Raw genomic sequence first — 72089 nt, 5'->3', positions numbered from 1 at the left:
TAAACTCGCTGGTGGGATGAGCAATCCATGTCTATGGGAGATGTTGGCTGAAATAAGTACCAGGTCATTGAATTTCTACTGCCCTATCCTTGTGGTCTTGAGTGGAAAAACCAGAGCAGCGGCTTCCTTTTCTAGTCCTGAGAGAGACAAAAAATCTACGTTACAGTATGTGTATGGGCCTCTTTAGGGAAATGGGCATAGCTCACGCACACACAGTCATAAGCTATTTGTAGTAGTTACAGGGGATATAAAGTCACCCCTCACTTCTAACTCTGGGGTGGTACACCTAGGTATACGCCACCCTTCCTCTTCACTACTGCAGCCTCTGACAATGGCTTTGGCCTATTCATCTACTGTATATCTGCCACATAGTGCTCTCAGCATTGTCTTCAGATACTTTATATCTCTCAGTGACATCTAGTGTCAGAAGTCAGTGTTACAACAAACAACAAATCACTTGTATTTAGGGCGTGGTGCTGAATGATACGGCGTCCTATACTGCCTTTACTGGACTTACATGAGGCAACCTTAGAGCCAGACTCAGCCATGCACTTAGGCCATACCTTAAAGCCACAGTGTACTGTATTAGATCATAGATTGGACAAAATATATGGCTTCTTTTCCCATCAATGTCCTGCAGTAAATGTACATTAGACATAGGGCACTACCGCTGTATCACATCATACACAATACTGGAGGATACAACCATCTTAGCTTAACACAAGTGTACAAAGTATGTTCTCTTGTAGGACACTCTCACATAGATCAGCATAGAGACCACCATCAATCCTGGTCAAGTATCTAACACCTTTTGTTGTGGAACAATCCCATATCATCAGACTCCATCCACCAAACTTGACAGTTCCTTCAATTTCTCAATCTGTCAGCCACCTTACCCCTATTGGCATTCATCTCTTTGCTACAAATCACCCATTTCCAATCTTCCACTTTTAGTTCTTCATTTTCAAGATTGATGCTTCTTATGATGATATTAAAGTTGAGGCTTCTCACCTTTTTTTTGGATACCATTACAGACTTGCATGGACCTCAGTGATCTCACTATTACAAAGTATATGAGCCACCTCCACTGCTGTGTTTGTTGCACCACAACTCATAGACCTTGTGATGAGCCGCCTTGTTGACGGTGATATTTTGCCTGGACATCTACCTCTTGGCTTTTCAATGGATGGACTGAATTCATTTTGTATTCTTCCAACTCTCATAGTACTCACATGATGTGGTTTGGCAGTTTTCTTTGCTGAGGGACCATTACACCACACAACAAAAAAACACTTTTCGCCTGCTACTGGGCAAAAAACACTTGTCCTAAACTAAATCGAGAGTGCGGATTCCGAATTCAAAGTCAGAATTGTTATAACACGTCAGGAAATTTTGCTATGCATAAGTATGCCTAAATGAATTAAGCACTTGGAAAGCATTGAATAATTTTGAAGAGGACGAGTTTTACTCCAACAATTTGCTGATCTACATCAAAGTTTTTGTGTTAAACAGTGTATGGAAATGTAATGGAATAACAAAATGTCAAAAATTCTCGTTTTTCAGTTTAAAAGTCTTACTTGAGCAAGGCTCAGGACTATTAAAGGTGCTTCAGGCGTTTGCATTTGCGTTTGTGAATGGTCATATTTTCCCACTGCAAAAACCAGCAGTAGTCTGCCATCATGTTGGGATTCCAATCTGTTCTCCATTCCTTATGGAACCGTTCTCCATGTTCGTCACTTACGTGTCCCAAATTAGGTGGGAAAAAGTCGGGATGGGAATGTAAGAAATGCATTTTCAATGACATTCGGCAGCCAAAGTTGTTCATATGCTGTAAGCATGTTGTCTACTAATTCAGCAGACTTTCCAGCTCCCAAGGAAGTTCCACACTACTAGCAGAAATACATCCCAAGCTGCAAGTTCCAGAGGGTTGAGTCTTGTTCCGAATGTGTCTTCATGCATTAGTTTGATTTTTTCAGGGCCAATTAAAAATTCTGGCCTTTATTTTAGCCTCAGTTTTCAGTGTGCTGAACTTCTCCTTCAATTACTGGAAACCATTTCCATCACGATCAAGTGCAATTACAACATTTTTCATTAAACCAAGTTTACTGTGAATGGTGGAAGATAAACTTGAAGTGGATCAACCAGTGATTTCTGTTGCACATTGTACTGACCAATTGTGTGCTGAACTCTGAGAGGCCACTGTCTCATTTTGTAATGAATGTTGTCATCATGACTGTTTCATATGCGCAAGAAATGCATATACTTTGTGTACCCTATCTGTAGGCCAAGCAGCAGTGCTACCACTTTTAGGTCAGAAGAAATTTTCCATTTATGTTCTGAGTATTTGATCATTTCCAATTAGCCTCCATTCATCAGGAACATGTGTACCATCTAACTCCATCATAAGACCATTTACATCAGTACAGAAGCAGACATCGCATTCCATTGCATAGTATGCAGCTAACTTGTTGTGTCAAACGAAATTGTGAAGTTTTGGTGCCGGACAGATCTGGTTATAGCCAATGGAATATTTCCAATACATAATGCATTACTAATATAACTGAATAAACTTTCATGTATAACTTAAAATGTAGATGTTTATATTTGGAATCGGCACACTCATTTTAGTATAAATCACATGTTTTTCTCTCAGTAGCAAAATCATTGTTGCATGGTGTTATCAATGATCTGGATGTTGCCATTTCTCTTCTCTTGGGAATTCTTCTTCATGGCTGATCCTTGATTCAACCAGTGACCTTTCACTTGAGAATCAACCTAATAACACACTGAGCTGTTAGAGAACGCGAGGACAAGTTGTAATTTGTAGTATACAAGAAGAAAAAGATTTTTCCATCACCAGGAGCAAAACAGTAACAATGCAGTTACATGACAAGACTCTGCATAACTAATCGTATGATAAATAATTATAAGTCAAATTTATGTATAAGATAGCCAAGATGGTGGTATATAAATGATGGTGGTCTCACATTCCAAGATGTATTGGATGGGGAGATACAGTCCTATGAAAAAGTTTGGGCACCCCTATTAATCTTAATCATTTTTAGTTCTAAATATTTTGGTGTTTGCAACAGCCATTTCAGTTTGATATATCTAATAACTGATGGACACAGTAATATTTCTGGATTGAAATGAGGTTTATTGTACTAACAGAAAATGTGCAATATGCATTAAACCAAAATTTGACCGGTGCAAAAGTATGGGCACCTCAACAGAAAAGTGACATTAATATTTAGTAGATCCTCCTCTTGAACAAATAATAGCCTCTAGTCGCTTCCAGCAGCTTTTAATCAGTTCCTGGTTCCTGTATGAAGGTATTTTGGACCATTCCTCTTTACAAAACAATTCAAGTTCAGTTAAGTTAGATGGTGGCCGAGCATGGACAGCCCGCTTCAAATCATCCCACAGATGTTCAATGATATTCAGGTCTGGGAACTGGGATGGCCATTCCAGAACATTGTAATTGTTCCTCTGCATGAATGCCTGAGTCGATTTGGAGCGGTGTTTTGGATCATTGTCTTGCTGAAATATCCCCGGCGTAACTTCAACTTCGTCACATTATTCTCAAGAATCTGCTGATACTGAGTGGAATCCATGCGACCCTCAACTTTAACAAGATTCCCGATGCCGGCATTGGCCACACAGCCCCAAAGCATGATGGAACCTCCACCAAATTTTACAGTGGGTAGCAAGTGTTTTCCTTGGAATGCTGTTTTTTTTGGACGCCATGCATAATGCCTTTTTGTATGACCAAACAACTCAATCTTTGTTTCATCAGTCCACAGGACCTTCTTCCAAAATGAAGCTGGCTTGTCCAAATGTGCTTTTGCATACCTCAGGCGACTCTGTTTGTGGCGTGCTTGCAGAAATGGCTTCTTTCTCATCACTCTCCCATACAGCTTCTCCTTGTGCAAAGTGCGCTTTACTGTTGACCGATGCACAGGGACACCATCTGCAGCAAGATGATGCTGCAGCTCTTTGGAGGTGGTCTGTGGATTGTCCTTGACTGTTCTCACCATTCTTCATCTCTGCCTTTCTGATATTTTTCTTGGCCTGCCACTTCTGGGCTTAACAAGAACTGTCCCTGTGGTCTTCCATTTCCTTACTATGTTCCTCACAGTGGAAACTGACAGGTTAAATCTCTGAGACAACTTTTTGTATCCTTCCCCTGAACAACTATGTTGAACAATTGTTGTTTTCAGATAATTTGAGAGTTGTTTTGAGCAGCCCATGATGCCACTCTTCAGTGTCAAATTTTGGTTGAATGCATATTGCACATTTTCTGTTAGTACAATAAACCTCATTTCAATCCTGAAATATTACTGTGTCCATCAGTTATTAGATATATCAAACTGAAATGGCTGCTGCAAACACCAAAATATTAGAACTAAAAATGATTAAGATTAAAAGGGGTGCCCAAACATTTTCATAGGACTGTAACTGCTGATAGACTCCCTTTAAATATTTTTAACATCTCTCTATCTTATAAAAATAAATTTCTGTCTGTCTGTCAATACTATGTGGAAGCAAAGTGGAGCATTATACTGTGGGGCTCTGGGTAGCATATTACACCATGTGGGGCTGTTTGAGAGTATATTATACAGTGTCTAGACACTGTAGTAAATTATAATGAGGTGACGGCAGATTCTGGAAAGCGTATTATACTGTGTGAGGGCTCTGGGGAGCATATTATTTTGTGTGGGGCTACTGTGGAGCATTGTACTGTAGCTTGTGTGGCCTGTGGAGCGCATATTATACTGTGTAGCACCACTGTAGGCCATGCACAGCACTATAGGGTATAACAATACAGGGAAAATACTTAGTAACACCACATAGACAGCACATATGAAAGATTTCAGTGAAGTAGCCGTGGTGTAGGCTTAGCAGGAAGTTGTTGGGTGGGCTCTAGGCCCTTTAATCCAACACTGTGAATTAGTATGGCTATTGCGGACACTGTTTCATGAGCAATATCATGGTTATTATCAGTGTTTAACTACAAGGTCACACCAGTGGGGAAATCTCTGACCTTAGCATTAAAACATAAGTGGACATGCGTATTTGGCACAGGTACAGGTCAGGGACATTGCTCTAAGTAGGAGGGGTGCAGTTTGCATTTACTAGACAAAAAGCAAGTGTCCCTGAATACAAAGGGTGCAGGTTACAGCAAGTTCATCTTACATGATACAGCATTTTTAATGAAGAGTTATAAAGCATATGTATGAGTAGCTATAAAACCCTGTCATGTTATATTTGCATTAATTTCCTTTTTTACAATTTTTGACCTTGTGTGGTTTCAAATAAAATCAATATCTGCATTGTTCATTTTTCCATGACTTTTATTTCAGGCCCTTCGGATCTATATATAGACCTTCTTCACCTCTTCTAATGGTATCTGGTTTTTCTTCAATGACTGGATATATTAAAATCTGTAATCTTAACACAAATGTGAAAATAGTAAAAAAAAAAAAAAAAAAGTCATTACTTTGTATAATAATACATAATCCAAGGAGCACACATCAGCTGTATGCCTTATGCTGAGATATGGGATTTCATTCATAGTCAAAAACTGTTCTTAGAAGATATCACTGATATCTAGTGTGAGTATTACACATTAATGTTACATTATCTCGTCAGATCCATTCAGTGTATAGTCTAACAAATGAAAGTTTTGCAAAGACTTTCTGTATTGGCATTGTGTAATTAAATAAACCCCTGTCCATATGGCCTCATGAAGGGGAGTCTAGCCCATGGAGAGAAGCTCTGGTGTCCATTTGGCTAATGTTGGTGCCTGGATGCCGGACATCCTCAGTGAATTGGTCTCAGCGGTTGCTGGCAAGGAATCGGTGATATTTGTAAGGGAAGTCACTGGTCCTTCTCCAGTGTCCACTGAGGCTGCTGATCTCAGCAGATGCGTGAGACTGAGGACTTTTGAAGTCCAGGCAATGATGTGAAACACAGCACAAAAGACAAGTGAATCTGATTTATTATTTTATTTTACACCTCCCTCAGCCTCCTGACTGTTTGCTCTAATTCCTAGAAGCCCCTTTAAGGGTAAGGCAACACGCAGCGAAAACTGGGTTTTTTGTTGCAAATTTTGCTACAGTTTTTTTGAGCCAAAGTCAGGAGTGGAATTAACAAAAGGCAGGAATGGTTTTAGATAAAATGGGCCCCAAATCCTGATATACCAACAACACCATCAAATTTAGTCATTTCAGAAGTCAGGGCTGTACTTCCAGTGGAATTGATATAGTGTTAAAAGATTAACAAAAAAACAAAAATTGTAAACGTATATAGTTGTGAAACCAAAATGTGTGTACCGCTATAATGGGGAGAATTATTACCACTATACAGACAATGACCAGACAAAACACATCATATAAAGACCACTAATACCTCTATACTAGGCCCAGGTACGAGCCAACCTCCACACTCTGGCTACCTCCATGAGATAGTTGTTCGCTGCACATACTTCTATCCTAACAGATAGGAGTAATAGGAGTGGTGCTGCAATTACCCAGAACCACCTATTACTTGAATAGTAGCGGTGCTCCATCCTGTCCACTATTACATAATGCTTTTCTACCCCCAGCCTCCTTTTTGCCCAATCACAATACAAATGAGTACCTTGGTATCACCTTATAAGTTATTATAGTACCCCCTTATAATAGTCCCTGCTTGTAAATAATAGCATCCCCTTAGAAATCAATCCCACTTACTAATAATAGTTCCTTCTTCTAGAACAGTGGTTCTCAACCTTTCTAATGCCGTGACCCCACAAAACAGTTCCTCATGTTGCGGTGACCCCAAACCAAAAAATAATTTTGGTGGCTACTTCATAACTGTAAGGGCTAGTTCACAAAGGGGGCGTTATAGCGGATTTAGGCACTGAGAGTGACGCGGGGAGCCGCATCACTCTCGAGTCAAAACACGCTTGCCACGACTGTCACGGCTTCTCCCCCGGAGTCGGCTCAAATTAATGGGCCTACTCCAGAGGTTGCTGCCGCCAGGTGGACGTCATAGCTCACCGAGCCGCGGAATCCGCCAGAAGGGCAGCCCGCTTTTTTTTTTTCCGTGAGCGGCAACATGCCGCTCACGCAAAAAACAAGCCTGGCGGTCTAAATAGAACTCCATTGTGAGGGGGCGGATTATGATGTGGATTTCGCGCCATAATCTGCCCCCTCTGTGCCCGTGTGAACGGGCCTTAATTTTTCTACAGTTATGATTCGGAATGTAAATACCTGATATGCATTATGTATTCTCATTGCTACAAATCAAACATAATTTAAACATAGTGATTAATCACAAAAGCTCTCTTCCACAAAATCTGCTGAACGAGGGGGGGCCCCTTGCTCACACACAGCCTGAACCCCCCTATCTTTCTCACACACAGCCTGAAACACCTATCACGCTCAAACACAGCTTGAACCCCCCTATCATGCTCACACACAGCCTGAAACACCCCCCCATCTTGCTCACACACAGCCTGAACCCCTCTATCATACTCACACACAGCTTGAACCCCCCTATCATGCTCACACACAGCCTGAAACACCCCCCATCATACTCACACACAGCCTGAACCCCACTATTATGCTCACACAGCCTGAACCCCTCTATCATACTCACAAACAGCCTGAACCCCACTATTATGCTCACACACAGGCTGATCCCCACTATTATGCTCACACAGCCTGAACCCCTCTACCATACTCACACACAGCCTGTACCCCTCTATCATACTCACACACAGCCTGTACCCCTCTATCATACTCACACACAGCCTGAACCCCACTATTATGCTCACACACAGCCTGAACCCCACTATTATGCTCACACAGCCTGAACCCCTCTATCATACTCACACACAGCCTGTACCCCTCTATCATACTCACACACAGCCTGAACCCCACTATTATGCTCACACACAGCCTGAACCCCACTATTATGCTCACACAGCCTGAACCCCTCTATCATACTCACACACAGCCTGTACCCCTCTATCATACTCACACACAGGCTGATCCCCACTATTATGCTCACACAGCCTGAACCCCTCTACCATACTCACACACAGCCTGTACCCCTCTATCATACTCACACACAGCCTGTACCCCTCTATCATACTCACACACAGCCTGAACCCCACTATTATGCTCACACACAGCCTGAACCCCACTATTATGCTCACACAGCCTGAACCCCTCTATCATACTCACACACAGCCTGTACCCCTCTATCATACTCACACACAGCCTGAACCCCACTATTATGCTCACACACAGCCTGAACCCCACTATTATGCTCACACAGCCTGAACCCCTCTATCATACTCACACACAGCCTGTACCCCTCTATCATACTCACACACAGCCTGAACCCCACTATTATGCTCACACAGCCTGAACCCCACTATTATGCTCACACAGCCTGAACCCCTCTATCATACTCACACACAGCCTGTACCCCTCTATCATACTCACACACAGCCTGAACCCCACTATTATGCTCACACACAGCCTGAACCCCACTATTATGCTCACACACAGCCTGAACCCCACTATTATGCTCACACACAGCCTGAACCCCCTCCCCCCTCTAGCTTACACATGCTGTCTCTTCTCTCCATCTTACCTTCCAGTCTCCATTCACTGCAGCCTTCTCTTCCTGTGTAACTCAGCACTGTACTGAATAGCTCCGCCCACACCAGAGTCCGATCACATGGTCATGACATCATCACAGGTCCTTCAGCCCACTAGGATCTACCCTGCTGCAGACAGTAGCGCGGCTTCTCAGCGGCTAAAGCCATCAGAAATATGTCTTTTCCGGTGGCTTTAGGCGACCCCTGTGTTTTGGTCGTTTGACCCCCGCCGGGGTCGTGACCCACAGGATGAGAACCGCTGTTCTAGAAGGAATCATTTCCCTAGAATCATTAATAATAATTAGAGATGAGCGAACACTAAAATGTTCGAGGTTCGAAATTCAATTCGAACAGCCGCTCACTGTTCGAGTGTTCGAATGGGTTTCGAACCCCATTATAGTCTATGGGGAACATAAACTCGTTAAGGGGGAAACCCAAATTCGTGTCTGGAGGGTCACCAAGTCCACTATGACACCCCAGGAAATGATACCAACACCCTGGAATGACACTGGGACAGCAGGGGAAGCATGTCTGGGGGCATAAAAGTCACTTTATTTCATGGAAATCCCTGTCAGTTTGCGATTTTCGCAAGCTAACTTTTCCCCATAGAAATGCATTGGCCAGTGCTGATTGGCCAGAGTACGGAACTCGACCAATCAGCGCTGGCTCTGCTGGAGGAGGCGGAGTCTAAGATCGCTCCACACCAGTCTCCATTCAGGTCCGACCTTAGACTCCGCCTCCTCCGGCAGAGCCAGCGCTGATTGGCCGAAGGCTGGCCAATGCATTCCTATGCGAATGCAGAGACTTAGCAGTGCTGAGTCAGTTTTGCTCAACTACACATCTGATGCACACTCGGCACTGCTACATCAGATGTAGCAATCTGATGTAGCAGAGCCGAGGGTGCACTAGAACCCCTGTGCAAACTCAGTTCACGCTAATAGAATGCATTGGCCAGCGCTGATTGGCCAATGCATTCTATTAGCCCGATGAAGTAGAGCTGAATGTGTGTGCTAAGCACACTCATTCAGCACTGCTTCATCACGCCAATACAATACATTAGCCAGTGCTGATTGGCCAGAGTACGGAATTCGGCCAATCAGCGCTGGCCAATGCATTCTATTAGCCCGATGAAGTAGAGCTGAATGTGTGTGCTAAGCACACACATTCAGCACTGCTTCATCACGCCAATACAATGCATTAGCCAGTGCTGATTGGCCAGAGTACGGAATTCGGCCAATCAGCGCTGGCCAATGCATTCTATTAGCCCGATGAAGTAGAGCTGAATGTGTGTGCTAAGCACACACATTCAGCACTGCTTCATCACGCCAATACAATGCATTAGCCAGTGCTGATCGGCCAGAGTACGGAATTCGGCCAATCAGCGCTGGCCAATGCATTCTATTAGCCCGATGAAGTAGAGCTGAATGTGTGTGCTAAGCACACACATTCAGCACTGCTTCATCACGCCAATACAATGCATTAGCCAGTGCTGATTGGCCAGAGTACGGAATTCGGCCAATCAGCGCTGGCCAATGCATTCTATTAGCCCGATGAAGTAGAGCTGAATGTGTGTGCTAAGCACACACATTCAGCACTGCTTCATCACGCCAATACAATGCATTAGCCAGTGCTGATTGGCCAGAGTACGGAATTCGTCCAATAAGCTCTGGCCAATGCATTCTATTAGCCCGATGAAGTAGAGCTGAATGTGTGTGCTAAGCACACACATTCAGCACTGCTTCATCACGCCAATACAATGCATTAGCCAGTGCTGATTGGCCAGAGTACGGAATTCGGCCAATCAGCGCTGGCTCTGCTGGAGGAGGCGGAGTCTAAGGTCGGACCTGAATGGAGACTGGTGTGGAGCGATCTTAGACTCCGCCTCCTCCAGCAGAGCCAGCGCTGATTGGCCGAATTCCGTACTCTGGCCAATCAGCGCTGGCCAATGCATTCTATTAGCCCGATGAAGTAGAGCTGAATGTGTGTGCTAAGCACACACATTCAGCACTGCTTCATCACGCCAATACAATGCATTAGCCAGTGCTGATTGGCCAGAGTACGGAATTCGGCCAATCAGCGCTGGCCAATGCATTCTATTAGCCCGATGAAGCAGAGCTGAATGTGTGTGCTAAGCACACACATTCAGCACTGCTTCATCACGCCAATACAATGCATTAGCCAGTGCTGATTGGCCAGAGTACGGAATTCGGCCAATCAGCACTGGCTAATGCATTGTATTGGCGTGATGAAGCAGTGCTGAATGTGTGTGCTTAGCACACACATTCAGCTCTACTTCATCGGGCTAATAGAATGCATTGGCCAGCGCTGATTGGCCGAATTCCGTACTCTGGCCAATCAGCACTGGCTAATGCATTGTATTGGCGTGATGAAGCAGTGCTGAATGTGTGTGCTTAGCACACACATTCAGCTCTACTTCATCGGGCTAATAGAATGCATTGGCCAATCAGCGCTGGCCAATGCATTCTATTAGCGTGAACTGAGTTTGCACAGGGGTTCTAGTGCACTCTCGGCTCTGCTACATCAGATTGCTACATCTGATGTAGCAGTGCCGAGTGTGCATCAGATGTGTAGTTGAGCAAAACTGACTCAGCACTGCTAAGTCTCTGCATTCGCATAGGAATGCATTGGCCAGCCTTCGGCCAATCAGCGCTGGCTCTGCCGGAGGAGGCGGAGTCTAAGGTCGGACCTGAATGGAGACTGGTGTGGAGCGATCTTAGACTCCGCCTCCTCCAGCAGAGCCAGCGCTGATTGGTCGAGTTCCGTACTCTGGCCAATCAGCGCTGGCCAATGCATTCTATTAGCCCGATGAAGTAGAGCTGAATGTGTGTGCTTAGCACACACATTCAGCTCTACTTCATCAGGCTAATAGAATACATTGGCCAATCAGCGCTGGCCAATGCATTCTATTAGCTTGATGAAGCAGAGTGTGCACAAGGGTTCAAGCGCACCCTCGGCTCTGATGTAGCAGAGCTGAGGGTGCACAAGGGTTCAAGTGCACCCTCGGCTCTCCTACATCAGAGCCGAGGGTGCGCTTGAACCCTTGTGCAGCCTCGGCTCTGCTACATCAGAGCCGAGGGTGCGCTTGAACCCTTGTGCACACTCTGCTTCATCAAGCTAATAGAATGCATTGGCCAGCACTGATTGGCCAGAGTACGGAATTCGGCCAATCAGCGCTGGCCAATGCATCCCTATGGGAAAAAGTTTATCTCACAAAAATCACAATTACACACCCGATAGAGCCCCAAAAAGTTATTTTTAATAACATTCCCCCCTAAATAAAGGTTATCCCTAGCTATCCCTGCCTGTTAAGCTATCCCTGTCTCATAGTCACAAAGTTCACATTCTCATATGACCCGGATTTGAAATCCACTATTCGTCTAAAATGGAGGTCACCTGATTTCGGCAGCCAATGACTTTTTCCAATTTTTTTCAATGCCCCCGGTGTCGTAGTTCCTGTCCCACCTCCCCTGCGCTGTTATTGGTGCAAAAAAGGCGCCAGGGAAGGTGGGAGGGGAATCGAATTTTGGCGCACTTTACCACGCGGTGTTCGATTCGATTCGAACATGGCGAACACCCTGATATCCGATCGAACATGTGTTCGATAGAACACTGTTCGCTCATCTCTAATAATAATCTCTCCTTATTAACAATAACTTACCCTTTGGACTTATTATTAATAATTCCCCCTTATAAATAGCCCCCATTATATATAATAATTCCTCAACCCTATTATTAATAGTTACCCCTTATAAATAATAGTTTCCAAAGCCTTTCTAATAATAGTCCTTCCTTTTATATACAGTATATACCCCCTTATTAATAATAGTTCTTCCTGGCCTTATTATTAAAAGTTCCCCTTATCAGTAATAGTTCCTCCAGCCTTACTAATACAGTCCTATGAAAAAGTTTGGGCACCCCTATTAATCTTAATCATTTTTAGTTCTAAATATTTTGGTGTTTGCAACAGCCATTTCAGTTTGATATATCTAATAACTGATGGACACAGTAATATTTCAGGATTGAAATGAGGTTTATTGTACTAACAGAAAATGCACAATATGCATTAAACCAAAATTTGACCGGTGCAAAAATATGGGCACCTCAACAGAAAAGTGACATTAATATTTAGTACATCCTCCTTTTGCAAAGATAACAGCCTCTAGTCGCTTCCTGTAGCTTTTAATCAGTTCCTGGATCCTGGATGAAGGTATTTTGGACCATTTCTTTCAACAAAACAATTCAAGTTCAGTTAAGTTTGATGGTCGCCGAACATGGACAGCCCGCTCTCAAATGATCTGAAAACAAAGATTGTTCAACATAGTTGTTCAGGGGAAGGATACAAAACGTTGTCTCAGAGATTTAACCTGTCAGTTTCCACTGTGAGGAACATAGTAAGGAAATGGAAGACCACAGGGACAGTTCTTGTTAAGCCCAGAAGTGGCAGGCCAAGAAAAATATCAGAAAGGAGAGAAGAAGAATGGTGAGAACAGTCAAGGACAATCCACAGACCACCTCCAAAGAGCTGCAGCATCATCTTGCTGCAGATGGTGTCACTGTGCATCGGTCAACTATACAGCGCACTTGCACAAATAGAAGCTGTATGGGAGAGTGATGAGAAAGAAGCCGTTTCTGCACGTACGCCACAAATAGAGTTGCCTGAGGTATGAAAAAGCACATTTGGACAAGGCAGCTTCATTTTGGAAACAAAAATTGAGTTGTTTGGTTATAAAAAAAAAGGCGTTATGCATGGCGTCCAAAAAGAAACAGCATTCCAAGAAAAACACTTGCTACCCACTGTAAAATTTGGTGGAGGTTCCATCATGCTTTGGGGCTGTGTGGCCAATGCCGGCATCGGGAATCTTGTTAAAGTTGAGAGTCGCATGGATTCCACTCAGTATCAGCAGATTCTTGAGAATAATGTTCAAGAATCAGTGACGAAGTTGAAGTTACGCCGGGGATGGATATTTCAGCAAGACAATGATCCAAAACACCGCTCCAAATCGACTCAGGCATTCATGCAGAGGAACAATTACAATGTTCTGGAATGGCCATCCCAGTCCCCAGACCTGAATATCATTGAACATCTGTGGGATGATTTGAAGCGGGCTGTCCATGCTCGGCGACCATCTAACTTAACTAAACTTGAATTGTTTGTCCAAAATACCTTTATCCAGGATCCAGGAACTGATTAAAAGCTACAGGAAGCGACTAGAGGCTGTTATCTTTGCAAAAGGAGGATGTACTAAATATTAATGTCACTTTTCTGTTGAGGTGCCCATACTTTTGCACCGGTCAAATTTTGGTTTAATGCATATTGCACATTTTCTGTTAGTACAATAAACCTCATTTCAATCCTGAAATATTACTGTGTCCATCAGTTATTAGATATATCAAACTGAAATGGCTGTTGCAAATACCAAAATATTTAGAACTAAAAATGATTAAGATTAATAGGGGTGCCCAAACTTTTTCATAGGATTGTATAAGGCTCTCTTATTAATAATCTCCCACTGGCCTTATCAATAAAAGTTCCTCCAAAAGAAAAAGTAAATTTTATATATATATATATATATATATATATATATATATATATATATATATATACAAAAGAAAAAAAAAAACCTGGTGGCGCACACCAAAAAACGTTGTATATACTTTTTTTGAATTTATTAGGATAACGCGTTTCGGGGCTATACCCCTTCGTCAGATCTAATCCAAAGACACAAACAACAAAAAAAAATCTTATGTTTGAGCATAAAATCAATTAACAGAAATACAATTAAAAAACAATTTTTATAAAAAAAGATTTTTCAAAAAAAAATTATAAAAAACATTACACCTAAAGAATTCATATAACCATATATGCATACACATACCTCTACACCCATAATTACTGGTATGCATTAATATAATATAACCATACTTCTACTTACTATTAATGCATACCAGTAATTATGGGTATATACAAAAAAGTATATACAACGTTTTTTGGTGTGCGCCACCAGGTTTTTTCTTTTCTTTTGTTCTTATAGTCTCCTACCGATTGTACGTTTCCAGCCAGACGGTCAACTAGGGTGTGCAGCCATCTCCTATACTCACCATTATAAAGCCATTCGGCTTATGACGATTTTACTACTGTTAGACTTTTTTTTTTTGGTTTTAGATCATGGGGAGCGCATTAATCTGAATTTAGTTTTTTTTTTCCTGCTAAATACTATATATATATATATATATATATATATATATATATATACCCTTATTAATAGTAGCTCCCCAACTGGCCTTATTATTAATAGATCTTTCTTATAAGTCCCCCCTATATAATAATTCCCCTAGCCTTATTGATAGAACCTACTTATAAAAAGCCCCCCTTATTACCGGTTATAGTTCTTCAATAATGGGGGGGCTAATAGTTCCCCTAGCTTTAATAATAAAGAATTCCACCTATAAATCTAAACATATATATATATATACTCGAGTATAAGCCAAATTTTTCAGCCTAGTTTTTGTGCTGAAAAAGCCCCCCTCGGCTCATACTCGAGTCAGCAAAAAAAAAATATTTTTATTTTTTTTTTAGGAGGGGGGGGGGTCTATGACCATCCACAATATCAATGTATAGAATCTCCCATAAAACAGTGCAAAAAAAAATTAAAAAAATTAAAAATAAAAATTCTAAATCCCTCCTTTCCCTAGAATACATACAAAAGTAGAAAATGACTGTGAAACACATACACATTAGGTATCCCTGTGTCTACTGAATATAGGGGATCTGCAGTGCTCCTGTTCCATCGGGAAGGGGTTAATAGGAGCACTGCAGATACCCAATATTCAGCCAGGCTGAGTTCCAAGAGGGGGGGAAAAAAACAGTCCTCAAGCTCAGGGAAGGGGCAGACAGACAACCAAAACACCCCCTCCCCTTCCCCAGCATCTACTGCACCAAAAAGCTCCGACCATTTTAATTTTTGAAATTTTCCAGTAGGTGCTCCATTTCCTCCCCTCGGCTTATACTCGAGTCAATAAGGTTTCCCAGTTTTTTGTGGTAAAACTAGGGGCCTCGGCTTATATTCGGGTCAGTTTATACTCGAGTATATACGGTATATAAATTGGGAGCTATTTATAAGGAGTAACTATTAATAATAATAAAGCTGGGGGAACTATTATTAATGAGGGGGGTAACAGTCCCCTTAGATTTATGAATAATAGATCCTCCTTATAAATATCCCCCTTATTAAAAGAGATTAGTTTTAATAAGTCCAGTGTAGACATTATTTACATTATTTATAAGAAGGATCTATTATTAATAAAGGTAGAGGAACTATTACCCCCCCCCCCATTAATAATAGATCCCCCTACTAGACTTACTATTAATAATTCCTCTAGCCTTATTAATAATAGTCTCTCCTTAATATATATATATATATATATATATATACACACTGGAAAAATAAAGTGAACAGGATGGCACTGCTAAATCTGTGAATATAAGTCCTGGTAGACTGGAGGTGAATATGAGGAATAAAACCTTATATATTGAGAGCCGTGGGGGTGCTCAACGACCAGAAATAAAGCACTATGGCAATAGAAAAATTGTAGAAAAATTGGAAGGGCACTCACCCACACCGAGGCTCATCTTCATAAAAAACTTCTTTTATTGAGGTAATGCATCTTTAAAAGCAATTGGTGCAGGGAGGGAAGAACAGCATAAAGAGGCAAAAAGGCAACAGCCGTTTCGCGCAGATATGTGCGCTTTCTCAAGCCTTAGAATGCAATTCTAGGAGGCATTCTAAGGCTTGAGAAAGCGCACATAGCTGCGCGAAACGGCTGTTGCCTTTTTGCCTCTTTATGCTGTTCTTCCCTCCCTGCACCAATTGCTTTTAAAGATGCATTACCTCAATAAAAGAAGTTTTTTTATGAAGATGAGCCTCGGTGTGGGTGAGTGCCCTTCCAATTTTTATATATATATATATATATATATATATATATATATATACAGTCCTATGAAAAAGTTTGGGCACCTCTATTAATCTTAATCATTTTTAGTTCTAAATATTTTGGTGTTTGCAACAGCCATTTCAGTCTGATATATCTAATAACTGATGGACACAGTAATATTTCAGGATCGAAATGAGGTTTATTGTACTAACAGAAAATGCGCAATATGCATTAAACCAAAATTTGACCGGTGCAAAAATATGGGCACCTCAACAGAAAAGTGACATTAATATTCAGTACATCCTCCTTTTGCAAAGATAACAGCCTCTAGTCGCTTCCTGTAGCTTTTAATCAGTTCCTGGATCCTGGATGAAGGTATTTTGGACCATTTCTTTCTACAAAACAATTCAAGTTCAGTTAAGTTTGATGGTCGCCGAACATGGACAGCCCGCTCTCAAATGATCTGAAAACAAAGATTGTTCAACATAGTTGTTCAGGGGAAGGATACAAAACGTTGTCTCAGAGATTTAACCTGTCAGTTTCCACTGTGAGGAACATAGTAAGGAAATGGAAGACCACAGGGACAGTTCTTGTTAAGCCCAGAAGTGGCAGGCCAAGAAAAATATCAGAAAGGCAGAGAAGAAGAATGGTGAGAACAGTCAAGGACAATCCACAGACCACCTCCAAAGAGCTGCAGCATCATCTTGCTGCAGATGGTGTCACTGTGCATCGGTCAACTATACAGCGCACTTTGCACAAATAGAAGCTGTATGGGAGAGTGATGAGAAAGAAGCCGTTTCTGCACGTACGCCACAAATAGAGTTGCCTGAGGTATGAAAAAGCACATTTGGACAAGGCAGCTTCATTTTGGAAACAAAAATTGAGTTGTTTGGTTATAAAAAAAAAAGGCGTTATGCATGGCGTCCAAAAAGAAACAGCATTCCAAGAAAAACACATGCTACCCACTGTAAAATTTGGTGGAGGTTCCATCATGCTTTGGGGCTGTGTGGCCAATGCCGGCATCGGGAATCTTGTTAAAGTTGAGGGTCGCATGTATTCCACTCAGTATCAGCAGATTCTTGAGAATAATGTTCAAGAATCAGTGACGAAGTTGAAGTTACGCCGGGGATGGATATTTCAGCAAGACAATGATCCAAAACACCGCTCCAAATCCTCAGGCATTCATGCAGAGGAACAATTACAATGTTCTGGAATGGCCATCCCAGTCCCCAGACCTGAATATCATTGAACATCTGTGGGATGATTTGAAGCGGGCTGTCCATGCTCGGCGACCATCAAACTTAACTGAACTTGAATTGTTTGCCCATATTTTTGCACCGGTCAAATTTTGGTTTAATGCATATTGCGCATTTTCTGTTAGTACAATAAACCTCATTTCAATCCTGAAATATTACTGTGTCCATCAGTTATTAGATATATCAAACTGAAATGGCTGTTGCAAATACCAAAATATTTAGAACTAAAAATGATTAAGATTAATAGGGGTGCCCAAACTTTTTCATAGGACTGTATGTATAATGGAGGGGGGTGGGGGGGTGTACATCTAGCCCAGACTACTCAGGTGGGCAAGATGAGAGAAAGTCCAGGAATGACTTGTCCTCAGCAGACAGCTTTTGTCTGCTGAGCATTTTGTTACATGCTCAGTATTGGGCTGGATTTTTTAGGAATGGCAGGTAGGATTGGCAGTGGGACCTGTCATTCTACACCCCCTCCAGTACACACATTGTGGATGTTTCTGCAATGTGCCAGCTGCTGTGGATTGTCCTCATCAGTGAGGTTTAAAAGGTCAGGTCCAGCAGCAAGACTTTGGACAGAGCTGGGCTGCAGGGCCAGCTGGAAGGTTACACTGTTGAAGCTGTGTCTTGTACCATTCAATTTTGCTATTGAATCTGCTATTCTAGGTGAGGTAACCTATTTATATGTTTAGTCAGAGCCTAGGCGGGCAGGTATTTATTTTGTATTGTTTTTTTTTTCTTTTTTGGTTGCTGCACTGTTTCTTGTGGAGTAAAAATAAAACTCTACTTTTTTGGACTAAAAATCTGGACTTGTGTGTCTACGCCACCCAACCTAGCAACCTCAGACCCAGACAAAATATATATATATATATATATATATATATATATATATATATATATATATATATATTCATGGGGGAGCTATTTTTAAGGAGAGACAATTATTAGTAAGACCAGGGAAACTATTATATAAGGGGGAATGTATAAAAATGAACTATGAATAGTAAATCTAGTGGGGGAAGTATTATAAATATGTGCCTCCCCTTTTTTTAGCAATAACGCCTTTTTATTTCTTCTAAGACATGGTTCACATCTGCGTTTGGTATTCCATTCAGACAGTCAGTGTGGGGACCCCCCCCCCCCCCCGAACAGAATACAGAACACAGAACGCATTGACAAGTGGTGAGCTTATGAAAGCACATGGACCTCATAGACTATAATGGGGTCTGTGTGTTTTCCGTGTAGTGTCCGCATCAGTCATATGGAGAGAAAAGTAGTTCATGAAGTACTTTTCTCTCCACGTGACTCATGTGGGCACCTCCGGAAAACACATGGACCTGGTTATAGTCTATGGGGTCCGTGTGCTTTCATAAACTCACCACTTGTCAATGCGTTCAGTATTCCATTCGCGGGGGCCTCATGTGGACTCCCAGAGCAGAATACCAAACGCAGATGTGAACCAGGCCTAATAAAGCTTTTACTCACTTAACCACGCTCTCCCGCTGAGTCCTAAGGCTGAAGCCTCTCTCTGCTTATGGACTCCAGCGCAGGTTCTTCAAAGGGGGCACGAGGTAGTGATGTAATCGCTCCCCGTCTTCAACATAGTCATCTATGTCAAACAGGGGTTTTATGACTCCTTGCTCTGGCATAGATGTCCATAGTATTGGCGTGCATAGCATAGCACGCCAATACACTTGTTATTAAGGCTAAACGTCTGGTGCTGTGGATCCCAGGGCCCCTTTGGAGATGTGGGCCCTGGGCATTTTCCCATTTTGCCCCCCGTTCCCCTAAGGCCAGCCCTGACGGGAGGGAAGCATCTAAGAGCTTCCTTTATATTTTCCATTCTTTTTATAGTCATTCCTGACTTTTGCTAAGAGAACCACTACAAAATCTGCAACAAAAAATGCTGCTTTTTTGCAACGAGGGACCTCTATGAGAATCCCTTGTAGAATCTTAATTCCTCTGACAGGAGACAGCTATGCAGTTACATTGTCGGCTGAAACAGCCAGTTCAGTGTATTTATCTAATAGGCATGGCAGGCTTAGCATACATATTGCATCCACCCAGTGATGTTTTGTCCTTAAGTTGCACAAGCTTTATTCAAGGTTAATGGTTTTCTCAAAGCTTACTGCGTGAAACTCACTATTTGCATAATTCACAAGAGCACAGACAAGTTTTTGCTCTCAAGAGGAAGAGCTTTTTTTTTCTTGCTTTGAAGTGTGATGAACACAAGATAATTTCACACGGCTGGCGGCACAACACAAAAACTTTTGTAAACTTGTACTAAATTGATGACTATAGTTAGCAGCGTATGAGGGAAATATACTGCGTGATAGCAATCTGCGTAGTAAATGAATAAAGTTATATTCTCACATGGCAGATTTTTGGCATAAATACGTGTGACGGTCTCATTTATTTGAAGAACTCTTACAGAAATCCATTTGTTTGCTGCCATTTAGATGAATGGTACTGGTTTTTTGTTGCTAAATTTTTTTGTAAGAAGTCTGCTAAGAGTCACAGTTAACACTTTCAGTTCATGGGCAGCACGTGGTACAAACACCGCAGCTACACTGCGCCGTTTTACAGTCACTGCAAAGTTCTAGTGAATCCCATCCACACATTGCAGAAAAATATGCACAGTGGAAACGTTGCGATTTCCAAAAACCGGCACAGTTTTGGAAACCGCAGCATGCCTATTATACACTTTGAAACACCGGTGGTTTCCCTATAGGTATAAAGGAAGCAGAAAGTGAGCAGAGGAAACCTCTGGAGACTTTCTGTGAAAAGCGCTGCGGAAAAACTGCGAAGCATTGCTGCCACAGTTTACCCAACAGCAGTTTTTTGCTGCGGCCTGCCTCAAAAACATATTCAATTGTAGTATAATATGGTCTACACTCATAGAAATATCAGAAATTCCTGATGTTGCAGTGTACACCTGGAACCCAAAGCACTAATGCCTTTGTTTTCAATGTAACCGGAAATACAGGTCATATCGCCAGTGGTGTAAATACTGTTTTTTGTTTTTTTTTACTTTTTTTTATAGACCCTTACTTGCCGGAGTAACTGCAGCAGGTAACAGGCCTATTTACTTACCTATCCTCGCTTCGGCTCACTGTGGTGACCGGTAGGTAACAGCATAATACACATGAGACTTTTAGCGTCATTTCAACATCTAAGTTACAAAAAAAGTTGAAAGAATTAAAAAAAAACGTTTTTTGAAACAGCAGACACGGTATAAAAAGATCACCTCTCCAACAAAATGTAACTAAAAGTAAATAGGATATTCCCATCCCATCAGATATTCCCCAAAATGGTATCAATAAAAACTATAGCTTGTGGTGCAAAAAACGAGTCCTTAGACAGCTACATACACTGTGTTCTAAATTACTATGAAAATCAAATTTAATTGTCATAAAGATTTAACGTATTGTTTTTCCGTTACACTCATGAATGGTTTTGTGTCTCAGGACTCTTCCCATATATTATTTCCATAGGTATAATTGACATGCTGAGATCTCCAAAAATGCAACGGTTTCAGAAATTGCAGCATTCCCATTCAGGGTCTTTCTCTGCAATGTTTGGATGGGATTCGCTAGAATCCTATCCACTTTGCAGAGACTGTATGTATGCCACGTGGGGCTTCAGACTCAGCCTGAGGAATGCAGCTAAAAAAACCTCAGCATTTTTTTACCATATTAAATCTATAGGAAATGCGCAGCTTTACAGCAGTATTTTATTTTCTGCAATATATGAATGGGATTAGCCAAAATCTCATTCACTTTGCTGGTACTTTCCTGCTGTGGGAGCTGCATTTCTGCAATGTGGGGCCGAAAATGGTCATTCCTCATTGTTAAGCAGGCAACAAGTTGTTAAGCAATATGGGAAAGGAAAAGGATCTCTATGTCTTGGACGAGGTATGAAAACATTAGATATTTCATGAAAATTTAAATATGATCATCGTACTATAAAGAAATTTGTGGCTGATTCAGAGCACAGACAGGTTCATACAGATAAAGGCATAATATAGAGATTTCTGCCAGACACATTCATCGGATTAAGAGAGCAGCTGCTACAATACCATTACAAAGCTGCAAACAGTATTTTGAACCTGCTGGTGCCTCTGGGGTCCCAAGAACCTCACTACGGGGCAGGTCAAATAGGAGGTGGCAGCTGGCACATGTCACAAAGAAGAGGTGCTGACTGGCACCTCCACAGAGTGGGCGGCGTAGAATCCTGCCGGCATGTAGCGGTATAATATGGACTGCGCATGCACAATCCATATTATTCTGTGCAGGGATCACTGTAGAGCATATTATACTGTGCAGGAGACTCTGTGGAGCATATTATACTGTTCGTGGGGCCACTGTGGAGCATATTATACTGTGCGGGGAACACTGTGGAGAGATATACTGTGCAGTGGCTACTGTGGAACATATTACACTGTGAGGGGGCCAATATAGATCATTATACTGTGCAGGGGCCACTGTGGAGCATATTATACTGTGCAGGGGCCACTGTGGAGCATATTATACTGTGCAGGGGCCACTTTGGAGCATATTATACTGTGAGGGGGCCAATATAGATCATTATACTGTGCAGGGGCCACTGTGGAGCATATTATACTGTGCAGGGGCCACTGTGGAGCATATTATACTGTGCGGGGACCACTGTGGAGCATATTACACTGTGAGGGTGCCAATATAAATCATTATACTGTGAAGGGGCCACTGTGGAGCATATTATACTGTGCAGTGGCCACTGTGGAGCATTATACGATGCAGGAGCCACTGTGAAGCATAAAAAATAGAAATAAAAAATTTATATAAACTGACTAATTTGGTTGCCCACTCCTTGTCTGAACCAGCAGATTCATGGATCTAGTAGTGAATGAAGTCATCTTAGGTTAAAAAAAAAACAAATGTGCACGTGCAATATACGTCTTGTATAATATTACTGCATATATAACTGACTGTGGATAGTGAGCATGCTCCATGCAGAAGCAACTGAGCCAGCAGTCTCAGAAACTTAGTTTCTGAATATAGACAGGTCACGTGGCAATAATTGCAACAGGTTAGTTGCCACAAACTCACCAGTGGTTAGCCTACTTTGATCTGCAGTAACAGCATAATGGAGGAGACCTGTAAAATGTCAATTATTGTTGAAGGTTTTGCTGAGCACCTTGCTAAAGTTGCAAGTTGCTGGAGACCTTGCAGCAGCAATTCTTGCAAGTGTGCTGAAGCAAAAAACACCCAATTTCAGTCTTTGGAGCTTGATAAATGTAACCTTATTTATGTCAGAACACACCAGCTGCTAGTTGGTATAAATTTTAGATTCTGGCAGATTGATCACTCGAAATGTTGCAAAGTAATTTTGGCTCTTAATAATTCTGGTACACCTCACTTAGGTATTACCGATAACCAAGATTGGAATACTACATGCCAGTCTTAATAACCTGGCCCCTCTCTGCCTCGTGTATATACAGTGGTAATACTCCAAGATGTATCCTCATAATAGTAACAGAAGTAACATGCTGTGGGCCCTGAAAAATAAGTGCACCCCCTGCCTATATTAAAGGCACTTGTCTGCTCTAGTTCCAATGCTGATGGGTACAGATGCCCTGCTTCTCTCTGTTTCACATAACATGTCTGCAGGTTTCCGTTTCCTGCACAAAACAGAGGCAGGAGACAGAAACCTGCAGGACTCATTCATACCCATTCATTTGAATGGGATTGAAACATGTCCGGCCGTGAGCGACGCTTAGCGTTTTATGCTCTCCGCCGCGAAACCGTTTTTTTAAAATCGGACACAGAGTCGGACATGCAGTACTCTGTGTCCGATTTAAAAAAAAAAAACGGTTTCGCGGCGGAGAGAATGAAACGCATACCACCGCTCATGTCTGGACCCGCTCTGACAGCTTGCATGCAGAAGACGGAAAGCTGAGAACGGAGACCCGAACGCTAGTGTGAACCTAGCGTTAGGAGTACCATCCATATTGAGAATTCTTTTTTTTTTTTCTTTTTTTGTAACACTTGTAAAGTTCTCCTTTAACCCCTTCCCGCCGATGGCATTTTTTGATTTTCGTTTTTCGTTTTTGACTCCCCTCCTTCTAAACCCCATAACTTTTTTATTTCTCCGCTCCCAGAGTCATATGAGGTCTTAATTTTTGCGGGACAATTTTTTCTTCATGATGCCACCATTAATTATTCTATATAATGTACTGGGAAGCAGGAAAAAAATTCAGAATGGGGTGGATTTGAAGAAAAAATGCATTTCTGCGACTTTCTTACGGGCTTTGGTTTTACGGCGTTCACTGTGCAGCCAAAATGACATGTCCCCTGTATTCTGTGTTTCGGTACGGTTCCAGGGATACCAAATTTATATGGTTTTATTTACATTTTGACCCCTAAAAAAAATTCCAAAACGGTGTTAAAAAATTTTTTTTCTAAAAGTCGCCATATTCCGACGGCCGTAACTTTTTTATATATAGGTGTACGGGGATGCATAGGGCGTCTTTTTTTGCGGGGCTGGGTGTACTTTTTAGTTCTACCATTTTCGGGAAATGTTATTGCTTTGATCACTTTTTATTCAAATTTTTATCAGAATTAAAACAGTGAAAAAACGGCGGTTTGGCACTTTTGACTATTTTTCCTGCTACGGCGTTTACCGAACAGGAAAAATATTTTTATAGATTTGTAGAGCGGGCGATTTCGGACGCGGGGATACCTAACATGTATATGTTTCACAGTTTTTAACTACTTTTATATTTGTTCTAGGGAAAGGGGGGTGATTTGAACTTTTAATACTTTTTATATTTTTTTATATTTTTTTTTTACTTTTTTTTTTTTTTTTTTTTTTGCATTTATTAGACCCCCTAGGGGTGTTGAACCCCAGGGGGTCTGATCACTAATGCAATGCATTACAATGCTAATGCATTGCAATGCATTGCAAAAAATCATCATCTCTTTTGCAGGCTGTATACACCAGCCTGCAAAAGAGAGAATTTGCAGACTGGCTGGGAGCCCTTAACAAGGCTCCCGGCTGTCATGGCAACGGGGGGTCGGCCCTGGAGCATGCTCCAGGAGCCGGCGATCCCTGCCAAAATGGCGGCGCCCATGCGCCGCCGGGAAGATGGCGCCTCCGGTGCCTTTGACAGCAGCGCCGGAGGGGTTAATGCCTCCGATCGGTCCGGGGACCGATCGGAGGCATGAGAGCCGGTTGTCTACTGCTTAAAGCAGTAGACACCCGGCGGCTATGACGGCCGCCCGGCTCCCGGGCGGTCGCCATAGTTACAGACCCGACACGCGCCGTACTATTACGGCGCATGTCGGGAAGGGGTTAAATTCATGCATTTCTGATAAGGATTCCTTCTTTTGTACCATCTGGGTAATTGTTGGAGGATATTTTTATTTTACTAATATAATATCAGTGAAGTTGTATTACTGCTGGTAACTGAATTCCTATTATGTTTATCACTTGGTTAAAGCAATTGTATATTGCATCAACTCCAGTGTTTAACAGAATACCATGAAAATGAAGAAAGAGTTAATAGAATTGCATGAACATGAAATTATCAATGTACACATAACTTTAAGTACAAATACCAGAAGTATTATGAGGCTATACAGATAAGAAGAAAGGGAAACTTCCCACACAATTGCCCTTTGGCCATAAAAATACGCCTAGTTGGATTGCGGTATAGAAAGCATTCAGCAAATCAGGCCCTCCAAAAAGACTCCGTGACACCTCCTGTAATCCATTATCAGTTGTTTTATTATGGAGAAACATAGAAAAGAAAGTGAGATCAGAAGTCAAGGATTCTAGTAACATAAACTACCAACAGTTTCCAGAAAATAGTCATTTATTCACATATAATCCCCTATCCACTAGGTTTCTTCTTCTATTTCTATGTCCTAAAAGGACTGAAGTGAAGAAAATACAGATCAGACTCAGATTTAATATTGTGGTTATCACCAGACTCTGCCTTATATGTGATGCATCTTCGATACATCTAGTTTGAGATAAATTTTTCTTCCACTTCCCAGAAAAAGGGGACATGGCTTAAATATGCTAAAGTAAGCCAACTAAATGGTGGTATAAAATTTAGAAACTCTAGAGAAGCAATTCCCAACAGAAACCGGCCAGGGGTCCACCGTAAATAATTTAATGACTCCATGCTGTCATACAATATTATTATCTGCATCATTAGGACTTTCAGGAAAAATTACACAAAAATAAAGGGAACACTTTAGGGCTCATTCACACCTGCGCCCCGGTCTCAGTCATGCAGGTTTCAGTTTCCTGCCCGAAACTGGTCAGGAGACAGAAACCTGCAGTCATTTTTCAAACCCATTCATTTGAATGGGTTTTTCTGTGACAGACGTGACAGATTCTGGAGACGCCATGGAGAGCGATCTGCTGCCGGCAACATCCTTCAGCATGACCGGTTTAGTAGTGGGTCAATAATGGTGTGGGGTGACATTTTTTTGGAGGGCCGCACAGCCCTCTATGCGCTCGCCAGAGGTAGCCTGACTGCCATTAGGTACCGAGATGTGATCTTCAGACCCCTTGTGAGACCATATGCTGGTGCGGTTGGCCCTGGGTTCCTCCTAATGCAGGACAATGCCAGACCTCATATGGCTGGAGTGTGTCAGCAGCTCCTGCAAGATGAAGGCATTGAAGCTATGGACTGGCCCGCCTGTACCCCAGACCTGAATCCAATTGAGCACATCTGGGGCATCATGTCTCACTCCATCCACCAATGTCGCATTGCCCCACAGACTGTCCAGGAGTTGGCAGATGCTTTAGTCCAGGTCTGGGAGAAGATCCCTCAGGAGACCATCTGCAACCTCATCAGGAGCATGCCCAGGCATTGTGGGGAGGTCATACAGGCACGTGAAGGGGGGGGGGGGGGGGGGGCTCAAAATCCAGGCCTCCATTGGGTAATAAATTTGATTTCCATTGATTATTTTTGAGTGATTTTGTTATCACATTCAACTTTGTACAGAACAAAGTATTCAATGAGAATATTTCATTCATTCAGATCTAGAATGTGTTATTTGAGTGTTCCCTTTATTTTTTTGAGCAGTGTATTTGGTAGGGGTGCCCCTACGAATTTTTTTTTTTTTTCCAGGACTGACCCGAGTGTGAAAAGGTTTGGAAACACTGCTCTAGAAAGTCTAAAGATATCCCAGATATAACATTCAGCATCAGCCACTGTAATATAGGTTGTGTATTGTCAGACTGGCTAAATCCACCTTGTCTCACTATTAGTAATCTGATCTAAAAGTCAGTTTCAGCATGCCACTAGGGAAGCAAAAAGAGAATGGGAATGGTAGGGGTTTGCTAAACTCAAAAATGTGAGGAGGTTATTCCTAAGAGAACTCTTTTACCCCTAAAGCAGCATCCTCTTCCAAAATACAGCTAGACTTGGGGTAAGTTCACACAGTTTTTTGCAGATTTTGACACGGAATCTGCCTCAAAATCCACCTTTCCAATGGAAAGCCCTCACTTTTTTTTTTCCTGCTAGTGATTTTTTTGAGCTAGCGGGGAAAAAGAAGCAACAAGCCCTATCTTCCCACGGATTCTGCGGCTGAGTCAGCCGCAGTGTCCGCGGCTTGAGACACACTTCTGCTTAGGCCCATTCATTCAGGCCTAATCAGGAGCGGGATGCTGATGCATTGCAACGGCATCCCATCGCAGCTAGCCGCGCGGAGAATTCACAATGCAGAAAAGGTTTCCGCCGTGTGAACATACCCTTATATTTTAAAGCAAATTGTATGGACACAATGTAAATCTGTAACAAATTGCCCTTGTACGTAAAAGCCAGACGGATCATGGAGGTAGTGTCTGGATTATCGGAAACTAAATTGTCACTTTGCCCTTTCCTTCTACTTCAACTCCCTCCCATATACACAGTATTTTGTACATTGGTCACAATTGGATAATGGATTTTGGAGTATCCTGTTTTTAAGATGGTTTTACATATCTACCGCCAGGTCTACACAATTCACACAATGGACATCTGAAGTATTAACTAAATTTTTCATAACCAGTGGTGTGTGAAGGGCAATTGGTATTGGTACTGTACTTGTGAGGGAAAGGTGAACTCAAGGTAAACCCAAAAGAGTGTCAGGTAATATCACATATGACAGAAAGATGTCTGATCAGCACAATGTGGAGATTATAATGTAGAGAGGTCAAAGCGTCCTACATCAAATCCAGCACTGAGGCCTTATCGGGGACTAGGCCAAAGTCAGAGAGACTCCCCCCCCCCCCCCCCATATGTTGCAGATAATTTGATGATATTTAAGAAAAAAGGATTAAGACACTGAGAATGGATAAAATTTTACCTTTAATTCACTCAGGATTACTTGGTTTTAGAAGATCAAATGACTTAGCAATTGTATTGTGTCAGAAGAAATATAGGAGGCTATCCCCTTTGCATACAGTAATCCCCTTGGAGGTCAAGTACGTTCTTGTGCTTGCAGCATTTTACATACTGTCACACTTCACCTCAGATGTCCACCTACAGAGGTCAGCAATCTTTTTTGTATCATGTGCCCATTGTTTTAAAAAAAAAAAAAGAAAAAAAGTCAAAGATGAATTTGTCAGGGCATCATGCAATAGTTGTAAGAATGCCGACCTCTATGTGAACGTTATATAACATGCAAAACACACAAATTGTGACGCTCAACTACCTACATTTTTGGCTAGGTAAGTATAGCATGAGTGAAAGGACTGCTTGGAGAAAGCTCCGGACTGTGTACGGAGACACAAATATGCACGAGAAAAAAGTGGTTCTCCAGCTTGTCTTAAAATAGAACTTTTACTTCACATTTAAAAACATACAAAAAATGGATCCACAACATGATAAAAAACAAAGAGGGTCAAAAGCTTACGCGTTTCGGGAAGGTAAATGCAATCCCTTGTTCATAACTTGAGCATCCCGGTGCACTTCCCGTGGACCTTCTGGCCGGACACGTCTCTCCCTGGAACAACTGCAGCAGAATAAGAGTCCAACCTAAAGAAAATCTACACCGCGCAAACAATACGGAGTTTCTGTAGTGCATATAACAATATTCCCCCCCCCCCCCCTCTGAAGGATATGACTTTTGGCTGAACACGGTATACAGAGTGATCTGTAGTAAATCACCATAAGTGGGACAGAGAATGTCCCTCACGTAGCCCAGTCTTTATTTTGTACATAACACCATACAAACCAGTGTAGCCTTACTAAAATGAAGAAACAGCGTGCTCACTTGCTATATCATACTTTACTTGAATCAAGGTATGAAAATGAATGTCATAGACAATTGCTCTCCTCTGACTAGGCTAGCTCACAGCCCAGACACTAGGACACCATGCCTCATGCATTCTCCTTAGTGTCCCATGGGAAACAGGGATTACCTGGAGCAGCAGAGTTTAAAATATGAGAAAGCCTGGTTTTGTCTAAGGAAAATGAAGATATGTGGTGTTCAACTGAGAAGTCAGTCAGCGGCTCTCTCCCCTCTTTCAGTTGAGTACATCCTGAACTGCCTGCTTGAACCAAATGTGCATGCGTATGAGGGAGTTGGGCAGCTTTTGTGCCAGGTCTTGACAAATAACTTTCAACACTTTCTGGATTCTAGGTTGAACTTGAATGTAAACTTTGTATTTCTACAATCCTACTATGTATACTGCAGTATGTCACTCTGATGACTCCTATCATAAGAAAAGTAAAGCATAACCTGGATTTACAATCGCTTCCACATCAGGTAAGAAAGCATTTAAGTAGCTAAGTCATTATGCAGAGTACTGTAAAGATTGTCCTATGAGAAGAAAGCAATAGGTAAGGCTCCATGTAGCACCCAGCAGCACAAAAGCCAAGTGGCAAAAACCGTGGCGGCAACACATCACCTTTTTTCGTGCAGCACGTTTTACACGAAGTTTGCAGGGGTTTTCTCTGCGAACTTTGTTTTAATTATACCCATGGGGAAACAGCCAGCGTTTCCATAGGAATAAATGATTTCCAAAATCGTTACTGTTTTGGAAATTGCAGTGTGTCAGCAGCACATCTTTTCTCACACTGTGGGGGTGGGATTCGCCAGAATCCCATCCACTACATAGTGACTATAAAACGTAGCATTTACGCTATGTGGGGCCCCCGGGCCTCTCTCTTCCAGGATTTGCCTAGAACTGTGGACTTTGCAGCCAGTAATGAGCCCAAGCTCACTCCTACTCCCTAGCCGCACTGGACCACACATGTGTGAGGAATCTGGGGGAGATACACTGACCCCTTCAACACCATGTCTGTCACATATTTTATGTGTCACATTTTTAATGGGTGAAATCTTGTCTAAAAGTATGCTTTAAATACATGAATGACAGAACCCAGAGTTAGTCACTTATTTTCTTTTTTATTGCAATCCAGCAACATTTATTCTAAGTCTCCTTTAAATCTCAAGTATTTCTTATCTTACTCCTTAAACTCAAAATTTTTTAATAAGTTACACTTATTATTTAATGAAGAAATGAGAATTCACAGCATAGAAGAGTTATTGTACACATACTATATGTAGCTATGTAGAACTGAAATACAAAGTCAACTATAGTTTGTAATTAAATAAAATATATGAACATTCTATACACATCTTTGTATTTATTTGGCTTATACAGTAGATAGACCTTTATGTCTATCCATTACATTGTGCATTTATGTAGCGTAAAGTGGAATTTCGGCATATTTCCAGCTATACAGTGTTTTCTCTGAGAATAATGTAATCTTTATTGGACAGATTGCTCTACAACATAGGAGATAGGTGATCTATAATACAAATGGGGTAGAGTCCCTAATACTGTATAATATGGAATATAAATATAGACTGAGTTTAATTGTAGGGACATTTTATTTTTCAGAAATCGATAGTTCAGTTAAAAATAAACTTTGTAATATACTTTATATAAGAAAAGTGCCAAATATGTGTCAAAATTATTAAAGTGGCCGGATGATAAATTTGACGCATTTCTAGACATCTTGGGCCAATGTAGAAAAAATCTATTAGGATTACTTTTCAAGATGCTTTTGTTACTAAGCCATGCTCCGTATCAAGTGAGAAAAGAATATTTAAAACGTACATTAAATATGGTACATGAAATTATGCAGTTCTGGACAAAACTAAAATTTAAGACAGAATTGCGGTACGTTTCACTTAGTAAAACTCCTTCACTGTCTATTGATATGAGCTATTTTTTTTTTTCCTATTTTATAGGCATGTGCAAAGTCTAGCAGCTATGGAGCAACTCCTCAAAATGGAAAAAAAAAAATACAATTCTAGAAAATGAAAAGGTAAACCCTCTGTAAGTTAAGGCTAAGGCCCTACGTTGCGGAAATGCAGATTTTTTTGCATTTTGAGCCAAAGCCAGGAGTGGATTGATCAGAAGGTAGAAGTATAAGTACTTTATATATCTTCCATTTCTCTTGTAGCTATTCTTGGCTTTAGCTCAAAAAAAAAAAAAAAAAAAAAGTTGAAAGTATAACGAAAAAAAAAACAAGACAGAAACATACATCATCAGATACTGTTACAGAATTTTTTTTAACGTATAAAAATGTGGTTCTTACACTATGTAATGTGTTTTGTTTTTTTGCTCAGGTTCTTTCCCAAGGTTTTTAGACTTGGCAGTAGTAGAACTTCCCTGGCACACAACTAGCAGTACATGTGACCCCAGTCTTCTGCCGAGTGCAATATAAAAATACTGTATTATTTACAAGGTATTCTGAATATTTCGTTCAATCTCCACATTTTAACACTTCCTTTAAATCTAACATTTTTGTGCCAATTATTTCTGTTTATAGTGGTCAGAGTGTCATACCCAGTTAATAAGAAAAACAAACATTCTGGCCACTTGCAGTCCCCACTAGCGGGAGCGGAATGCATTTTGTAGGTTTCCACTGCAGGACTCTCGGTATATACAGCCTGTCACAAGTACCCAGCCCCGCAGATAGAAGTTAGGATCACCCGAATCACAGAGTTTCCCCTTGTGAATTGGTGCCTCCATTGTAAAGATAGCACAGTTCTTGTCAATATGCAAATAAGCCCTTTGAAGCAATGAAGGTGTTGGCATTGCTCCATCAGTTAAGTGGCACATCCTGATTGCTCTAAATACTTAATTTGCATATTGCCAAGAAACAACAAACTCTCTGCAACAGAGGTACCAACTGACACAGATATGCGGAGCTGGCTTGATATGCTGGATTCTGCTGACAGACTCTTTTTAACTCTAGGTCTATGAATTAGTTTTGCAGTTCTGTGGCATCAAAGAGGAGTTTAGAAATTCTGCCATTTGATTTCAACCTATTTAGATTAAAACAAGGAGAGTAAACACGTCAAAACAGCTTCTACCAATTTCTAACCAGTAATATGCAGCCCATACAGTATACAGAGTACCTTAGAAACCTACATTTAAGGGAGCTAGGCAGCTTTTCAAAACTGATGTTTAATCTATAGAATAGGTCATCCATTTTCGATTGTTGGGGAGTCTGCATTTTTTAATAGTGGAAGTTGTGAGTACTGCAATGGCTGCATAGGACAACCACAACTATGAAAAGTGCAGCAAGTGAGCACTGCAGCACATGCTAGCATAGGAAAACAGCTGATCTGTGGGGGTTCCAGCAGTCAGACTCTTAATGATCTAAAATTGAGAATCAATTTTAAAAAGCAGGGTAGCCCTTTAAGGGACCAGGGTGAAAGAATTAACATCCGTGGTATAATAAATAACCCTGGCAACATATTTTTGCCAGTCACGCAAATTTGCACTAAGGTTTACTTTACAAGATCTTCCTGTGTTGCAGATATTTCTAAATTGTTTTTAGTCTCAGCTCACCTGCAATGAATTACAAAGCTTTCTTTACCGATCTGGTGATTTCTGCAGCAACTGATGCTGGTTGTGCTAGCCCTGGACCCGTAAAGATAAACCATGGCACTGTTTCAGTACAGAGAACTTCACATATACTGTACAGTCATGGTTAAAGCTTAGCAAGGTCAAGGGTTCCTTTTTTTTTTACTGCTGAAATGGACATGAAAAAAGACATGTAGATTCTCCAACCATCTTAAAAGACAACATATAAAACATACAAGGCTAAGGTGCATAAGCAGTGAAGGGTTTCTACTCATACCAATCTTTGTCCAACCTGAATGCCTACAGAAGACTGTTATTAATTATACACACGTGGACAAAATTGTTGTTACCCCTCATTTAATGAAAGAAAAATCTACAATGGTCACAAAAATATCTTGAATCTGACAAAAGTAATAATAACCAAACTACAGGTTGACAAGCCACAAAGCCTCTGGGAAAATGTCCTATGGACAGATGAGACAAAAATCAAACTTTTTGGCAAGGCACATCAGCAATATGTTCACAGACAGAAAAATGAAGCACATCTTGAAAAGAACACTGTTCCTACTATGAAACATGGAGGAGGCTCTGTGATGTTCTGGGGCTGCTTTGCTGCATCTGACACAGGGTGTCTTGAATCTGTGCAGGGTACAATGAAATCTCAAGACTATCAAGGGATTCTAGTTAGAAATAAGCTGACCAGTGTCAGAAAGCTTGGTCTCAGTCACAGGTCATGGGTCTTGTAAAATGGATAATGAAGTGGCCTTCTATGAGCCCTGACCTAAACCCTATTGAGCATCTTTGGAAGGAGCTGAAACATGCCGTCTGGAAAAGGTACCCTTCACACCTGAGACAACTGGAGCAGTTTGCTCATGAGAAGGGGGACAAAATACCTGCTGAGAGGGGCAGAAGTGTCATTGACAGTTACAGGAATCGTGTGATTGATGCAAAAGGTTGTGCAACAAAATATTAAGTTAAGGGAACCATCATTTCTGTCCTGGCCCGTTTCATGAGTTTTAGTTTATTTTTATTTCTTTTAATTCTGATGAAGTGAAAAGCAATGTCTGACTTTTATTTGTTCATTTTCATAGAATTTTTATTATTACTTTTGTCAGATTCAAGTTATTTCTGTGACCATTGTGGGTTTTTTTTTCATTAAACGAGGAGTACCAACAATTTTGTAAACAGCATGGGAGGGCCATTCTATGTAGAATGCTCTCTAGCTTTCTAGAATACAAAAACAAAACAAAAAAACCCACCACAATACACACATTGTAACACTTACCTCTATTATAATTGCAACTGGAGTGAAATCTTTAATCAAATTGAAGGTAAAAAATACCAATTGATAAATGATTCATGTACCCACCACATACTGCCATCAATATTGTTTGAGAGATTTTAAAACATTTGCGGCATAAACCTTAACAGGACAGGTTCTTACAGGACAGGTAAACTAGTGCTTAAAACTGTGGCCACAAAGTAACCTCGAAAGGTGTTGTCGTCAGAAAGCAGGAAAATACCTTGTCTGATACACTGATAACCGCCATTAAAAGAGGGATTCTTATCCCAAGTTCTTGGGCAACTGAGTTTATCAGATAAATGGCCATCCATGCGATGGCCTGAAGTCACCAGATTGAGATCTATCATTTGTTAGTGGCTTTATACTTGAACCAGGAAACCTGCTTATTGGGTTTTTTGCCTAACATGGCAGAGCTAAGATAGTTTTCTTAAGTTGCACTTGGGGGGGGGGGGGTAAGTGCGATTGAGACTACTAGTTCAGCATTAGTAGAGTTTCAGGAAAAATACCGACATAAGGCTGCGTTCACATCCATGTTTAATTATCTGCTCTTGTGGTCCTATAAAGGAAAAAAAAGAAATAATCTGCTATATGATTCTAGCGAATCCCATGCCCACTTTGCAGTAAAAAAACCTCTGCGAACTGTCTATGGCGCTGTGAGAAGAATCGGCATGCGTTGCTGCTGTGGCTCTTCCTGCAGCAGTTCTTTGCTGTAGGACGTCAAGTAGGGCCTTAGTCGAAAGGAATTTTCCTATACATACACACACGCACATTCTACTTGTGTTCTTATTGCAGGGATTGTATTGACACTTAGCCTACTATTTTCAAGGTAGTGTTTTCAAGCATTAGTGAAAGGTTTACAGCAGTCTTAAAACAGACATTTATCCATTGCAACAGCCAGGCACACATCAGATGTAGAACTTGGCACACATAAAAGGAGTATTTAACATGACAATAATAAATAGAACACAACAAAGTACATCCAACATGCAGAGTCAGAAGCTCGCAGACAGAACTGGGATTAATACGTCCCTGGAGTAGCTTGGCTTAGTCGGCCTTAATTCCAGTTTAAAAGCTGTAAAGGACTAATATATTCTTCTGGAAATATATATCTATCTGGATCACAAAAGTCGTATAAATATAAACATTCTGGATACTTGTAAAAGCTGTACAGAGTCCATCTAAAATCTCTAAAATCAGTTCCTACAAAAAAGGCACATTTCTGGTTCAAGTGTGCAAATGTTTGTAAAGGCAAAAGCACCGATGAAATGGGGAAATTGCTAGGTTTTGCACTTCTTTTGGTTTATATCCCACTGCAAGTTGAGGAGATTATTCAGACAGGGAAAATAGATGGAGCTGTACAGTTCAGTCCACAGAATCGCAAATTTCTGTTACTTTCTGGTTGAAATCCTCTGGCTGATCGGCAAAGACATAATGGCCAGCACCACGAATTGCCTACAGAGAGGGAGGAAAACAAAAAACATGTTAACCAGAGAAAAATACAGGATTTCAAATATAATATTATGTTCAAACTACCCGTATATACTCGAGTATAAGCCGACCCGAACATAAGCCAAGACCCCAAATTTAACCAACAAACAATGGGAAAACATATTGACTCGAGTATAAGCCGAGGGGGGAAACCCACCATTGCAGATAAAGTTTGGTCATGTGCATTACAGCTTAGAAACTCCATGTGCCTCATAGTAATAGCAGTTAACCCCATCATGTCCCTCACATTAACCCCCTGTGTACGTCACATAAGAGTTACTGACATGTGGGACATATTGAGGTAATAATTAGGTTTCTTCATAATTAAGATGCTTTATTAGTACCCCCATGTGTCTCACATATTAGTAACCCTTATATGGGGCACACAGGGGTTTATGTGAGGGACATGATGGGGTTAACTGATATTGATGTAGACAGTAATTTCATGGGAACCTGACACTAGAGTTTACCCCTATAAACCATTGTCACCACCTTTTCTGGCCTGAAAACATCTTTCTAAGGCTAAGGCCCCACTTTGCGGAAAATTAATCTCCCATTTCTCTTGTAGCCATTTTGGCATTTTCTCAACGTGGGGCTCTCGCCCAAAGCTACAGAGGTTCGTCAATTATAGAATTGCATGCGTTCTAAAATGTCTGCTCAAGTGTCCACTGAGTATACCCAAATGAATCAAGTGTCTTGTTGAATCATCCTTCACGTACTTCTACCGGTTGTTTGATAAAATGGCCCATTAGTAACCATATTTGTCCTGCATTTGTGTCCAGGGGTGAAACTGCCTGTTTGGACGACAGAAAGCCCCCTCCCCCCGGAGGAGGGGGGCAGAGCAGAGGGGTCGGAGGGGGGCAGGGCAGAGAGAAGGGGGCGTTAGCAGCTAGAGCGCAGTCACAGAGAGAACATGCTCTCTGCTTGAGCGTGAGGGGAGGCCGCTAGAGGAGCAGCGCTGCTCCAGCGGCCTCCCCAATCCACCGCTCGGTGACGCTAAGCCAGTCCAGGACAGCTTATCCTGGACTGGCTTAGGTAATCAAAAATGCCGCCCTCCCTGGGGCCCTGGCATAGCACCGCCTGAAGCGGTCGCTTCAGGTCGCCTCATGGGAGGTGCGGCGCTGCTTGTGTCAGTTCTAAGCTTTCTTGCCGTTGATCGGTTCCCAATTTATTCAGCTTGATGTGCAAAACAAAATTTTTTACTTTGCCAACACAATAGGCAAAAACACTGCACATATACCAGCTCTCAGATCCACCCCTTGAGCACAAGATTTTATTACAGCCTATGGATAACACAGAAGAGTCATCGATAACTATAAAGAATTAGGGGAAGGTATTAAAGATTCACCAGGGCAATTTATCCAGAAATACAGGAGTCTCAGGTGGACGTACAACTGACTGATCTCTACAACTTTAGAAAGACGTTCACACAAGATGGCGGCGCTGGTTTATAAAGATAAACGCTGGTGAAGTTTCCATTTGAATTCACGCAAAACATCTATAACACCACTACATTTGGCAAACATGTGGCCCTATTAAATTTCCACCACACTGGGATACCTACAAAGAAAACTAGAGATAAATGCAATAAAAATAATGCAAGTAGCTCATAGTTTTCATAACCAACCTGTAATTCACAAAAAAGTGATAAGGCTTATAGTTATTGTATCTAGGTTGATAAAGGTTGTTGTGCTGTAAATCTGTCCAAGAGGTTGAAGATCATTAGGCAACCTTATATAACTTGGTGAATTGCATTACTATACTTGCAGCAGCCGTATTGTAATAAATGGAGAGGAAATTGAAGAGAAAACCTCAAAACAAACATTGTAAACTGGAATCATGAGAGCTGGATGTATTGTGCAATACTAGCTGAGAAGTCCAGGATTGCCGTGGTTGGGTTTAGTTGCAAACTCAGGGGCAATGCCTTCTCCTTTATAACCCTCAGTATATTGGACATCATAGATTGTCTATTCTTTACATTCATGAAGCTGTATATGGTCTTGCTGGACAACAGACATTGCAGATTGTTTAAATCTAAGGCCATACATTGTGGAAAATATGTGTTTTTTGTTGAAGCGTTTGCTACAGTTTTCTTCTTTTGAGCCAAAACCTGGAGTGGTTTCATAAGGAATGAGAACTAGACAGGGAAGCACTTGTACTTGTCCCATCTGCTAAATACACTCCTGGCTTTGGCTGAACAAATTTCACCAAAATCTGTAAGAACAGTCTCAGCCTAAAGGACTTTTTTTTTTACCTGACAAGCAACAATTATCCCCTAGTCACAGAATTGGCAGGGATTGCTGGGACACCAAGCAATCACAAGAGTGGGAGTCCTTGAGTCCTATATGTGACTGTCCCACTGCTGGGACTGCAATTGGTCACAATAACTGGGGTGTTTTGCTCTCCATTTTGATTGGAATAGTAGTTCTCAAATGCATGCTGCTGCTCCAACCATTTTAATGTGAACTGCTGGAGAAACCCAAGAGCTGCATGGGTTAATTGTAAAAAAAGACTATTCTACTTTTTGTTTTTGGATGAAGCTCCAGAACTGTAGCCTGAAGAAAATATTTAATAAATTCTATCATATTTTTCGCAGTATTTGATACTTTTATGATGTAATAACTTAGCCTAGCAATCTATCAAAATCTTTTACCACCAATTTAGGACCAGCTCTACTGTGTGTTATCAGGGACCACCTGAAACTACAGCTCTTATGTGGCCACACACAGGACCTATTAAACAGGACCTATTACTATCTGCACCAGCTTCAACTCTCCCTTTAATAGACTCAGAGTTGGACCTTTTTCTCCAGCCACCACCATTCTGCAAGTTTCAGCACCCATTTATGCTCTCTATTGTCAAGTGGGCAGTCCAGGGCTGGAACAGAAAGCTTTAGAACAGTCCCTTAATGGAGAGTCCAACTAACATATTGAATTCTTAAGGTAACAGAAATTCTGGTAGACTGCTTGGGAATGGCGAGGGCAACATAAAAAATTCCAACTACTCGAGAATCCTCTATACATAGGACAGTGTATAAATATCTGATTTGCAGGGGTCTGCTGAGACCTCCACATACCCAAGAATAGGACTCATTTTCCTCTGCTGCTCACTGAGACTGACCACAGTCAGGATAAATGTAGGCGTATATCTGGTAGAACACGGAATATTATTTCAAGAGAAGCAACGGAGACAGCCAAAGTGTAGCATTCTGCATAGTAGTGCTAGAGATAACAGAGTGCTATACTTCAGCTATCTTCAGTGCTCCCATTGAAATGAATGGGTGTGCCGTCCACCTCTAGATGAGTCTACATTCAGCCTGGCTGCAGTATTAAGAAATACGTACCCAGTCTCTACATAATATAACACTTCATTTAACACTTTTAATTCTTTATTGAATATATATAGACTGCATTGCACAGGACTTACAATGGTCTCCACAAAGGAGTCTGGGCGTAGAGACTGAATGGTGCTTCCAGAGTTCCCATCAATACAAGATCGAGCTCCATATATGACTGTAACTGGAATGTCTGGGTGCATCTTGTCAATGCGCTGCAACATTGGCCTTCGAGCCCAGCCATATGGGACAGTCATGTTTCTGAATGCTGTCTCACCGCTGCAACCAAGAAATAACCGTGTAGAATTTTTCATAAATCAAGAATTTCTATAGCATGAAATATTCTTTCAAGCATCTATAAAACCTAGTGATTTAGTACGCTGATTACTGTACAAGATCTATTCACAGTGATGGTGCCAATATGAAATTCTAAAAAGCCACCATCTTGTCAAGTAAACAGGAGTTTATTTCCTACAGTGTAGCCTAGTCCGCTTCAGTTGTGCCATTAGAACAGTAAACCAAGATGACGAACTATGCAGCACAAACACCCGCAAGCAGTGGCGTAACTAGGAATGGCGAGGCCCCGTGGTGAACTTTTGACATGGGGTCCCCTCCAAGAGGGGTACACGGGCATGCAGACTGTTTGTGAATAAGAGGGTGACGTGGGGTGCAGGGTGTGTATAAGCAAGAGGAGAAATGGGGGTGAAAGCTGTGTGCGAGCAAGAGGGTGATCTGGAGAGGGAGAACTTCTCATTCCACCACACTCTTGCTCACCCACAGCCTGCACCCCCATTCTCCCTTCTTTCTCACACAAAGCCTGCGCCCCCAGGTCACCCTCTTTGCTAACACACAGCCTGCACGCCCATGTACCCCTCGTGCTCACACACAGCCTGCATCACCCATTGCCTCCTCTTGCTCACATAGGGCAGAAAGGGGGTTGCAGAATGTGAGTAGGAGGGGTACATAGGTGTGCAGGCTGTATGTGAGAAAGGAAGGAATGGGGGTGCAGACTTTCTCACACACAGCCTGTACACCCATGTACCCCTCTTCCTCACAGCCTATAACCCATTCCCCCCATTGTACACTGACCTGTACAATCCGGGTAGCTCCACCCACAAAAGACACTGAGTCTATATTTGTAGACTAATGGACCTTTGATGACGTCATGTCTCAGGTCCTTCAATCTACTAGTATAGATGCCGGCACAGGGCCTGGGGACAGCGGGCAGGAGATAGAATTTTCTCCTGCCTGCTGTCACTGTGCAAGTCCTGGGAGGCAGCAGGGGCCCGGACAGCAGGCGGCCCCTGCTTGGGTGCAGTAGTAAAGGCAGCAATTGCTGACTTTATTACTGTTAAAAGATGGACTGTGGAGGAGGCATCTCCTCTCCATCTTCAGGCAGCCCCCGGCACTGCAGTAAATAGGGCCCGTTACGTGCTGGAGTTACACTAGCAGGTAATGGCCTATTTAAAAAAAAATAAAAATCTGCAGCGGTAGCAGCCATCACCGGGCCCCCTAGTATCCCGGGCCCTGTGGCAGCTGCCTCTGCTGCTACCACGTTAGTTACGCCCCTGCCCGCAAGACACAAGGGGCAGACAAGTTCTAGAGTAGATCCGACGTGTGAACAATGACTTACCTTGGAGACTGTGCATTGCAGTGATAAATATATTCTGTTACAGTGTCATCCTCAAACATGGACGCATACTTCTTCTTGAAATCTGGTCTCAGTCTTTGAACGAGACTTAGACCTGATAAAGGAAAAAAAGGAGGACATTAAATAACAAGTCTCAGATATATCTAAATCCAATAAATGAGAGCTTGTTACAGTAAATACAAGTTCAGAGGGGGTATATATGGTGTTTTAACTCCCTTTTGGATTCAAACCTGACGGCTGTAAAGAAAGCTACAAAAAAAACAATGTGCTGTGTAAACAAGACCATATGGAACTGCTTCATAAAGATAACTACAGAAACGTAACTACACTGCAGTAAAGAAAGACATTTCTAAAGACTGTACCTCTGCCCCTTAGCCTTGTAAAGAGTGACAGAGCAAACAGCAGGAATCCTCCTCTTACAATAGCTCTGCGAGATTTCCTCAAGAACGTTTACTGTGGAGCACCCATAGCAAACGTATACTGAGAAAGTCACTCAGGAAGCTACTGTAGTAGGAGGACGCCTGCTGTGACATGGTAGTGGGAGTTTTTTCTGCATTGTAGTTACATTTTTGCGATTATCTTTAAGAAGCAATTCCATATGATCTTATACACAAATTGCAGTGCTCTGTGGCTCGATTTTTTTTTTTTTTTTTTTAATGAACCACTTAGACCTTATAGACATGTACATTTATGCTCGGCCAAACTTGAACGTGTTCTCTCAATGGGGACTAAGAAGCTGCCAGGCTGGAGGCTTATCTCTATTGACAACAGAAGAACCAGGCACATCTTAATCCAATACCCTCCCCTTTTCCCAATCTTTGCTGTAGAAGAGACACCGACACACACATTACAAATCGGTTCATGCAAAACTAAACTGATGAACTTCAGTCCTTTACCATTACATCGAAACAGCAACAACTGAGACATTGCCACTAACTCTCTTCCAGATCCCTTACAACCTGCTTTCAGCATCTTCTTACGGCTAAATCTGACTCCGTATCTTCTTTTATCTATACATGAACCATATGATTTGTAAGTCGCTACAGAATAAGTTGGTGCCACAAACAATTAAAATATTATTACATGTATATGTATTTAACATCTACATGACGCACTGCTATAAGCCACGTTACAGATTAGATAGAAGCACTTTCACTTCACATAAAGCGGTTGAAATAGTGAAATAATAGCTGAATGACTAAGGGTGCCAAGGGCAAGCCAGCGACGGACTCATTTGCTGGAAGAGGAGAACACGGTGATAATTTAATCAGGTCAAAGTCTTTTCATAAAACATGGGCAAATACATCATTGTTCAGAAATCAGGTTACGTTATTCCCCAACGCTGAACCTTGTCATCTCAACAACGATTTCCTTGGAAGACTGGACTGCAAAATTGCTCCACCTCATACTTTCCTGACAAGTCCCAATACGTTTCATCGCTGCCTGGCAACTTATCCACAAACTGTGCTGCTTGCTTGCTAAATTACATACAATGGATAACATTGCAAATATCTCAAACTAGCGATCCCTGAAATCATGGGGAGGAAATCAAAGCATAAAAAGTCAGGCATGCTCTCTGCTCCGGAGGACCGCAGCTACAGGAAACAGAAAGGCATGCCGTTACTGAAATGGACGGCCAAAATCAGCCTACACATTATAGCAATGAGATTGCCTCTGATCAGCTTCATTACTGGAAAGCCACCAAAAGAGGTGCCAATGATGTAAAGTGGAATATCACAATGGGAGGCTTTAGACCATGGATAGTATTTATAACCTATTGTGAAAGATAAGAAGTTTCCACTTTATGGTACAGGCACAAGGGCTCTGCAGTTCACCACCAGTCCGACTGTCAGTATATAAAGCTTTCAGGGTGGAAAGTAATTCCACCCATAACTGAAATATCAACTTTCAGCAAAAAACAAAAAAATTCCACATTGACTCATACAAGTCTCTGACTGCAGGCAAATGTGAACAAAACTGCTGTACCGATGTGAAACCAACTCTAGTCAATAACACAAAGTCTTTTAATCTCCAGTGAACCTGCTCACCCAGTGGTCCGGCTAAGCGAAGTCCTGCTAATGGATTAAATGGACTTAATAAGGCACCAACTGCTTTAATCCAAATAGGAATCGGTCTTTCCTCTTCCGCATTATCTGGTCTTTCAGGGAATCCCCATGGCTCTACCAAAATTAGACTTTTTACCCTAAAGTTGAAGAAGAAAACATTAAATAAAACACAATTATTAAAAAGTAAAACTATAATGATCACTAAAATCTAAAAGTACACACACACAAAAAAAAAAAGTTCAAAACGATGAAACGTATGCATAGTATATGAAGAGATTCCAAAAAATACACAAATAAAAAAAAAACCTCAGACAATCCCCAAAAATCATTAAAAACTACAACTGCTTTACCACTGTGTACATATGTACATTTTTCTTGTCTCCTGTAACTTTTGCCCAAAAAACAATTTACATATCATGCCATACAAGTTACTATGAAATGCACTTTTTCACCGTGTTGCGAGTATGTTCAACAGTTACCATTTTTGTTGTGCTTTTGCAATGTCAGCTTTCACTTGTGATCCTGTTATATGCACATGTATGAATGAATGATGTAAGAAAGTCCAAGTAAAGCTCGGAAAATGATGTTGCCAAAACCCTTCTATCGCAGCACAAATCTCAGCACAACAACTTACCTTGAAGGGAATTTCAAAGAGTAAGCAGAAGCTAAAAACGCCCCCAGATTATGTCCAAGTAAAATCATATGATCCAGACCCATGGCCATTCTCCACTCTTCTATTGATTGTACAAACTGCATCTCAGCCTTCTCTGCGTCACCCTCAAAATGTGGTCTACTGCTGCGTCCAAATCCCAGGATATCGAAGGCATACACAGTTCTATTTTGACAAAGTGTCTCAAAATTGAGAGCCCAAAGTCCAACGCCTCCTCCAAAGCCATGCAACAAAACTAAGGGAGTCTTCGGAGATAGCGGCTGCACAAATGACACGGTCCAGATCTTGTTTCCACCAGATATTACTACATAGTCTTTGGAATAGGAGCTTGTAATACCTAGTTAAAGAATACACATATGAATACAGATTATACAAGCATTGACCATGACTAGGCTACTGTGTCAGGTAATTCGCACATATGGAGAGAAAATTTACATTACAAATCGTGATCCAAATGTTTCCTTAAAGGGACTCTGTCATTGGGAACAGTAATTTTTAACTAATCACATCCTTGCATAGGCTTTAGAAATGCTATTCCACACCTACCTTTAGTATGTAAATTACCTCAGTAGTTTCTGAATAAGTCCGTTTTTATGCATATGCTAATGACCTTCCAGCCAGCACAGGAAATTCCCAGCAGCACTCGTCCCTGCTATTATCTCCTATGTGTGTGTGCAAACAGGAAGCTGAGTCATCATCATCATCAGCAGCAGCCAGTGCATATACTCCCATAGGAAACGACAGCAAAGAGGGTGCACGATGCATCGTGCACCCAGTCTAATTAGCATATGAATAAAAAAGAACTTATTTAGAAACCACTGAGGCAATTTACATACTAAAGATAAGTGTGGAATAGCCTTTCTAAAGCCTATGCAAGGATGTGATTAGTTGAAAATGACTTTTCCCAGTGATAGAGCCACTTTAAACATGACGCGAGAAGGCTTTATAGAATAAAGGGATCCTATGATTAAAACACTATATTTTTTCACTAACACATAGGAACAGCCTTAAGAAAGGCTATTCTTCTCCTACCTTTAGATGTCTTCTACGCGCCGCCGTTCGGTATAAAACCCGGTTTTTGTCGGTATTCAAATGAGTTCTTTTGCAGCACTGGGGGCAGTCCCCAGCGCTCAAACAGCACTGGGGGCATCCCCAATGCTGTTTGAGAAAAATCTCCAGCGCCGCTTCCATCTTCGTCTGGAATGGCTTCTCCCTGCATCTTCTTCTGGGGCTGTGGTCAAACTTGTACGCATGCGCAGTCAGCTCTGCCATCGGGCAGAGCCAACTGCCCATGCCCACGGCCATTTTTTTGTGGCCGCTTAAGCTAGCGTACTGCGCATGCACAGTACGCTCCTGTAGTTCAACAGAGTACAGAGCGTAAGCAGGCACAAAAAAGACATCTAAAGAAGACATCGGAGAAGACATCTAAAGGTAGCAGAAGAATAGCCTTTCTTAAGGCTATTCCTATGCATTAGTCAGAAAGTAAATATAACAAAATAACCGTAGATTTTGGTCAGTAACACAGAGATTATGTCAAGAATACAACAAAAGCAAAAGACAGAACTGCAGACCCATTTACTCACACAGCAGCAGAGGTTAAAAAAGGCATTTTCATTTTATTTCTGTAATGTTAAATTTTTATTATATTTTTTTTGTAGTTTTGTCCATGGTAACTTTGTAAAGTAGAGGCAACAGACAACAGCAATTTAACCATGATGAATTAGTAACACTCCGTTGGCATCAATAACAGGAGCCTCATCAAATCTGGTCTAGCACCAGACGCAGCAGAGAGAATGAGAAATGCAATACCTGCTCAAAACGCTAGGGCCAGAACAGAATATCTTAATTTTTACATCTCCCTGACCACCAATGGGCTGAAGCGTTTCACTTACATTTCAGCATTTTCTCTTCGGCTTCCTTTAGAAGAGCTATAGATGTGGGGCACCAGGCAGGAAGCCAATTGGAAAGCCATCCTGATCTAGAATACAGAAATAAAAGATACAGTTGGTTATATTTAATAAATCTGTCTTAAAGTTATAATAAAACAAAACGTAGGCGTGAAAAAGACAGTTATGGCATATCCAATTCAGAGACTTGCATCAGCCTCCAGAAACGGGGTCCCAATATCCTACAGAGAAGTAAAACGTCTAAAGCATGACAATACAATGACAATAAATGCTCACAATATTTGGTTTGCAGTTATTATGGCTATATAGATGAAGGATGCTTATTCTATGGTTTCTGCCTGTTCAATAAACTCTACGTAAACCAATAGTGCAAGAAACTTTGTAATATAATCTTGTTAGAGAGTAAGGGCCCTCTCCTCCTTTATCAGGCTCTTTTCCACCCCATCCCACTCACCAGAAGAAATCTGGCAGTACAAAGCCCTGCACATATGGACATATGTTTACAGTGGTGGTCCTGAAGTGGTTAAATGGAGTCGGCCACCAGAACCCAGACCCACAAGATGGATAGCTTAGGGTCGCCTGAATCAAATGAAGTCTTCTCCTAGTGAATCTGTGGCTGTCGCTTACATCTCTATTATTATCAATATGCAGATTAACTCTTTGGAGCAATGAGGGTGCCGTGGTTGTTCCAAAGAGGTAAGCGGCAACACCCTCACTGATCCAAAGAGCGCATCTGCATATCAACAAACGTGACAATATCTCAGCAATGGAGGCACCAATTCACAAATGGAACACAAAGTTGGATTCAAACCAGCGTTTTCTCTCAGTTTGAGGTTTCCATCCCTGAATCTGCTTGAAAAACGTGGAGACTTTTCTCTCTGCATTGTTCAAGTGAAAATTGGGCAGAAACCCAGCGGACTCCATTACAGTCTATGGGGTCCACAGGTTTCCGCTTTTTAAGCGGACTGAGTTTCCATTTTTCAGGTCCTCAAGTGAACCTGAAGAACAGAAACCCGAACACTAGCGTGAACCTAGCGTAGCACATCCCTTTGCGAGATTGGGTTGATATGCTGGGTTCTGATGATAGACCCCTATTAGAGTCAGTGCACACAGTTTTTGCTGAATCTGCCTCAAAATCAGCCACCAAAAAAAGCCTCCCAATAGAAATCTATTGAGAGGCTTTTATGGAGGCTGATTTTGAGGTGGATTCAGTGTCAAAAAATCTCTGTGTGCAGTGACCCTTAAGCTGCCATTTATGTAAAGTGTCCAAGGTGTCTAAATGCAGCCATAAACTTGTAAATCCAGGCAGCTACGCACGAGAAGTTCTGTTACTCTTATGTAATCCTATCTTTTATATATACACACACACTGTAGAATGGACATTCAGAAAGCTGAACTTGCACATCAAGGAGTTTTTGTTTTTCACTGCTGTGATACACAAGTGTCCATATCAGAAAGTACAAAGTACAGACCACATCAAAGGCCTATACTAAAAATAGTAATGAGGCTTCAGCGTGTGCTATCATATAAGATACTTTTATCAATGTATGAACTAATAAAAAGAAAAACGTAAGTGCGAAAATATTTCTCAAAAAAAAAAATTGGACTGGGCAAGGGAAACTGACTATTGTCTAATTTTGAGTTGTGCAAACACTATCCCATAGCCACACAATAGGTGATAACTATCTGAGCAGTGGGGGTCTCATCACTGGGTCCTCCACCAATCATTTCCACATATGAATGGAATGAAAGGTCGCACAGATATGCAGTCGCTCCATTCTTTCTCCATGGGACCACCAGAGATTGAGGAGTACATTGCTTGGTTATCTTTGATAGTCCTATAGACACTAAATGGAGCGGCAGGAAGCTCAGTGGGCTGCCCCCCACCCAGTTAGATAGTCATCTAGTACCTAGGGAATAGGAGATCACTTATGATGCTGTTACAATCCCTTCATAACTACATAAGCGCTACCAGTTATATACTAGAAAATACACTAAAAAACCCAAACATTCTAGATATGTTAGGACTCCCACTAATCCGCCAAATTACTTTTATTGAACCAAGCTTTCCACAGATTTGTCTTCAGATCCCAAAGCTCAACAGCCAGGATGCCCCATGACATCAGTGACAATAAACTAAATGGCGTTCATGGTTGTCCCTTTACTCATCTTTCCTGTAACTTTTAAAAAGTGGTGAGAGAAGAGTAAAATCAGGTCACAATTATACCAAATTTATTGCTTTTTTATAGCAGAAAATATGTAAAGCGCTATATAAATTCCCATATATCAGTAGCATCCTCTGAGAGCGAGATGAGAGAGAGAGAGACTACTGGTTAAGGGGATTTTCCCAAGATTAAGATATCAGACTGGTGGACGTCCAATACCCAGGTCTCCCACCAATCACCTGGTTGAAGATCCCACAGCCTCTTCACTACTCACCACATGGATTGTGATTGGCCCTGTGGTTCAGCCCCATTCAATTGAATGGGAATGAGATGAAAACAAGCCATATCTCCAATGAACATTATGTCACATGACCTGCCTCTGAAAAGGAATTAGTAATAATTCCATAGAAGAAACAAAACAAAAACACAGTGATCATAAAGCTACATCAGGCTTTATATGATTGTAAAAGACCAGACTATGCAATTGATTCACATTGGACAGGTCTTCCTTGTAAAGTTTCAGAAAGGTCAGTAAGTGACAGAAAAGTATATGCACAGCCCAGGGCTGTAACATAAGTAACAGGTCTGAACTGAACTTACTTATGAGATATTCAGCACCCATAACACTTCTTATAGCTGCTATTTTAAAAGGAACAAAAATAAATTGCATTACTTAAAACACAACTAACTTTTAAAAACAAGCTACATGAGGACTACGTAATTATTTCTAGACATTTTGTGATTTGACCTTCCAGAAATTTTCCCCAATACACAAAAGGAGCACCAACCTTAGGGTGCATTCACACTGAGTAACGTGCCGCGTGACCTGGCACATATACGCTGTGTGAGATTTTGAGCGCCGTATATGCTTCCATTGATTTCAATGGGAGTTAGTCTCGTTTACGCCGCGTTATTTTGCGGCCGTGATTTTGCGGCTGTAAAATTACGGCCGCAAAATAACGCGGCGTATATGATCCAGGCTCCCATTGAAATCAATGAAGAAAAGAGAAAAGAACTGACTGGCTCCCATTGAAATCAGCTGGTTAGGATACGGCCTCAAAATCCTGACCAAAAAAACTCAGTGAACTTACCCTCAGAGGCTCCTCTGTCCTCCACTCCTTACCAGTAGTAATGGCTCATGTTTGAACTTATTATCAGTATAAAAGACACCCGTCCACAACCTCACACAGTCACGCTCCAAACTCCACTATGGTGAAGACCAAAGAGCAGTCGAAGGACACCAGAAACAAAATTGTGGCCCTGCACCAGGCTGGGAAGACTGAATCTGCAATAGGCAAGCAGCCTGGTGTGAAGAAATTAACTGTGGGGGCAATAATTAGAAAATGGAAAACATACAAGACCACTGATAATCTCCCTCGATCTGGGGATCTCACCCCGTGGGTTCAAAATGAACACAAGAACGGTGAGCAAAAAACCCAGAACCACGCGGGGGGACCTAGTGAATGAACTGCAGAGAGCTGGGACCAATGTAACAAAGCCTACCATCAGTAACACACTACACCGCCAGGGACTCAGATCCTGCAGTGCCAGACGTGTCCCACTGCTTAAGCCAGTACATGTCCGGGCCCGTCTGAAGTTTGCTAGAGAGCATTTGGATGATCCAGAAGAGTATTGGGAGAATGTCCTATGGTCAGAAGAAACCAAAGCAGAACTGTTTGGTAGAAACACAACTCATCGTTTGGAGGAGAAAGAATGCAGAGTTGCATCCAAAAAACAGCATACCTACTGTGGGGGTGTCAACATCATACATTGGGGCCGTTTCTCTGCAAAGGGACCAGGACGACTGATCCGTGTACATGAAAGAATGAATGGGGCCATGTATTGTACGATTTTGAGTGCAAACCTCCTCCCACCAGCACAGGCATTGAAGATTAAATGTGGCTGGGTCTGTCAGCATGACAATGATCCCAAGCACACTGCCACAGCAACGAAGGAGCGGCTTCATAAGAAGCATTTCAAAGTCCTGGAGAAGGCCTGGTCAGTCTCTAGGTCTCAACCCTAAAAGAATACCTTTAGAGGGAGTTGAAAGTCCATGTTGCCCAGCAACTGCCCCAACATATCACTGCTCTAGAGGAGATCTGCATGGAGGAATGGGCCAACATACCAACAACAGTGTGTGCCAACCTTGTGAAGACTTACAGAAAACGTTTGACCTCTGTCATTGCCAACAAAGGATATATAACAAAGTATTGAGATGAAATTTTGTTACTGACCAAACACTTATTTTGACGCGGAATCCACGTCAGAATCCGGCTCCAAAAAACGCCTTCCATTGAAATCAATGGGAGCCGGTCATTTCCTTTTTCAGCGAACAGTTTGTTCCCACTCGCAGAAAAAAAGAAGTGAGCTGTCCTTTCTTCAGACTGAATCAGCCGCGGACATTCGCCTCGTGACACCTCCCTCCCGACTAGGCCCATTCATTTGGGCCTAATCCGGAGCGGAAAGCCACGACAGTCGGAAACCGCGGTAGGCACATTTGGGTCCGCATTCTGACCGGACCACTTTACCCCATGTGAACTAGCCCTTAGTAAGCTGCAGTTAGGATGTTTTCCGGAGACAGCTCAGAGTTAGGGGTTACTCACACAAAAGTGAAAAATGGTGACTATCTTTTTATTTTAAATCAAGATTCTCAGGTTTCATATGACACAAATGTTTTTCTGGAACTTAGAGGTAGAACTGTGATCTTTGTTTCATATAGAAGCTGAGAATCATTTTTTGTGTTATAAAATGTCCAAGACATTACTATTTGAAGTGAACCCAGCCTCAGATTCTCTGCATTATACATGAGCCAATTGCAAGCAATGTACGGATTGATAAACCAGGAAACAAGAAGGGTTTTCAGGGGTGAATTTTACAGAAAGTAGGCAAAAACAGAATGGTTGTGTGAATAAGGCCTAAGAGGGCATTCACACAGAGTTTCCGTGCGCTGATTCTGACGCAGAATTCGCATCAGCATCCGTGCGGAAAAAAACCTTCCCATGGACTACAATGGGTTCCATTTTTTGCGCAGAACCCATTGAAATCAAGATGGATAAAGGGTTAATAATAAAACCATGTCTATGCTATTATGAATATGAATTTATATCACACAATGCTGTAGTCACATGTGCTGTGTACTAGAAGACCTTTGAGCATTTCATACAAGTTGCATGTTTTGTTATCATGTGTGTAGTGTGACTTACTGCAACGTACAAGCAACTTCAGAAATGTTTAGTCTTACTTGATAATCTAATACTGGAATATCACAGCACAAAAGGTCAAGGATTGCATCTGTACTTTGCATATGCCTATGCCTGAACATGAAAACTTGCCTCAGTCTTGCACAATACCACGTAAGTGATCTGAGTGTGGTGTGCGCAAGTGGAAGGAAGGTTGTTGTGTCAAAGTTAAAACACACAACTTGTGGAATACAAATTGTGGAGATTTGGGTGACATCTAGAATAGTGGAGTAATGGAGGAATTTAACAACTTTACAACAGAGAACAATTCATGGTCTTACGTATTCAAATCTAATTGCAATAACGTTGTGTTTACAGCCCCTATCTAGATCCACGCATCTCCATTGTAACAGATTGGAGGGGAGCAAACAGCCAGTTTAAAGTGAGTCTACCATCATCAAAAATCACTTCTATATAACTTATATACTGTTGTAGAAGTGCCATAGTGAACACTTTTTTGTGTCAAAGTACAACCCAACGGTTCCAGAACAGTGGAACAACAACTAATTATTGATGTAAACAGCTGGGCTTGTTTGAGGTGATGAAAGGTCCTCTTAAAGGAATTGTCTAGAATTCGAAAACATAGCTACTTACTCTACTGCCTCTTTAAATGACATAACATGCACCAAAATTAAGGCACTGATTGCTTGAGAACAGTGGGGGCTAGAGAAAAATCCCAAACGCATCAGAATCAGTGGAGCGCCACCGATGAAAAGATGCAGACAACTGGAGTTTTTGGAGCTGGCGAAACATCGTCTTTAAGGAAGACACACAAAGCCTAGCTACTGACAAATCTGTTCTTCTGACGTAAAACTTTTTGAAGGTGTATTCTAGAGAAACATTAAACTGGAAAAAACAAACAAAAGCATTGCTAAAGGCCTGGGCGCACATCAATCCACAGCTAGGCAAACAAAGCTCAGTTCAGTTGCTGCTCTCTAGGAGTGGATACCCTGCAAAGGTCACTCCAAGAGCTTAAAAAGCAATCCACATATTCCACAATATGTTCAGGACCATGTTCTACGGACACACTAGACAAAAGTGGAACTTTTTTTTTTTTTTTAACCAAAATGAACAAAACTATGGGGCTATTCATCGATACATCTACGCCAGTTTTCTTGCATAGATGTGTGATCACGTGGTGCAACTTGTGCCAAAGATACAGCACTTTTCTCCCTTTTTGTGGAAAGGTTAAAATGGACCATCAAAAATTGATAAGGAGAATAGCCCCACTCACATGAATTGCAATCAATGCTGCCATGTAATGGCCATTAAAACAAGGCTTATGTGAACAGAGGCTTCTAACTCACACCAGTGAGTTATACAGGATGGCTACGTCAGCTCCTGACTGGCATAGGTTTTCATTCTGTTTCTTGGTTGTGTTACTGTTATTTGCAGTTACAGGAAACATCTGGTAGCGGTAACTGCAGATAAAAGGGATGTTAAAAAGGAATGCACCGCCATTTTTTTTTTTTATTAAAGGGGTTGTCCCATCACAAGGATCCTATCTATACTGCTTGTTAATGTAAGACTTTTCCTAAATACACTGCTTCAGCAAAACTGCTTTGTTTGTCCACTATCTTATTTTATTCAATTCTTTGTGTCCACAGCCCTGACTTATCTGCTCATGAGTCAAGTGATGTATCTGCTGCTCTCAGGGGGAAGGGAGGAGGGGCTAAGTGCAGGGAGTGAGCCTGTGTATCTAGCTATTCCTGTGTCTACACCACATGACCTAGCTTCCTGCTATCAGATAGGGGAGAGGAGCTGCTTTCATTTCTTCTGTTCTCCCAGTTATCAGGCTAGCTAACTCAATTGTGTTCATCATGGCAGAGACAGGCTGTCTCTGTATGTAACACAGAATGGAGTTGCTGCTGCCTGTACTTCATAGTCCAATATGGGTGGGCAAAGCTACACGCGACTTTGGGGGTGGAGCTAAATGGCAGGTTGCATGTGAAACCCCGCCCCACCAAATGATGCAAGAAACCAGGAAGAAAGAAGATTTTACAGCAGTGAAGACTGATGAGTATGTGAGGTGGGAATACCCCTTTAAAGCCAGCTAGTGAGATATACCATATTAATTTTCACTAATCTGTTTCTATTTTCAGGCTAGGTTCACATCTGTACATGGCTCTCCCTCATTCAAGTCCGCCAGGGGACCTGCACAACAAAACTAGCGGTTACCCCAGGACCACAGGTGTCCACTATTTTATACAGAAACCAGTAGAGAATAAAGACTTCCATGCAGGACTTTTCACGCCATCGATTTTTGGTGACTTCTGTGGCCGTCTCTCCAATGGAGATTGTAGTTTGTTTTTGTTTGTTTTTTAAGTTCTTTTTCTATAAAGGATTATGGGGGCTGCTATTTTGCCTGAATTTCTCCTCAGATCATTAAACAGCATTTACCGATATGCTTTCCATTATAGTCATGGCCATAGGGGGCAATAGCCTGGAGCAGACTCATGGAGGTCTATGGGAGTGTTTTCTAGGCATGCTCTGTGACGGAGTAGATAAGCTGTGATAGTGTGTATTGTCCGTAGTAGATGTAATGATCCACCCAACTACTCGCTGCTCCCCATCCCTGACCTGTTTCTCCTCCATCACTGATGAAAAACTCTCCTCCCTAATCTCCAAATCCCACCTCACCTCCTGTGCGCTCGACCCGATTCAATCACATCTCATCCCCAAGCTCACTGAAGTTATCACTCCAGCCCTAATCCATCTCTTCAATCTATCCCTAACCAATGGATCCTTCCCCTCAGCCTTCAAACACGCCACTGTCACTCCTATACTTAAGAAACCGTCCCTCGACCCGTCCTCTCCTGCCAACTATCGTCCCATCTCACTGCTCCCGTACGCCTCAAAACTTCTCGAGCAGCATGTCCACTCAGAACTCTCCTCCTATCTCTCGTCCAACCTGCTCTTTGACAGACTTCAGTCAGGCTTCAGACCCCGGCACTCCACTGAAACTGCCCTAACAAAAGTCACTAATGACCTGCTAACCGCCAAAGCCAAGCGCCATTACTCTGTCCTCCTCCTCCTCGACCTCTCCTCTGCCTTTGACACAGTTGACCACTCCCTCCTGTTAGAAATTCTCTCATCCCTTGGTATCTCAGACCTGGCCCATTCCTGGATCTCCTCATACCTCTCTGACCGCACATTCACTGTCTCCCACTCGCACACCACCTCCTCACCACGCCCTCTCTCTGTAGGTGTCCCCCAAGGCTCCGTCCTAGGACCCCTCCTGTTCTCCATCTACACCCTTGGCCTGGGCCAACTCATAGAATCTCATGGCTTTCAGTACCATTGCTATGCCGACGACACCCAAATATATATCTCTGGACCAGATTGTTTAGCGGCCGTAGCCTCCTTCCTCTCCTCCCGCTTTCTCAAACTCAACATGGAGAAAACAGAGTTTATCATCTTCAGCCCATCCTGTATGGCCCCTCCACCTGACCCATCTATCAAAGTTAATGGAACCCCACTTACCCCTGTCCCACAGGCCCGATGCCTTGGGGTAACCCTGGACTCCGACTTATCCTTCAAACCACATATTCAAACCCTCAACACCTCTTGTCGCCTCCAGCTCAAGAATATCCACCAAATCCGCTCCTTCCTCACCCCAGAAACTACCAAGATGCTCGTCCAGGCCCTCATAATCTCCCGCTTAGACTACTGCAACACCCTTCTGCATGGACTCCCGGCTAACACCCTCGCCCCCCTCCAGTCCACCTTAAACTGTGCTGCTCGCTTAATCCACCTCACCCCCCGATCTTCATCGGCTGCTCCCCTCTGCCAGTCCCTCCACTGGTTACCCATAGCCCAGCGAATTGAGTTCAAGCTACTAACGCTAACATACAAAGCCATCCACAACCTGTCCCCTCCATATATCTCTGACCTCATCTCCCGCTACCTGCCCACACGTAACCTCAGATCCTCCAACGACCTCCTACTCCGCTCTGCCCTCATCCGCTCCTCACACAACCGTCTCCAAGACTTCTCCCGTGCATCCCCCATACTCTGGAACTCCTTACCACGGCACATAAGACTGACCCCCACAATCACAGGATTCAAGAAGGCCCTGAAGACTCACCTATTCAGGAAGGCCTACAACCTCCAATAACACTATCACCGCACTGCCATCTGTACAGTCTCCCCCTCTCATTCTGTCTCTACCCCCTTCCCTCATAGATTGTAAGCCCTCGCGGGCAGGGCCCTCTACCCCACTGTGCCAGCCGATCACTGTTAGTATGATATGTACCTGTATATTTTGTGAATTGTATGTAACCCCCAAATGTAAAGCACCATGGAATTAATGGTGCTATATAAATAAACAATAATAATAATAATAATAATAATAATAATAATAATGATGATGGGTTTTACCAGTGGTTATCTTTTTCTTTTTTTTCTATACTCGTTTTATTGAAAGTGTACAACAGGAGTACGCAATGAATAAATAAATGACAAAAGGTACACAAACTAAGAACCAAAAAGCAACAATGCTGCATGAGTTATCTTTAATAGCAAACCTGTTTTTCTGTCAGGTGTAAATGAGAGCTGCAAGGAAAGCCCCTACATAACTGGCAAGTGTTAGGCTAAGGTTAGGCTTAGTGGCCCAAGTGAAGATTGCAGAACAAAGAAGAGTTGTTGGATTTGTTTTTGACTTATAACTAGACTAAACAGTGAGGTACCATAGCTGCAGGGTCTCTGCTCTGTCACACATCTCAGGTGATATGATAAGACGTCACCTGACGCTAGATCCACACCTGCGTTCGGGTCTCCGTTCTGTGGTTTCCGTCTTCTGCATGCAAGAAGATGGAAACCACAGACCGGGTCCGGCCGTGAGTGTTTTATGCTCTCCGCCGCGAAACCATTTTTTTAAACCGGACACAGAGTACTGCATGTCCGACTCTGTGTCCGGATTTTAAAAAAACGGTTTCCTGACAGAGCATAAAACGCTCACCGCCACTCACGGCCGGACAGCTTTCAAACCCATTCAAATAAATGGGTGAGAAAGTCTTGCAGGTTTCCATCTCCTGTCTCTGTTTTGTGCAGGAAACTGAAACCTGCAGAACGGAGACTGGGCGCAGATGTGAACGAGCCCTGAGAAGGATAGACATCCTGCTGCTTACCCTTTATAAGAGCTGTAGCCCACACCCTGTTCTGCCAACGGCATTCTTATCTGTGGTCAATAGCTGGGTGATAGACAATGGAGTCTTCAAACAGATCGACTTTTTTCTTTATTTTATTTATTAACAAAAATAAGACAATGAAGGTTAAAGTCGAAAAACACCCATAAGACCTTTGGAAAAAAAAACAACACACACACACACATACATACATACATACATCTAGAATTTTAAGGTTAGCAACTTCAAGGTTTTGTTTCATTTTTCTCCCTGCACTATGTACATTTAAGGCCCCACGTTGTGGAAACGCAGCTTATTTTGTTGTGATTGTTTGAGCCAAAGCCAGGAGTGGATTGAGCAGAAGGGAGATGTATAAGAACTTCCTATACATTTCCCATTCCTTTTGTAGTCATTGGTTAAAAAAAAAAAAACGCAGCGAAATCTGTAACAAAAAAAAGCTGCGTTTCTGCAACGTTGGGACCTTGCGCCAATTATCTTGGCTATATTATGCTTACCACATTTATTATGTGTTCTAGACACTTTTTTCCAGTGGTCTGATAAGATGGTGGAGCTTAGTGGAAATAAGGAGTTGGATAAGACACAACAATGTGCACCAGAGCTGAGCCAAGGATAGCCAGTAGGTGGTACAGACTAACGAGAAAGTCAAAAGATGTATGAAATGTATCATCCAGCATAAAATTATACAATGTACTTCTTAGAATTGGTAAGTCTGCCATACAGTACAATGGTTTGTGTCTTTGGTTTACTTATATTGTCTGTTATTATGACTCACATAACATCGGGATCATTTTATATTCGTGATCGATATAAAAAAAATCTAGGTGGCATCAAAAAGTTCACTAACTTCTTGCAGCTGTATATACAGTTATATGTTACTTTAGGGCACAGAATGCAATAAACTAGAGATCATGAATAAGCTTCAGAAGCTTTTGACTGGCCTTTGACCCTTGGGAAATGAAAGAACCTTTGCTTTATATTAATGAGTAGATATTCAGAGGCTTTTTCCAAAATTGTTCACATGTACACACGAACATTGGCAAGTTGAGCAGATTTCGTCACACAGAAGCCAGTTTAGGAGCAAGGACAGTTTGTACAAGGTTATATTCCCAGGGATTCTTTCGAAGAACTTCTGGCAGTCGAGCACTTCCAAGAACTGCACACATGCACTAACAATGTGGATTTATTTACAGGGTTTGCACAATACACTACCCATGTTCTACTTTACACAACTTAGAAAAATAAAATATTCACTATCCAATGTAAATCAAAGTATTTCACACAATATATTAATATTATACAATGCTGGCTCAATGTGCATGTTGGTTTCAAAGGCGTAATGAGAATAAGCCACTGTTAGAAGTGACTTTTATCCTTTATGGGTACAAAGGACTGTGAAGGTTGAAATCTACCATACCCTTTCCTCCTTGGCATCTGTTACTCTGGGCGACCCTAAACAAATTACCCTATATCTGTAGGATCAGATGAGTTTACAGGGGTTATCAAAGACCAAGGATAGGTCATCAATAGTGAAGACCTGGAAGAGTCATGTAATAAGGTTTATCTGTAGTGTATGCATGTATTTATGAGGGTTTTTAAATATAAATAAATAAATATATATATATATCTTATTAATCGGAATATATGGGTCCATGGACAACTCGGATGGACAGACGAAACTAGAACGTGTACATATAGCCCAAGATTTATTATTATAACAAAATAAATAAATAAATAAAAAGGGGCACCAGGCATCTTAACTATGCATTTGTTGTGAAATATTAATTTTTAACCAGAGAGAGGTTTTAACACTTAAGAGGCAAGTTATTCCTTAGTGTGTCAAAAATTGTAGACGACACTTCAGTCAAGACTGAAACAAGTACTACAAGGCTGACCATCATATTACAGCTTCCTCTCCCCAAACATTCATGCTCAAGTGTTCACGTACTCAAAGTGGCTGCCGGATAACTCAGGTGACAACTAATCTCCTGGGAACAAAAGGATCAGCCATGCTAACATTCCACTTCTTCAAACTTAGCTGTCCTGAAAGTCAGGAAGTCCACAAACATAATACATGGTCACAGGTCCTACCAAAATCATTGTGTTCAGTGTACATTATTCTAGTACAGTAGTCTAGTGCATGATCAGCTTATTTAATAGGATTCCACAGATACAAGTCTATGGAGATTTTTACACTCATCGGCCAAAAGTCACGGGAAGGCATGTGTCAATGCAGTTTGTGTCGGACAGGACGATCAAACAGTGTGACGCGATGCGGCCTATCCAGACTGATGTCTCGTGAACATGGCAGTATGTCGCGAGTTAAATGACTTTGAACGTGGGATGACAGTCGGTGCAAGACGCATGGGGCATAACATTTTGGAGATTACCTGGGAATTTGGGTTTCCAAGGTCAACAGAGTCTTGGGTGGACCTGCAATATTACAGAGACAACGTTGACAGGTGCGTAAACTGGTCGACCATGAGTGTTCGATGAACGGGCATCATGTCACCTCCGCAGAGTCGTACGGGGCTCTCGATTGTCTACTGTGGGTCAAATCGCCGCCAATTTGAATGTGGAGCGCCAGAACCCCATTTCCACCAGGATTGTACGCCGAGAATCGCACCACATAGGATTCAACAGTCAATGCCCGACCTGTGTCCCTTTACTGACGCTGCAACACAGAGCTTGAAGACTGGCATGGGCTCACGACCATCTTCATTGGACCATGGAACAGTGACTGCATGTGGCATGGTCTGATGAATCACAGTTCCAGTTGTACAGAGCTGATGGGCATGTGAGAGTGTGGCGTATGCCCCACAAAGTCATGGAATCTAAATGACAACAGGGACGTGTCCAGGCAGGAGGTGGCTCTGTCACGGTCTGGGCCATGTTCACATGGTCGCAATTGGGCCCCATAGTCCGGGTGCAGGGATCAATGACCGATGCTCGATACGTGTAACTTATGGTAGACCATCTGCACCCCTTTCTGGTGTTGGAGTTCCCTGATGGGGATACTGTGTACCAACAGGACAATGCAACATGGTGGCACAGGACTGACTTATTGAACACACCAGTGACTTCACGACCCTCGATTGGCCTGCCCGCTCGCCCAAACTCAACCCCATAGAGCATTTATGTGGATACCAGTGTCCACACCATGTACCCAGCGCCAACTACACAGGACCAATTGTGAGCTGCAGTACAGACTGCGTCGATCAATATCCCTCCAGTACTCTTCCAACACCACGTGGAGTCCACGCCTCGTCGTCTTGCTGCAGTTATCAGAGCTCACGGAGGGGTGACCCACTATGAACGGCACATCCGGTACCTTCCCATGACTTTTGGCCACTCAGTGTAATAGACAGATAACCCAAGGAATAGGCAGTACTCCAAAAATACATAAATCTGAAGAGCAATGTTTCGGACCTTATAGAAACCTTTCTTGAGAATTGCTGTCTATGAAATAAAGATTCACCTTCAGATTTGCTGCCTACTCCTTAGATTATATACGTGGGTTCGGCTGCGCCCATTCTATTGATGAATTGTATACTGACTGGTCTGGACTTTCGAATAGACGGATAGGATAAAGTTGGAGGCTAGGCTAAAAAAAGGTAACATAATGCCGGCTTCTCACTATAAATATGTAGCAGGTAATCTTTAGTCACAAAGACACTGAAGGTCCCAAGGCGCAGAGCGCTGACCTATATACATACGTTTGCGCTTTTCCCCTTCACGTCTGTTTTTAGCATTTACAGTGAAGTTTCAAGGTTTAAACGTGTAAATACATGTATCTAGGTCATAGGTTTCACTCCAGCTGAGCAACACTTCAAGAAACTGAATAAATGTGTTTTAAGCATTCTTTATCCCTCTACCAAACCACAATGATAATATAGAAAAAAAAAAACCAATTCCAAGGATAATCCCTGGAGAAATGCTCTTGCTGTTCAGGTCACCACCATCCAAGGGATCACCCGTTGCCAAGATTTGGATCCTCCCCATCACCCATAGTACTTGAGCAGCAAGAGCAGATCTCACAGGACTGAAGCCCCGCCCCCAGTGCACCAACTGCCTCATTTACATAACACATCAAAGTTGTTTTTCTTCAAGTTTACAATAGTGGCATACATAACAGAGGTATAATGTTTACTACTGTAATGGGGAGGTAGCAGATTCATAGGTAATAGATCAGAAAAAAGGAACATGCCATGTAGTAGCAATGCCTGGAGTCAATGATGATGATCATGGGCATTAGTTCTGGGTCTTTGCTGTAGAATACAGAGAAGACCTGGTAGCTATGGTGGCTGCTCTACAGTAGAGCGGCTGCCATCTTTGCCTGGAGACATCACTGTCGGCTTTCCCATTAAGTGCCCCCAGAGATGGAGATATCAGTGCTGTTACCAATGGAGCTCCTGACAGTCTAGCTGAGCTGTGAGGAACGCTCCCCCTGGCAGTACTCGTCCATAGTCCTGTACTGTCAGAGAGGACATTCCTTACAACCCAGCCATGACACTGAACTGTGAGGAATGCCCCGCAGTACGACTCTATGGATAAATACGGTGGCTCAGTGGTTAGTACTGCAGCCTTGCAGCGCTGGAGTCCTGGTGTTCAAATCCCGCCAAGGGCATAAAACCATCTGCAAGGAGTTTGTATGTTCTCCCCGGGTTTGCATGGATTTCCATCCCATATTCCAAAAAAGACATACTGATAGGGAAAAATGTACATTGTGAGCTCTATGTGGGGCTCACAATCTACATTTAAAAAAAAAAAAAAAAAACTGACAGGAGGGGTGCTGCTCACAGGTTAGCGTCATCGCTGGGTGGTAAGGGACGCAGACTCTGACAGTACAGGGCGATGGATGAGTACTGTCGGGATCTTCTACACAGCCCAGCTAGACTGTCAGGAACACCTTTCTGATAGTGGACAGAGATCGGTGCCATTATAACAACACAGATATCTCCAGTCCCAGGGCACATAAAGGGAAAGCCAACAGTGCATCAAAGCTTTTTAGCAGTATATAAAATCACATGTGCTTGAGGACATAAAAGGGCCTTTTTAAAGGGTTTATCTGGGGAGTAAAGCCCGTCACACACGCATGTGTGCTAACCAGTGGTAGTGAATCAACAGAATGGACGACACCCAGATGTCACCCATGTGACGCCCGTACACCAGCAATGCTTCCACGACTGCTATCATTCAATGCAGGGAATGTACAGTTTCAGCATAATGGATGGGATTTAAACAAATTTCATGCACATGCTGTATAAAAAAAAAAAAAAAATCCATAGGGTCAACTGCCTAGTACTGCTGATCTCTAATATGTAGCAAGCCATTTTATGCTGCAGATTTTCATTGTGGATTTCAATCTTTACCATGCAAGGCTGAAATCTTTGGGCATGTGGGTAGGAGCAACAAAGGATCTTCAGCCCATTGTGGGCAGTTTTTGAAGTGGACCTTTCTGCAGTGGTATGTCCCCAGGCTAAAGGTCACATGATGGATATAATGTTGCTGAAATTCATGTGGAAAACCTGCAGTGCTTTACAGTGCCAACAATGCGAATGAGATTTTACTGAAGTGGAAATGGGCAAAATGTGTGGACAGATTTCCCGTTTGGGTTTTCTTATGTACAACACTGGATCCACAAAGGATTTGATGCCTGGAAATTCTACAGTGTTTTGCTGTAGCAGATGTGTTTTTTGGCTGCTATGGAAAAAAAATGCTGTGTTTTACAGTGATAGTACAGTAAGGGTGCATTCACACTGAGTAAACGCTAGCTTATTTTGTAGAGTAAAATTACACTTGTAAATTTTGCTATCCCATTGACTTCAATGATATTTTTTTACAAGTGTAAAAATACGCCTGTAAAAAATACGCCTGTAAAAATACGCCTGTAAAATGTCATTGAAGTCAATGGGATAGCAAAATTTACAAGTGTAATTTTACTCTACAAAATAAGCTAGCGTTTACTCAGTGTGAATGCACCCTAACACTGCGGAGAGAAGAAAAAAAAAAAAAAAAAAAAGCTGCGTTTTCAAAAATGTGTGAGCTTTTAAATAACGCAGCAAGTTAATTTTAGGTGTAGAATTATAAGCAGTTTCTCTACATATTTAATAGGATTAGGAAAAACACTGAGAAAATGTAGCAAAGATGCAAATAAAAATGAATTCTTAACTGTATGCTAACCTAAAGGAGTATTCCGATATGGGAAATCTCCACAGGAGAGGTTTTCCTGGAAAACTCCTTTAAGAATGGGATCCCCCAATGCTGGCCTCAAGGCTGCAGTGTTTGTAGAGGTCGCCTAGCCTGCGCAGCTCTCCACACGTAAATTCTGAGAAAATCCATGCAATGAGGCTCAGCTATTCTTGGAAGTCCCCAGAAGTGAATGCAGACAGCGGTCCTCATGTATAGCCACCTCTATACTGACTGCTGAATAAGATACAGGTCAGATAACCCTTTCTTCACATGATGGGAATATCCGTATAATATCGAATGAACACAATATAAAACCGCACACACCAAAGACACATAGGACTGACAATACAAACATCAGACGTAACAGATGACAGATACACAGGAATGACTGAATGACTCCACTTCTCTGCACACTCAGCAGTTACATAAGCAGGGACAATAGGGACTTTGTTATAGCCCCAAGCATTCCAGTAATGTTCCTACTGTGTCACATTGCATAGCTGTGTGATTGAGAGACTTACTCAGCATCCCGCAGGTAAGGGAACACTGACAGGTGCACAATGGCAGCTCATGACAACTCCAAATTCAGACACCACCATGACTGGCTATGTAGTAAGCAAACAGCAATGCAACCACATCACTTTTTAGCATCTACTCATCAGCAATTTCTGGCAGATGTTTATTGCGCATTTTTACTTTAAAAAAAAAAAAAAAGCTGGGCTTAGCTGGTTTATGGCTTCAAATGGGTTTCTGGAATGAAGATATTTATGACCTCCCCTTTATACAGTCACTAGATATTGGGATTAATGAGCAATAAAAGGGAACTAAATGTAGTTGTGGTAGTAAATGTAGTGGTGGTAGTAAATGTAGTCGTGGCAGACAGTTCATGGGGTGGGAAACACGTTGTTAGGCTAGGTTCACATTTGCGCTGGACTCTCCATCGTTTGGGTCCACCGGAGGACCCAAACCACTAAAACTGCGGCTATACCTGGATACCCTTGACTAAAATTGGTTCCATCGGGTGTTTGCTTTATAATGCTGAGCCCGGCAGGGAGAAAAATTTGTGCAGTGGATTCTCCAATGAAGACTCTGGTGCAGACGTGAACTTAGCCTTAGACTACTTTATTAGGCCACAGTTATTTGTCCATCACTCCCGGACCACTGTTAGGGGCATTCACACTGCTGTTAATGTCTGTTGCTTTTTCCGTCACAAAACGTAGTTGTCAGACCCCACTGACATATAATGGGGCAGTCTTCTGGTAGGAAGAAAAGTAGTGGTGGACGAAGCGCTGACAAAATCTAGGAAAGAGGCTACGATGCAGGTGTGAACAGCACCACTGCAAACTAACAGTGGCCAAACCGCCCGAAATTGGGAGATTCTGCTGCAGCTGAATCCATACAAGTCAGTGTGCGGCAATGGTCTGAGACTGGATACACCATCAAACGGTTCTATGCTCCAGCATATCCCAGTCCTGGTTTACCAGACATACAGAGGACAGATCCAGACATCCTCTACTTACCTGCCAGAAAAATTTCGAGGGATTTTTTTTTTTTTTTCACTGAACAAGTGGAAATGTAAATAAACATGAACTTGTATTTCTATGTTACAACTGAGGTTTGTACACTACAATGCATGTATTATACATGGACCTTCTGCCTTATACAATTTAAGCACAATAAGAGTACAAGCTACAGTAAACTTTCTTCAATCCAGCATCAATGTATCAGATCATCAATACCAATATTATTAATATTATAGGACAGATACAAAAATGTATCAACTCAGTTGTAAAGGTAACTAGAAAACAAAAAAAGGTCACATTTGCAACTAAAACGTTTGCTATTTCACCTGTACAAGTCCCTGGTGGGTTTTCTGTGCTCAGTGTTCTGAATTCGGATATTGTGAATTTCCACGCTATAGTACAAGTGTCAGGGTTTCTGGATTATGAGATACTGAATTACAGAGATTTGACTGAATTACATATTTCTAGCATGTGTGGAATATTTTTTATAATAATGTGTTAGATACGCCATAACATATACAATAAACAACGCAGTATATCCTGCTTTTGTACAACTTCCAGGAGTACACAGCTTTACTCACACAATAGCAAAAAAAGGGCATCTACAAAGTGCTCTAATATATATGTATGTGTCTGATATGGGGGGAGCACAGCATGACGTCTCCTGGTGTACGACCGTGTGGTATACCTTACAATATTGGAAGACTCAGCCTCTAATAAGGAGAAACTTGAAGACTTTCCTGATTCTGACAGCAAGGAATGATTTCTAAGGGTCAGTTCACAGAGTTTTTTGGTGAGGATCAGCCTCCAAATAGAACTCTATTGGAAGGCTTTTTTGGAGGCTGATTTCGAAGTGGATTCAGCATCAAAATCCTCACCAAAAAACCCAGTGAACTGGCCCTAAGGCTACATTCACATCTGCATCGGAGTCTCCATTCAGAGCCTCTAAAATCAGGCACAAAGAAGTCCTGCAAGCTCAACTTTTGCACCCGGCAACGGCATGGAGAAGGACTACTGAATAGGGATTTTAGATCACGCCATGATCTACATTAGAAATACTAAACTTTTACACCAGATAGTATATAGAGAGCAGATTTACCTTTGTGTTACTATAGACACGTACAATTCCACTATATATATATATATATATATATATATATATATATATATATACACACACAGATTATATCGTCATTCCCAAAATAACAAACGGCCTGTACGGCTATTTCCAGAGGTCTCTTACAAGTGAGTGGGGCGGTCTGCTGATACATAGCTATCCCTCATTCATTTGTGACTGCGAATGGGGCGCCGCTGAAGAGACGCAAGATCCATCTCTGAGATGGCATCTATCAGGCATTTATGGTAAATCGAGTCGCTACAGCCATAAATCCCCCTTTAAAAATCCACTGTTTGCTCTGCCACCAATATGTCACAAGTTGTGATCACTGGGATCCCCCATGGGAAGAGCTGTGATGATCTGCAGAACACGGTGCCACACAGTGTGGGGGGAGGGGGAATTATTATCCCACCTATCCCATCTCTTTTGCGTGAAAGATGTGCCATATTATCCCTTATATATCCCACTCACGGCTTTTTATGAAAGTGGATGAAGACCAACACGGGCTGGGGCAAGGCGGCCTCATCCTAACAAGATTACTATAACTCACGTCAGAAAGCTGGCATGGGTTATACCCGAAATCTATGCCAGTTCTTGACTGATACATTTCAATACTGGAGTGCACCTGAACTGTTAGAAAGCTGGAACCTCTTAATAATTTAGGCACAGTTAGCATCAGCAGGATCCAGTCATAGAGGATAACAGACAAGGTCCTCACCTCGCTGGGACATAACAGAAGTCTTCAGTTGTGGTCCTCACTGATCTCTTATACAATTGGGCCAGGAGCGTAAAGTCCCCTTAGGTTTCACCTTTCTATTCTGTAATAGTATATGAGTCAGACCGCGAAGATCTGCCCTCTCTGCTCATGATATTAATGACATGGCAAATCATGGGGGGTGGGGGGAAGGGGGCACAATTTTTGTCTATGTTCATTTTTAATTATATCATTATTTAGCTATATAGTTTGTTACATATTTTCTTTCATAGGAATTCAATGACTGGCTTTTTAATGGATTAGAGGATTTTTATTACTTCTGTCTGATCACGGCCACTTATGATGGAGTCGGAGAAAGAACAGGAATCAGGTTATGACAAATAGAGGAGTTGGATGAGTCTATGGTTTAGCCTTCTGACTCCACAACTGTAGCAACCACAATAATAGTAATAATAATAATAGTAATAATAATATTAATAATAATAATGCCAGTGTCCTGAAACCAAAGGGGCAGAGCACAGGAGAAGTTCATTCATTCTAATGATGAATGAATGTGGCCGCTGTATCCTTGCAGTGACATGTGACAAGATGGCAATTACTGATCCTTAATGATAAATCATCTGGCTGCTAACAGGTTTTCCTATGGGAACATTCACATGTGGCAGACTTGTTGGAAAAAAAAATTCTACAACCGTCCCATGTCTCTGAATGGGGCTTTACAGAAATATTGTCCAGATGGAGAGTCCAACAAAGAAGGTAAAACATGAAGTGGGCATCCGCACATAGATACAGTCACGGCCGAGAGAGGCTCTCTGCACCATCAGCCCCAGGGGGCCACAAACAAACCCCTCACCCCATGCCAGTGCCTATCAGGAATCCTTATCTGATCGGGGTCACAGGTATAAAGGCCATCACCTCGCCAGCCCATTGCCCCTACACAGTAACTAAATATTTCATCATCATCACCAAGTGATGTCAGAGCTAGTAATCCATCAGGTGACATCATAGAACAGCTACATGACAAGTAAATGAATGGAGACACTGGAGGACATGAGCAGAACTTCATCTCCAACATACAAACACTAGGGTACCATACAAGGAGAACTACAAGTGACAGCCAGCACTGACACACGGCATGCTGTGACCTCTAGTTCTTGGACAGGTCTATCTGCTGCAGGGGTCACCAGTGTAAGGTCAGGACCCGGAGTCTCCGCCCCTCTGACCTGTCCAGTCGCTTCATATCGCGATAGAGGTCAAACACGTTACATAGACATTGGCTACTATCCCACAGGGTTACCCGGCAGCCCGGGCAGGCGGGCACTCACTCTAGGTCTAGTTGCCTCGCTGGTACGTACACGAGAGACCAGGCCGCCGCTCTCAGGCTGCTTATCAGTCCTCTGTCCGCGGAGGAGGCCACGGACACTTCGGCGTCGTCGGCCATGACAGGAGTTCTCGGTCCGGTCAGCTCGGAGCTCAGCTCACTGTAATCCCCGCCGTCCCCGGCTCAGCTGCGGTTTGTTGTGAGAACGTCGGAATCGCCCCTTTCTGCGTCACCTCTCGCTACAGTAAACGGGGCGTAGACAACGAGTCAGGTGACCTTCTTTTAGGCCGCCCGCGTCGCCATCTTTGATATGGGCAAGTTGTTTACATGAGGAGTCTCTGGGTGAGAGAGTGACTGTGTGGTCTCACTAGGCAGAGGAGGAGTTCATGGGCAGATAATCTGAGGTCACCAGGGAAAATACTGTCATCTGAAGGGTCATCTCTGGTAGTATATCATCATGTGCAGAAAAGACTGCACTCAACAGCTAACGCCCATGTGAATGGTTGCCTACAAGGTTGACAAGTAGTGAACGACTTGTATGAGTGATATAGAATGTCTTAGACTCAAACAAATCATATGAAAGTACCCCAACAGCTTTCATCATAAATGGTGTTGCCCTCCTCGTAACATGGCGTACGCCCTGCTGTAGACATGCCAAAAACGTAGGCTTGTAATGATCGATGTTAACCAAGTCCTGGGCTACATGGTGATTTTGGCCATGACTCTTGTTGTCACACCAAAGATCATCTGGTTGCCCAGCAAGTTATTCACTGATATTACTGACTGGAGTCATATTTCAAGCCCCGAATGCAGCACATTAGGAGTGACCATGATGTTCCATTCACCAACGTTAGGGAAGGAACCGCAAGACGACCCCATAATCTTTGGTCATGCCTTGGAGTTCTGGCTGTGTAGCTCTAGCCTCAAAGCCTAACCCTTACATGCCAACTGTCCTAGAACATCATGGCGGATCTCAGAGAACATGTAGCCTTCCTATATATTTAGAAGAATTGGCAAATCCATAAGAAAGTGGTGTCCCATAACATCCTATGTTCATGGTGCCTTGATGCTACGTCATCAAACATCCAAATGCAACTTTTGGAGGGGGAGGGGGGCTACATGGTGTAAAGTGTGTGCAGATGACGAAAAGAAAATCTGCCTAGACCTGATAAAATTTGGTAGCCCATTATATCTCCTGGAAGATGCTCAAACTAACCTCTTGACCCAAGCAATTCTATGATGATTTTCTTTTATATATTAACCTTCTTACTACCTGACACATTATTTTTGTCCATCCAAAAAGGTACAGAACAGGGTACATGGTATACCTGGGATTTTTGGTACTAGTGCTCAGCAGCAAAATATAAGTCCACTAACCAATCCAAGAAATAAAAATAACTTCGACACTCATAAAATAAAAAGTCCATTTTATGTGCACTAATCTATTATAATTAGAATAACAAAAAAGAAAAGTCCAATATTGCTCACCCTTTCCAGATGAACAAGGTGCACCATCCAAATGCCTCCGGGACTGAGGACCCAAGTGATTTCTATTCCAGTTTGTGGTGTAACATAGAAGGATCTGCAACACTTGTTCAATACATTTTAAAATCCAATGATTTTATTCATATCTTCTTCTTTTAAAAAATCCACAATAAACACTCCATAAAGATAACTGTAGCTACAGTTATGCGTTACTGACAGCGGTTTTTATATTGTCCTGTCCAACTATCCTTCGTGTGTTTTTCTTCCTATCTTTATGGAGTGTTTATTGTGGATTTTTTAAAAGAAGAAGATATGAATAAAATTATTGGATTTTAAAATTTATTGAACAAGTGTTGCAGATCCTTCTATGTTACACCACAAACTATTATAATTAGAGATGAGCAAACAGTAAAATGTTCGAGATTCGATATTCGTTTCAAATAGCCACTCAATATTCGACTATTCGATCGAATATCGAACCCCATTATAGTCTATGGGAGAAAATGCTTCGCTACAGGGGATCCTACCATTCGACTCAGGAGAGTCACCAAGTCCACTATGACACCCCAGGAAATGATGCCAACACCCTGGAAAGCAACTGGGACAGCAGGGGAAGCATGTCTGGGGGCATCAAGTACCTTTATTATGTCGGGATCCCTGTCAGCTTGCGATATGCCGGAGCTGACTTTTTCGCATAGGAATGCATTGACCAGCGTTGATTGGCCAGTCTACGGGATTCGAAACAGAAATAGATTTGACAGGCTGATCTTGACAGGGCCAGCTCTGTCCTGGGGAGTCCCTTGGACCCAGTACAGGTGGTGGGTGACAGAAAGATACTGTCTGTGGTGACCTCCATGTGGGAGAACAAATCCCACCCCATGTATGGGACCTTGATGGGACTTGGTAGCACTGTAAGTGACCGTCTGCTTCACCCCAAGTGTGAGAAGGAGCGCTATCGCAGGTCCTTCCTTCCAACCGCGACCAGGCTGTATAATCTACATCAAACCAAGCGAAGATCACTCCGCACAGAGAACTAATGATTATGACGATGACCAGCAGTGTACAGACCATGAAGTCTTCCTTCTTTCTCTTCCGTTTTTCCTTGGCTGCTATGGACTCCTAGTATATCTTCTCTTCTCAGCACATGTGTGCCTACGTTTGTATTATATTACTGTGTATTATCCTGTACCTGTATTACTATGCTGCTGTAACATGCTGAAATTTCCCGAATGTGGGACTATTAAAGGATTATCTTATCTTACCTCCCCCAGATTTCTGACATATGTGTGGTCCAGAGCGGATCTTAAATAAAGTGCAGCCCAAGTGTGGATCATAAGATCATTACTTGGCCATAAAAGACAGCAGAACCTGCACTTTAGGGCAGATCCTGGAAGGAGAGTGCCTGGATCTGCCCTGACACTGAGAGCCTTGTGTATGATATGGTGTTGTTTTGGTTGCTTCGTAAAGCTGGTAGTATGCCACATGTACAAATAGTATTGTTTGTTTAGTTAGTGCTCAGAATAGCAGATTTTGTTTTGCCTGAAGTTAAGGCTGTATTTTATTTTGCTTATCCTGTGCCTGATGTAAAGGTTTATTTATTTTGCGTTTTTTTCTTTTAAATAAACCGTTTTTTTGCTGAAAGATTTGTGTCCCTGTCTCTGACTGGGAGAGTCTGCACCACTGCTTCTACCGAGTTACCTTCCTCACTATATAATCATTAAAGGGATTCTACCATTAAAAACTTTTTTTTTTCTAGGTGACATGTCGGAATAGCCTTAAGTTCTCTCGCAGCATTGCAGAGCTGCAAGATAACTCATTTGCATACTGATGAAAAAAACAGATTTTTAACCAAACGGCAGGGCAAAAAAGACATCTAAAGGTAGGAGAAGAATAGCCTTTCTTAAGGCTATTTCGACGTATCAACTAGATAAAAAAAGTTTTAAATGGTAGAATCCCTTTAATTTCACATACATCATTCATGTGATTGCTGCAGATAATCCTTGATTTCAGCGGTATCATACATGCTAGCATAACCTCATAAAATAAGAGAATCCTTTAATAGTCCCACCATGAGGAAATTCAGTGTGTTACAGCAGCATGTATAATACAGTAATATATTACAAGGAAGGAACACATACAAGCTCAGAACAGTAGATAGAAAAGATGCTAGGAGTCATAGCAACTATAAAGAAAAGAAAGACTCAGGATCTGTTACCTCCACGACAGTGCACAGAGGATTCCGACCCTCTCCTCTGTTAGTGCCTTGTCCGGCGCTTCTGGGTCCTTCAGGGGGAGGACTGGAACCTCTGCGGTAGCCTGCGGGGGTTGCCGGTCTCCTCCTGGTACTGGAGCATGGACTAGGGTCAGATGGCGAGCCGGAGTCCATTTATGTTTGACTCTGGCTTCAGCTCACCGCTGGCTATTCAGTTCTCCTGTTATCATCTCCACTCTGCGTTTATCATGGTGTTCTGTTTTCTGACTGTTCTCCTTATGACCTCGACTCCTACCTGCCAATTGTGTACATCCATGTGCCTTCTGTTGTGACTCTAATTCCCCTCCAGACCACCTCTCTTTGACCGGTGTATTTATACTGCGTGACCTCCTGTATTTGACCTGGCTTGCCTGACTTTTTTTTTTGCTCCACCCTTCTGTACCACATGACCTCCTGTATGTGACCCGGCTTGTTTGACTACATCTTGTCTTCATCCCTGGATACTGCTTGACCTCCTGGTGCCAACCTGGCTAGTACAACAATTCTGCAGTGCTTCCGCCATCCTCTGGTGAACCCCTGATACTGTGCTCAGCTCTGCTGATCAGTTTCATCTGCTTCCACATCCGCCAAGTGGTTTTCGGTTTCTGGGTCCTGCTGTCACTTGTGTTGCGTTGTGCATGTGACACCCTCTGGACGGCTGCAGTTCTGGGTCCCAGTATTTACCCAGCCCATCAGGAGCTCTGGCAAAGACCTCCGGGGCCTGGTTCTGCTACGGTTTGGAGGGTGCTGGATGCTCAGTGCTGTTTTGCCTCAGTGTGCAGGGGAATCTGGTTGCCCAGGACTAACTATCTGTTTTATACTGCATTTGGTTCATAACAGGATCATTTAGTTCTCTGTGTGGAGTGATCTTCAATACTGTCACTGACAGTACTGCCCAGTGCAGTCACAGTCTCATACATGGGATGGGAGTTGTTTTCCAGCATGGAGCTCACCACGGACAGTATCCTTCTGTCACCCACCACCTGTACTGGGTCCAGGGGGCTCCCCAGGACAGAGCTGGCCCTTCTAATCAGACTGACAAGTCTATTTCTGTCCCTGGTTGGAATACTACTCCCCCAGCAGGCTACTCCAAAGAAGATGGATCTGTCATAATGACATGTTTATTATTCCTAGCACTGGCGCTCCACTTTGAACAGCATGTGAATGTTGTCATTAGGGGACCCTATAGTCTTGTTTTCTCGTTTCCTCTTTTTATTTTTTTTATTTTTCATGTTTTGTCAGTTTTGACGTTATTTTTGAGGTGTGTATAAATTATAAATTTTATTGTATCCGTGATGTGTCGCCACTTTTGTAATGTTTTTTTATAGTTTCAATTGCACTTGAGAAAGGGCTCAGCTCGAAACGCGTTGTGCTCGATACTCAATAAAGTTGTTGAAGAATTTTTGTGAATAATTGGGTTGTGCGCGCTCCACCCCACTCCTCCTAACCCAATTGGTCCAGACCCTGAGGGACCCCTTGCCTTGACATTCTATGAATAATACTGGAAACCCCGCAGTCATTAGATATATTTTCCAGAAGTAACCAGTGAAGCGCATCAGCTTTAGAAAACGTAGCCAGCCTCTATACAATGCTTCAAAATCCCTCCAAGATATGATCTGTCACTGTATGTCAGGATCCACTCAACTGAAAGCCCAGTTTGTTCTTCACAAGTTAGGAAATCCACGCTGCTGTAGGCGTACTGCAATAAACAAGTCAAGTAGATTATCTTTGCTCAGTGATACTGCTCGGTGAACTCACCTTGTTTTAGATGGGTCAGCA

At 42.2% G+C, this 72089-nt stretch overlaps 1 protein-coding gene across 2 annotated transcripts; it reads right to left on the bottom strand.

Moving 5' to 3' along the window:
• Positions 1-31085: 31085 nt before the first annotated feature.
• On the bottom strand, positions 31086-66804 carry ABHD5 (abhydrolase domain containing 5, lysophosphatidic acid acyltransferase). Of its 2 annotated transcripts, none has more exons than XM_075271316.1 (7): positions 66579-66804; positions 45144-45229; positions 43216-43588; positions 42564-42718; positions 40498-40609; positions 38957-39143; positions 31086-35494 (listed from the first exon to the last, which is right to left on the bottom strand). In XM_075271316.1, exons 1-7 carry the CDS (start codon positions 66692-66694, stop codon positions 35405-35407), a joined length of 1119 nt encoding a protein of 372 aa, XP_075127417.1. In that variant the 5' UTR covers positions 66695-66804; the 3' UTR covers positions 31086-35404. The 2 variants fall into 2 exon arrangements, with proteins under 2 accessions (XP_075127417.1, XP_075127418.1); XM_075271317.1 differs by having other exon boundaries at positions 66609-66804.
• Positions 66805-72089: the final 5285 nt, after the last annotated feature.

This window comes from Leptodactylus fuscus, chromosome 4, assembly GCF_031893055.1.
Source record: "Leptodactylus fuscus isolate aLepFus1 chromosome 4, aLepFus1.hap2, whole genome shotgun sequence".
Classification (NCBI taxonomy): Eukaryota; Metazoa; Chordata; class Amphibia; order Anura; family Leptodactylidae; genus Leptodactylus; species Leptodactylus fuscus.
The sequence above is the reverse complement of the archived record's forward strand: the minus strand, read 5'-3'. Positions and strand labels throughout refer to the sequence as shown.

What these genes read in the sequence shown, in the direction of transcription:
- ABHD5 (XM_075271316.1), bottom strand. Translation starts at nt 66,694, where the DNA reads ATGGCCGACGACGCCGAAGTGTCCGTGGCCTCCTCCGCGGACAGAGGA. An exon ending in GCGAGGCAACTAGACCTAGA is followed by an intron (nt 45,230 to 66,578) that starts GTGAGTGCCCGC and finishes TCTGTATTCTAG; the next exon opens with ATCAGGATGGCTTTCCAATT. An exon ending in TCTTTGAAATTCCCTTCAAG is followed by an intron (nt 42,719 to 43,215) that starts GTAAGTTGTTGT and finishes CTTCAACTTTAG; the next exon opens with GGTAAAAAGTCTAATTTTGG.